Source organism: Mustela nivalis (genome assembly GCF_964662115.1).
Source record: "Mustela nivalis genome assembly, chromosome: 8".
In the NCBI taxonomy this organism is placed as follows: Eukaryota; Metazoa; Chordata; class Mammalia; order Carnivora; family Mustelidae; genus Mustela; species Mustela nivalis.
The window spans coordinates 139171546-139233817 of NC_139027.1; the positions used below are offsets into that span (position 1 = coordinate 139171546).

Below are 62272 nucleotides of genomic sequence, written 5' to 3' on the forward strand. Positions count from 1 at the left end.
GCCTAGCTCAGGCCAGCAGGTCTGGGTCTAATCCCAGCAGCCCTGTGACCCTGCCCCCTTCTTCATCCATAAAGTGGGGCCAGGGTTCCATATGGATTCAAACGGCACAAAGCCATTCATGTAGTGCGTGGCAGTGAATGCACTGAGAAGTGGTGCTGTTAGTGGGGCGGATGGTGGGGCAGCGGAGGCTTTGTCAAGGTCAATCATCATCCTGGGTGCCTGAGGCTTGCACCCACCCGGAACAAGCGTGAGGTACCGAACACAGCCCAGTCATCTCACCGCTGAGACGAGGATCTGGGCACTAGCTCCAGCGGACGTTAACTCCCTGGGAAGTTAAGGGACCGCCCAGGGAAGAGCTGCCTGGGCCTGCGGGCAGGGGCCGTACAAACAGTCCGTTCTCCCGGTCCCCAAGGAGCTCAGACCACCTTGTTGCCAAGGGCAGACCGTCCTGGTCCCTCGATGCTCATGCACTGCCCAGGCCGGTGCTGGGGGTGACAGCTCTCAGCTCGGCAAACCCTTCTGAGTTCAGTGGAAACCGCACAGAGCCAGGTCCCCAGGGCCCCTGCTGGGAAGACAGGATGAGAGGGAGAACCCACTCAGACTCAGCGCAGGGGAGACCCTAGTCTGTAGCGCACGCACCCCCTTACCCCGGGGGACCCTCCGCTGACCCAGGGGGCGCACACCTCCCACGCGGGGCTTGCAGGAGGGACCAAGCCTGAGGGCCGCTGAGCGGAGCCCGTGGGGAGAGGCTGCAAAGCGCCCGGCACATAGTCGACAGCCGCACATATTTTGTACGTGTGAACGCGTGAACTTTCTTCGGTTCCGCGCCGCCGAGGAGAAAGTGCCGCTTCCCAAAGCAGAGCTCGGAGGCTCCTCCCTCTCCTCCTCCCTGCCTCGCAGTACGGGCTGTCGGCAAGGGGTTAAAGAGCAGCCCGGTCGGCTGTCACTCCGTCGCAAGAAGTGGGAAAAGCCGCCCCGGGGTTGGGGGGAAGGAACGTGCCCCAGGACGCAGGCTGGGGATGCGCGTGCCCACGCCGCCCCCTGCTGGCCAGGCCGGGAGTTGCAGGCGCAGAGGCTGCGGCCCGCGGGGACCCGGCGCCCCGGGCTGGCCCGGCGCGCATGCCGGCGCGGGAGGAGGTCCCCGCCGAGGGAGGCACGGAGCTGGGGGTTCTCCCTGGTCTGGGTGAAGCGCCTCCTCGCCTCCTCTGCCAGTTCACGCCTTAAAGGAGAGGGTGTTCGGGCTGCCACCGGCTGGGGAGCGCTGATGGAGAGGATCCCTGCAAAGGACCGCCCACACCAGCCCAGAGAGACGGGTGGTGCCCCAGTGCCCCCTGCCAGGTGGTCCCTGGAAATGTCCACGCCTACTTCTCCAGAGCCTCCCCCTCCAAGACAGAGAATGGAGTGAAAGGGGGAGTAAAATATAAAGCACACCCACCAAAGAAAGTGTTCAGAATAAACCACACTTTACAATCCAGAATCATTGCAGACATATCCATGATGAACAAAACGTCGACGTTTTAAATGAAGACAGGATCGGTTTTACTGATTTTCCCTTCGCCAGGGGCTCCAACAAGGCTCGGTGCAGACGGGTTACTTACCCATCTTTGTTTAAAGCTTGGATGTTTTGTTCTTCATGGGTTGTTTCGTTTTGTTTTGCTTTGCATTAATTTTGATCCTTTAAAATTGCATTAAAATATCATTTATCTTGATTACTGTTTCTGGCATCCCCTTAAATGTTTGCCCCCCGGCGAGTACCTTGCTCGCCTCCCGCCTCCCGGCAGTCTGCGCGCAGCCGTGGCCCTCCCCCACTCCTGTCTTTGGCCCTCCCCCATCTCTGTCTCTCCAGCCGGGGACACCCGCTTCAGGGCCAGCAAGGCTTCTTACTACCATCTATGCCACTCCAGGTAGATGACTCGACTTCTCAGACCCTCAGTTTCTTCGTCTGCCAGCTAGGGAGGATCCCAGTTGTTTCTGCCACACAGGTTGTCTGAGGATTAAATGAGCTAATGATGTGTGTGAAGCAATTAGCCTGAAGCCAGCATCTTCCGAAAAAGCCTCCTGATAGCCTTTGTTTTCATAGCACCCAATTCAAAACCTAGTAATGGTTTGGAAGGATGTGTACCTGTGGCCTTTAGCAGGGAAAAAAAATCCAACATTCTAATGGGAGGGGTATTCAAGAGCCCAAACCCTACAGCGCACATCCAGGCCCTTCCATCAAGTCACCGAACATCCAGTGGCTTCTGAATCCTCCTCTACCCCCACCTGGCACGGGGCGGGGGGGAGAGGTGACACACCTTGCTCCATCCGCACTCACCGGGACCCAAAGTGACTGGCTCCCTGAACTCCAGCTTCCTCCTGTCCACAGTGGGAGAGTGGCTGTGTCTCCTAAGGTCCCATGAGCAAGTGCTAGAAGGGTCCGCAGCACCAGGCGAGGGCTCGGGAAACGTTAGCCGATATGACCTTTATTAGTAGAATCATAACTGACGTGGCTGGTGGAGAGCACATCTCTGCACCGAGCCTGGCCGGCTCTGTGACCTTGAACGCATGCTGGCACGACCCCAGGCCTCAGTTGCCTGTTTCACATGACCTACCTGTCCAATAGGTTAAGTGAGAACATTCAAGGAGAACTTCTAGCTCTCCGCCCGGCCCCTGGGAAGGGGTGGGAGAAGGGGCCTCTCTATCCCTCGGAGGCCCGGCGTCCCTGGCCCCCTGCACTCCAGGGGTACGTCATTCAGACATGATGTGCGTCCCATTTTTCTACGGTCAGCTGTCATCCTGTGCAGTTTCTGGCGACAGGAGCCCACACACACTCTGTGGTTTATGATCCCTACAGATGGAATTACAGCTTTATTATGTATAACTGGCCATGGAGAAGCCCACATTTTATTTTTATTTATCATTATTGCTAATTATGCGGGCAAACCCCTGTCATTTAGGGACGCATATAAATTACATCTCATTCAGTTGTACGGAACCGATTTCCAAAGGAAGGAGAGTCAACAGGCCAATCTGGCTCAGGAGAGATTTTCATGCATGTATTATATGCATACATATACGTACCTATCAATAGATCAATGTATTTATATTTCTTTCCCACCACCTCCTATCTCCCAGGATTTGGGGGGATATTTCCAAAGGAAAGCTGTGATAGACAGACAGTTGGATGTGACTGAAGTCCATAACCAGAGGACTTTACTGAAGGGAAACTGTCTTGGATGCCCTGGGTGGGCCTGCTCTAATCAGTTGAAAGGCCTTTAGTGCTGGGCTCAGGCTGTCTGGTAAAGAAGAAATTCCACACCAGGACCGTGACTTCAGCCTGTGCCTGAGGGTTCCAGCCCTTCCCGTTGGCTGGCCTCTTGCCCCGAGATACAGGAGGCAAGCCCAACTAGCTTCTTCAAGGCCAGAGGCAACTTCTTCCCCTAATACCTACTCCCAGCCGGTTTACTCTCTGTCGAGAATTCTCTGACTGAGACAAGGACCCTTGAGAATTGCACCCACAGAACAGGCTGGGTGTTCATGAGCTGAGATCTGGTACAAGCAATTTTTTTTTTTTTTTATTTGACAGAGAGAAATCACAAGTAGACAGAGAGGCAGGCAGAGAGAGAGGGAAGCCTGCTGAGCAGAGAGCCCGATGCGGGACTCGATCCCTGGACCCTGAGATCATGACCTGAGCCAAAGGCAGCGGCTTAACCCACTGAGCCACCCAGGCGCCTCTGGTACAAGCAATTTAAATGGAACCATTGAGGTCTTTCAAGGGAGTCAGTTCTGCCCTTCTGAGTTTGGGAAAATCGTTAAAAAAAAAAAAAATCCCTTCTAAAAGGCAAGTAGCATATTCCAGCATCTTCGAGATCTGTTAGCCCATCCTTTCAGTGGGGAAACTGAGGCTCAGGAAGGATGCAGACCCCCTTGAGACCACCCAGGAAGGCCAAAGCTCCCCCAGCGGCTCTGAAGCATCAGGGCACCTTCCTGCCCCCACCCCCTCTCCCTGAACCCCAGCTTAGTGATGTAGTGAGGACTTCCCTGACCCTCAAAACATCTTCCTGCAGCTGGTGATTATATGGCCTTTACAGGGTCCCTTGTGCCTCCCCCCTGCCCCCACCGAGTATGCGCACCCTGGTGCCTCTGGATCCCAGCCAGTGAGTGTTCAAAGCATATTTGCTTGCTGAACGGATCGAGAAGTGTCACCGGGCTGGCTGAGCGGGGTTCATCCATCCTTCCATCACTGGGCAGAGATCTGGGGGCTGAGGACCTGGGCTTTGGGGGGCTGTGCCCATCTAGCTCACTTCTGCCCCTGCTCCAGCTCACCTGTGGACCTGGACAAGCCTCCTAGCGGCATCCACGCCTCCTTCTCTCACCACGTGCTCTGGGAGACCCCAAGTGCACCAACAGAAAGTCACGACGAAGAAGTCTAGGTTCTCGATCAAAGCTGTGTCTTCTGTGGCCACTCCTGGCCTGCTGCCCACTGCTGTTAGGAAGGGAGCATGTGGCCAGACCATGGAGTCATAAGGCCAGACGGGTGCAGTGGCCCCCGCTGTAGGCAGGAGGAAGGACCCCCAGTAGCAGGCACATGCCAGACCGGAGGGTACACAAAGCCTGTGTGAGCAGATGTCCCGACCGCGTCACCCACCAGCACCAGGCCCACACGGCGGCCATTGGCCACCTTGTTAAATGCGCTGGTCCATAGGTGGGGCAGGGGGACTGCGTTTGGTGCTGCAGGGGTCCGCAGAGCGGCCGTCTGTCTCTCACACCTGCCGGTGGCTACAAATGGGCAAGGACTGCAGCCCTGGCCTGCTAAGGAGCTCAGAGGCCCACCCCTCCCCCACCACCACCCCAGGATGAGCATCTGGGTTGCCCCAAGGGGCAGAGAGGAACCTTGGGGAACTGAAAAGCGGGAGGTAAAGCAGTCCATTCGTTGGGTAACACACACAAGGAAACCAAACCGGCAAGGAGAATGGTTGCTCGTGCGGGGCCAGACAGAGAAGTGAAAGCTGTCCCAGTGTGCCACGTGGCGTGATTCCGTATGGGGAACACTGACTAGGGACATGTGGGATGGAAAGCAAGCGTGGGAGGGCGTGGGTGGGGGCAGGAAGAGAAAATCCTGCTTCCAGGCCAGAAGTCTTCAGTAACATCTAGAACTGCGTGATGGCGAAGGAACAAACCAGGCTCACGATGTAGAGACACAGGAAAATGCGGAAAAGGATAAGGGAGAAGTGGGACGGGAGTTCCCTGATCAGACAAGAGTGACGGATACCGCCTCCCCCCCACCCCCGCCAACAACCTTGGTGGAAGTATTTGGCTCTCAGTGTAGCAAATTACTTTGATTAAATATAAATTAAGAAAAAGACTGCCCCCTTTCAGTTCCAGATCGCTTGTCCTTAAATGGTCTGTGAACTCGGACCCAAGCTATGTGTTCAACAGTCTTTGGAAGGAGGAGTGAATGAAGGTTCCGTTCTGAGCCTTCCTCCCAGCGGGGCTCCCGCGGGGGAGGGGGGTGATTCAATGCTGGGGTTCAGCCCCTCCCTCCCATCTCTCCCCACCTCCGCTGGTGTGGGGAGCAGGATGGGGAAGAGAAGCAGCCCTGTCCCGTGGGGGTCAGCTCCCCATCTTGTGTCCTGATTCCAGCCAGTACCATCTTGCAGAGCCCCCAGCATACACCTGCCGCCCACATGTCAGGGATCTTTGTAGGTGAGATCTCCAATTTCGTTGACAGCCCATTTGTTGACAGCCTCAGAGTGGCGTCCTCCTCCCTTGCTCTCGGGGGCATGGGACATGGAGGGGACACGCTCACAACAGCCCATTTCTGCCCAGTACTCTGCCCTCAGCTAGGACCAGGGTGGAGCAGACCCCCAGCCAGGGAGACAGTGGAGGGCCTCTCACTTTGCAGATACCCTCACCTTCCTATGCTCCTCCCGAGCCTCCCTCTTTTGCTTTGAGGAGGACAACCCGCCGAGATTGAGTCCTGGAGGAAAGAGTGACCTGGCCAGCATCAGAGACTTTTACTACGTTTTCCTATAATTGGATGCTTTCACAGATATTTTATGTTTAACAATAATCTGGGCCTGAGAAAGACAATTTCTTAAGAAGGAGAAAGTGGGGTTTCACTGAATGTTACTTTATGTAGGGAAAGGGAAACTTACCTTGATATTATCAACAGGAGAGGAGAAAAAAATTAAGACTGTTGATTGGTCGTTATCAGAAAAGTGTCTTCATAAGGCTATAGTTGGTTCTCATTGTAAAAGAGTACAGTGGACAGGATTCTAAGACGACCCACGATCCTGCCTCCGGGTGTCTACACCCTGGTGTCATCCCTTCTCAGGAAAGTGGGCAGGACCTGTGACTTGCATTTACCCTTCAGAATAAGGCTTCAGAATAAGTCTATCCCCTCCAGGATTGTGTTATATGGCAAAGGTGAAAGGTCATTGCAGGTGTATTTAATATCCCTAACCAGTTGCTTTGAGTTACTCAAAGGCAGATTATCCTTGGTGCGCCCGACATAGTCCAGTGAACACTTTGAAAGAAGGTTTAGAGGTCAGAGTCTCTTGTTCTCTCTCTGTCCCTGTCCCTTTGTCTGTCTCTCTCTGTCCTGCTAACCTCATAGGACCAAGATCTCATGAATTCCACAACCACAAGGAACTGAGTTCTGCCAACAACCTGACGAAGATGGGAAGCTCCGACCCTACTGGGTCTCCAGATGAGATCGCAGCCCAACCAGCATTTTATCTCAGCCTCATAAGATCCACAAAAGAGAAGCTGGCTAAGCTGTACCAGACTTCTGACCTGAGAACTGTGGGATAACAAATGGCTGTGGTTTTAAGCCACTAATTTTGTGCTCGTTTGTTACACAGCAATAGAAAGCAAACATAATGAGCCAATTAAGATTGCTTTAAAATGCCATAAAGGAAGTGATTGCACTAAGAAGATCACTCGCACACCTACGGGATGAAGGCAGAAAATGTCCTCACCTCACACCCACATGCCCTTCAATAACACGCTCAGTGACAGCCTCATTGAGGGAATGTGAAAAGTGCTGTGTTTCTCACCACTCGGGTGGGAGTGAAGAGGCAGAGCTCTCGAAAATATTGGACCATCAAAAGACCTGGTGAGGACAAGGACACAGGAGAAGACCCAGGTAAAGAGTTCCGATAAGACTGATGGGTGAGGGGTGCCTGGGTGGCTCAGTGGGTTAAAGCCTCTGCCTTCGGCTCGGGTCATGGCCCCAGGGTCCTAGGATCGAGCCCCACGTTGGGGCGCTCTGCTCAGCAGGGAGACTGCTTCCCCCTCCCCCTCTCTCTCTGCCTGCCTCTCTACCTACTTGTGATCTCTATCTGTCAAATAAATAAAATATTTAAATAAAAAAAACTGATGGGTGAAATGTGAGAAAGAGAATTTGCTGTGTTTCCAGAGTAATGCCTTGTGTGTTGTGTGATTTTAAACATGCACATATTACTAGTTAAATAAACATTAGGCATTTGACTACTTCATCTACATCTCAGCCAATATGCTGTCTGTTTTACATCCTAGTGGGAAAATGGGGAGCATCCCCTTCTGTTTTCGGTCCCCAATATTCAGGAACATATGGTGACTGTCGTCAATGGATTCATGGGTGTCTGTTTCCCAAATCGGGGAGAGAGTTGCCGCTGGGAAGAGGGGAGCTGAGACACGAAGCAACCACATTCAGCCCAAAGACCATACTTTCCAGACCACTCGAGACATTCAAGGAGAGAGGAAAGTTTCCAGGACTACAGGAATCTGCCGATGACCGGGACACCCAGGCGGCCCTGGGCCCTTCTGCTGGAATAAACCTCCCAGTTCAGATGCTAAGACTCGAACCTCCTCCCCAGCTCCTTTCTGAAACTCCTTCACTTCCCAGAGATAACAGCTTGGCTTTCAGCACAATTTCAGTTGTGTTAATGGAAAAAAAAATATCCCCGAACGAAGGCTTTTAATGACCAGCCATACATTTCTCATTCTCCAGTCCATAGGGATATGGATCTTGTCCATTTACTGTCCCCACTGATATTTGGGGTAATGTGTCCCAGGAACCTAATTCTCAGATCATAATGGCAGAGAGAACCCATTTGGGGGCCACATTTTGAGTTAATGATATATACTCATTTAGGGTATGGACAGCTAAAAGCTAAAATGCACAGCGAGGAAATTACTGTCAAATTCTACTTTTTCACTTTAATTTTGTTTTTTGTTTTAAGCTCCAGAGACCACAAGAGTTGTGAAAAGTTCTCAAAGTTTGGTAAAAAGCCACACATCAAGTTCATTTCCCAAACTAGGTCAACTTAGGAAAAGAAAGAGGCGTTGTCCCCTTTTTTTAAATTATGAAACAATCTAATGAATAGGAAAATTTATTCTTGGGGTGACTGGGTGACTGGGTGACTCAATCGGGTAAGTGTCTGCTTCAGCTCAGGTGATCTCAGGGTCCTGGGATTGAGCCCCTCATCGGGCTCCCTTGCTAGCAGGAAGTCTGCTTGCCCCTCTCCTGCTCCTTCTGCCTCTCCCCCAGCTCAAGCTCTCTGTCCTTGTCTCAAATAAATAAATAAAATCTTTTTAAAAAAATAATTAAGGGGCACATGGGTAGCTCAGTTGGTTAAATGTCTGCCTTTGACTCAGGTCATGATTCCAGATCCTGGGATTGAGCCCCATGTCAGGCTCACTGCTCAGTGGGGAGTCTGCTTCTCGCTCTCTCCCTCTCCCCCTGCTCATGCTCACTCTCTTTCTCAAAAAAATAAAGAAAATATTTTCTTAATGTATTCTTCCTACTCCACATCCTCTCCTTCAGAAGACCACCTCCTGTGCCCCCCACTCCTCCCACAACACCTGAAGTGGTGGGCCATGAGCCAGGCCATCCAATCAGAAGACTCCATCCTGCTGGACATGTGACCCAAATGAGCCAATCAGGGACTTCCCTGGAACTTGATGCCAGGAGAGTTTCTCTCTCTTGAGCTGTGAAGGTCAGGGAGGCTGGGGAGCTTTGTGCCAGCATTGTCCCCAGTACACGAAGGGACACAGCTGCAGGAAAAGAGGGTCATGAACATGAAAGCAGAACTTAATGGAGCTGTGAGAGAAAGAGAGAGAACAATGTGTTGACACCACTTGACTTCCCAGAGCCTCTAAACCCAGGGCCTCCCGTGAACTCTTCTGTTTCATGAGTCCCCAATATCCAGTGGGAGCCAAAGCCAGTTTGAGTTGACTTTCCATCAGTTCCAGCTGAAACATTTGTCCGAGCGATGCAGGGAACTTTTGCCCCTCATTCACTCGGACTGCAGAGACGCAGTCCTGCTCCGTGGGGAGCACAGGTGAGAGAGGCAGCAGCAGGTGTCAAATGAGGTGGCCCAGGGAGCTGGTCGCTAACAGGGTGATTAGCACCGCAGAGGAGAAGTTGGGGTCCTCAGGAGAACGTGTAGCAGGGGTCCATCCCGCACTGGGGCACTCCTGTCTTCTTCCACCAGAAATGACCCAGGAGATTCGACAACTGTTCCTGCACTCCCTGCTTCTGTCTTGTGGGATTCTCTTTTTTGCATTCTACAGTCATCAGGGATGCTACACTAGGGGAAAACAAACATGATCTTTCCTCTCTCTTGAGAGAAACCTCTGCCTGGTCCTGTACGGAGATAAACCCTCCTCCCTGCCACAGAAGCCCAGGCGTACAAAGAAGCCATCTGAAACCAAGTCTGGAGGGACGTGTGCTCTCCTCACCCCATCCCACCCCCAGAATGGACTGCCACACATCCCCCAGGAGGACACATGGGGTCGCTGGCCTCCAGGCACGTGGACAGCCCCCCACATGGCCTCCCACACAGAAAATCCCCCAGAGAAGATTTACTTCCAAAGGAGGCAGTGGCCACTTTGAAACGCAGGCACCGTCCTTGGAGGGTGGCAGTCCCAGCCCAGCACCCCGTTCTCAGCCAAGTGTACAGGGTTGCCTGCCCACCCCCGAGTGGCTACCTCGCATATGGTGGGATGGGCTCACTAACAGAGGGCCCCTCCTCCGAGGTCTGCCAAATACCGTGCAGAGCTGGCCCCATGGTCTCTGCCCCACATTCTGGCCACACTCTTGTCCCGCGTTGCTCCAGCCACATCACTGTCTCCCCAGTGGTCACAAACATATATCTGCCCACACAAGCAGACACACACACATGCACACGGGGACCTGAACGCACATAGAGACACACACACACACACATGGACGCAGGTACCTGTGTGCACACGCACACCATACTCACATATACACAGTCACACATATGCATGCACGGACACGTGTGCAATCACAGGTATGCACATGTGCACATATGCAAAGATACACGACTACACAGACAGGCAGACACACAGAGGGCACCAGCGTGTGAGGGTCTGGGGTGAGAAGGAAGCAGGGAGGAGGCACAGATCGAAGGTGAAGAAGGGACACAATGGCCACTAACACTTGGGGGGGGTCACTGGGGCTCCCTGTACTGGGAGAGGGGACCAGGCTTCTGCCTGCAGCAGACCAGGGTACAGCCACCTCGGTTGGACAAACTGGATTTGCACCAGAGCCCATCCCTGAGCTGCCTGAGCCTCAGGGTTTCTTCCTGTAGAGAGGAGAGAAGGCAGGAGTGCCCTCAGGAGTGCAGGGAGCACTCCATGCAACTTTGGACCAAGGTCTCAGCACAGCACCTGTCAGAGAGCAAGCATGCATGGTAGCGACAAATCCTAGTAATTAAGATAGAGAAAAAAAAAAATCCTGCATCTGAACCAGAGAGAGGAGAACAGGTCAGTGGCATGGTCGTGTCAGAGTGGTGGCCTCCTTACAAACTGTGTAAGACTCTGGGCCCGGTCAGCCCTCCCAGGGACCCCCCCCAAGATCACAACAGGAGGGTCAGGGTCTTGTCCTCCCCTCCCCAGCAGCCCAGAGATGGTGGCTGCCGTGGCTGAGCCCAGGGACACCAGCAGAGGGCAGTGACGGCCAACGGATAGACTAATTCATGAGCCCAGGTGTGACCACCCCGAATTCCCCAAAAATGCCTGGGCTTTCCTGGGGCCCTGGGGGACAAGGGCGCAACTCAGCAATACTGGGCAATGGATGTAGCCCTACCTGGACCTCCAGGTCGATGAGATGTGGAAATTCAGGCCCCTCAGCAGGATTCATATTCCTATTTGCACAAGAAGGAAAAGGGACCGGGGAGGCAGCAGAATGAGAACTCACTCCCTAGAGAGTTGCCTCCCACCAGAGAAGAGTCCACCCTCCTCGATGGGGGACAAAGGCAGGAGCCCCAGGCCAAGGCCTTGGCCCTGCTCCTTCCCCACCTGCCTGAGGGTCCCGCAGGCCTTAGGTAAGGGGAATGCAAGGGCAGGCCATGTGCTTCTCCAAGGACCCTGACCCCCTGCACCCACTCTCCGAATGCTTCCTCAGACTCTCACGGGTCCTCCTCCCTCTCTCCAGCTTCCCAGCCCGAGATCTCAGGCGCTCCCAGGAGCTCCCCAGCGCTCCCACACCCGTGCAGCCACACGCTTCCCAGGCCCAAACCCAGGTTTGCAGCCCAACCTGGGTGCCGCCTCCTGAAGATCCTGCTGGCCTGAAACTCAGCTGGTCCACACCAGCCCCTCACCTTCACCCTCACACCCCCCCCCACCCCACTGCACCCGACTCAGCCCATCCTCCCTCTCCGTTTCTCTCCTGTTGGGTCAGCGCACCCCAGAGGCCTCAGCCAGCCGGGGACCCCTTCCCTCTTGTTTGTTCCGCCCACCAGCACATCATCATAAATATTTATGGATTAACTCAACTGCTTTTCTGCAGAGAAGTTCCCTGTCCCTTGAAATCCACAAACTTTCACGTGTTAAGCCTCTGCTGGATGCCTTAAATACAGCTTTATTGAGATGTAATTCACATACCACAAAGATCACCCATTTACATATACAAACTTCAAAGTATTTCAAGTATACAACTCAGGGGTGCCTGGATGGCTCAGTCAGTTGAACTCTGACTCTTGGTTTAGGCTCAGGTCATGATCTCAGGTGGGGCTGTGAGATTGTGAGGTTGAACCCCGCAGCGGGCTCCCCATTCAGCTGGGAGTCTGCTGGAGGTTCTCTCCCGCTGTCCCTCCTCTTGCCTACACTCTTCTCTCTCTCTCTTTCTCTCTCTTTCTAAAATAAAATAGATAAAATATTTTTTAAAAAATAAAAATAAACTATGCCATTCAATAGCTTTTGATGTTTTTACAGAATTACATACCCACTGCCATAGTCTCATGCTGGAACATTTTCATCACCTCAAAAAGAGGTTCCATTCCCACGAGGGATCACGCCCATTTCCCCCCTCCCAAGCAAACACCGACCTACTCTCCATCTCTGTGGATTTGCTTTTACCAGACATTTCATACCGATGGAATGTTATGGTATTTGGCCCTTTGCAACTGGCTCCTTTCCCTTGCTGTCAAGTTTTTGAGGTTTTGTCTTCTAGATACCAATCACCAAGACACCCAAGAGGTGTTAACGTGGCTGAGATCTTCGTCCCTTCCTTGGCACAGCTCTGCTCTGTGAATGAGCTGGATAAGGAATGAAAACGGCAACCATAAATTATTCGCTTTGACAAGCAGAGGAAGGGGTGCTCTAAGGAACACACCAGGCCAACGATGAGGAGTGGGCTGGCAGGGCAACCATGAGGCTGCCGAACGGGATGGTAGGTGGGGTCAGCCACGTGGGAGAGGCAGAATGAGTGCCCAGACAGAGGAAACAGCATGTGCAAAGGGCCTGAGGAAGGGAGCAGATAAAAGAAGCCCCAGAGGAAAGGAACATGGCCCAGAACAACATCCACAGGAGGTCAGTGGGGCATGAAGAGCCTTGAAGCCTTCAGTCCGGAGTCTCGACTTCCTTTGCAGAGCAGTTCGGAGGTGGGGGGCGGTGGTCATTGAAAGTTTGCAACAGAGATGTCAGCACAGTTTTACTTTTCAGAGCCCATTCTGAAGACTGGACAGAGAAGGGAGGGCCCCCCAGGAGACCGAGACACTGCCCAGCGGGTGAAGCTGGTGGGGAGCTCGGGGCAGCTGTGCCACAGCCGTTGGTGACAGGGAGACAAGGGGGAGAGGGACAGGCGGGGCAGTGGGGTTCTGCTTGAAGATGGGGCACCGTCTGAACAGTAGTTGGCTTGAGCAGCCGGTGACTACCTCATGCAGCTTGGCAGTGAACCCGGGTGGGTCCTTCAGCATGCCCACGCGCACTGCCGGCTCAGTGGGGAAGCACCTGGCCGGCTCCTCCACGCGGCTGCCCCCTCGCCACTCCGTGTCCTCGACACCCTCGCGTGGTTGGAAAACGCGGCTCCGCTCCCGGCCAACATGTTCAACTCAAATGTTTTCTGTAACCGGCGTACCCTGAGCCTGCTCTAACTCCCAGCTGATTCAACACCCCAGTCTATCCCCAGGCCTCGATTCGATCAATCCTGGCAGAGATTCAGCCGGAAGAGGTATCTGATTGATGTACGCAGACCCTCCAGGGGTGACTCAAGATCCCACTTGCGTACCACAGTGCCCCCCCTCCACACCCGTCTCCCAAACTGCTGGGCCAGCCTCGCTGCTGGGCCAACCAGCCTCAGCATCCAAATAACTGAGCGGAGGTCCGCCATGGGCACTCTTTCCTTCCCAAAGGAGCCTGAAGTCCTGGTTCCCGGACTGCCCTGGGCTGGCCCTGACCTCAGGACCCCCTGGGAAAGAAAAGTTTCACAAACTACGAAGTCTCTGCGTTAATCTGAGCAGAAAAAGGCCCTGGGAAGGGAGAAGACATGCGAGCCCTGTGTGAATTGTGTTTCCATTGCCCTAGGATCAGGGTCTAAACCAGATTCTTATCTTTTGCTCTGGAAGTATAAAAACAGGATGTTGGGGTTTCTTGTTCCCAAGGATTTAGCAAAAATTTTTTTCTAAAAAAAAAAAAAAAGAAAAGAAAGAAAGAAAGAAAAGAAAAGAAAAAGATACCAGAAGGATTTTTTTTCTTCCAGAAGGAGGGTCATGGGGTCTGAAACCAAATATAAGAGGTCAAGGTCTATCCTCTTGAACTTTCTCTGGCAAAGGTTCAATGGAATCATAACCACTGGTTCTAATTCTAAACTTCCTGGAAGGGGAACAGCAGGAGGGTTTGCTCAATCTATAGCCTTTCTCAAAATAAATCACCAGCAGGTCACGGCTGCCGTAATTACTCAGCTATTACTCAGTAACTCCATGTTTCCCCCTCCCCTCATTTTTTTAAGCAAACTTGGAAATGCCTTCGGGCAGGGAGAAAAATTGTAAAAGCTTGAACCTTCATCTAGGATACTTTTAGGGACCCACAAGTTGTGTGAGTGGGCGGCAAGCCCCGGGGGGGGGCGGCGGTGGGGGAGAGGCAGTCGGGAGGGGTAGGGTCTGGGGCAAACTTACCAAGGAGGCAGCTGCTCTCTACCCCTTCCAATCATTGTCTGGGAAAGGGAACTCCAGATATTAGGGTCCTTGGTCTTGCCAAAGGCTCCTGTGTCCCCCCAAAATAGGAACATGGATCTCCTGCCGTCAGGCCGTGTGAGGACCCCCGAGTGTCCCGGGACCGCTGGGATCTGGTCAATGACTCTAATCCCACCCCCAGAAGGGCAGAGTCCATAAGTTCAGTTTATAGCAGTCCAACGGGGTGACGCTCTCTGAGTCAAAATTCATTTTACATCAAAGGAATAGTTTCCCTCTACTTTTTCCCACATGGCCCATCCCCACCCACGTGGGACGTAAGAATTTGGTGCCGCCACCCCCAAGATGAAGGGATACTCTCTAAACTGGAAGAAAACCAGAGTCAGTTCTTGGCCTTTGAGTCTCAAAATCCTCATCCTTAGAGAAGAACGGAATCATCAGGGAGGTCGGAGCTGGGGCAGTTCTGGAAAGGAAAACAAGCTGTGTAGCAAACTCACTCTCCCACCTCATCCGTCCCCGAGCTAGGCAAAGTTTCTCCAGATGGGGGTTGTTAGGAGGAAGGGGCCCTCTTTGCAGGAAGAAGCCCCTTGGAAGAGGACAAGGCCTCTACAAGAATGGGCCTTGCCCAGACTTCCTAGAGCGCAGGGCTCAAGAGTCAAACTCCCAGAGCTGCCGTGGCAAGGAGTGGGAGCTGCGTGGGGACTGAGATGTCCGTTTCTAACGAACTCCGAGGAGCACTGAGCCCTGCCAGGGGGACTCCCAGGATGTCAAAGGAGTAACAGCATGAGGTCTTGTGGCTTCCTGGGCCCCCAAGTTGCTCCAAATGGAGGGAGCAGCTCAGTGACCCTACCGTCCCTGAGAATGGAAGGAAAGTGGCCCCGCAAGAGCAGGACCAGGAAGGACCCATGCAAGGAGAGGGTTTCACGGAGGATTTAGCCGTCATCTGCATGGAGCAGAGTCTGAAGGTCAGGCAGGATCTCGTGTCTCAGTGGAGGCAGCTGCCCAGCCCCAATGCCTAAGCGCCCCACCAATGCCACAGAACAGAAATTATTAAAAAAAAAAAAAAAAAAGTTCCTTCTCCGTCTTATCCCATTGGTGGACTTGGATTAGACACCCACGGGGCCTGGTGCTGAGAGGTCCACTTAGAGCAAGACTCCCTTGGTGCAAAGTGTGATGGAAACCTCCGGGGGGTGGGCAGCGGTGCTCCAATGTGGATGCAGGAGCCAATCGCCAGGATTTGCTGAAAGGCACACGGATTGATAGATTGAAGGGGTCTGGGGTGGGCACTGAGATTTGCATTTCTAACGAGCTCCCAGGGGAAGCCCGGCTGCTGGTCCAGGCCACCGGCTGGAGCCACAGGCTCCTGGGAGGTGTCCAGGGAAGACCTAAGACCTAGAACCCATTGGAAAAATCAGAGTGATTGGCCTATAAGCCTCACCATGGGCCAAAAACACACATGGGGCCCTTCCGATATATTCTCTGTCTGGGAATTAAAGTGAACTAGAGAAGCGTAGAGTCACGATTTTAAACTGTGAGCCCGTGCTCTTAAATTGGATCATGGCGATGAGTGCGCAGGTCAGGACATTTCTAAAAATCCTTGAATTGTACACCTAAAACAGTTTTAATTGGGGGTTATATAAATCATTTCTCAATAAACCTGTTTTGTTTTTCTAAACGTGCCACACTCCAGTGGCCAAATTTGAGATTATCCGAGCACCTAGAATACCGTAATAACAACTGTAATTGGCTGAAACACATTGAAGATATAAATATCCAAGCATTCATAATGATTAAGGACTAATCTTTTTCCCTATCTCCTCGGTTGGAGCTGCCTTTTAGGAAAAAGCACACAGCTCCAGAGGATGAAGGAAAGCTCGCTTTTACGGAAGAATGCCGGCCCAGGAAATGCGGAAGGAATGACAGACGGTCACCGCTTTGCCAGCCCCCCGTGGAAGAACTGGCGCGGTCGGGGATATGACTTTGCTCAAGGGTGGACGGAGGCAAACCACAGTGAGGCAGAACCTCACAGCCAGGAGGACGGCTCCGAGCAGGGCAGACAACGGGGAAATCAAACCCTCACATCGTTGGCGGCCATGGAACACAGCGCAGCTGCTTTGGGAAACCGTCCAGCGGTTCTCCAGATGATTGAACCTACGGTTCTCCTATGTCCCAGCAATCCCCTTCTCGGGTATATATACACCCAAGAGAACTGAAAATACGTGTGCACATTGGGCGCCTGAGTGGCTCAGTCTGCTAAGTGACCGACTCCTAATTTCGGCTCAGGTGATCGAGCCCTGTGTCGGGCTCTGTGCTCGGCATGGAGTCTGCTTGTCCCTCTCCCTCTGCTTCTCCCCTCCGCACTCCCTCTGTGTGTGTGTGTGTGTCTATCTCTAAAATAAATAACAAAATGTGAAATGTCCGGAATAAGTAAACACCTAACAATGGAATGATTAGCGGTTGTCTCGGGCTGGCGGGGATAAGGGGTTGAGAAGTAACTGTTCACCGGGTGTGGGGTCTCCGTTGAGAGTGATGAAATGCTCTGGGACCGGATAAAGGTGAAAGTTGCACAAGTCTGTGGACATCCTAAAGACCACTGAATTGTAGACTTTAAATGAGTGAGTTGTATGCATGTAAAGTGGATTTCAGGAAAGCTACTTGCTGAAAAGTCAAGTAGGAGAACAAACATTGGGCGCTCTCCCTTCGACGATGCGCTCAGAGCAGTCATATTCCCACATACACGGAGCAGAAGGGTGGGTGCCAAACCTGGGGGGTGGGGACAGCTCTCGTTTGGGAAGATGAGAAAGTTCTGGAGATGGATGGTGGTGAAGGTTGCACAGTAATGTGAATGGACTGACTGTCCCTGAACTATACACTTCAAGATGGTTGAAACGGGGGCGGGGGGGGGGGGCCTGGGTGGCTCAGTCGGGTAAACATCTGCTTTCAGCTCAGGTCATGATCTTGGGGTCTTGGGATCAAGACCCAAGTCTGGTTCCCTGCTCAGCAGGGACCCTGCTTCTCCCTCTCTCTCTGCCCCTCCCCCTGCATGTGCACGCGCGCTCTCTCTCTCTCTCTCTCCCTCCCTCCCTCAAATAGATAAATAAAATCTTTAAAATAGAATAACATGGTTAAAAGGGTAATTTTATGTCCTATTTGTTTCACCATAGTAATAAAAAGGTAGCGCGGGAACAGGGTATCCACAGGCTGGGACGGGGTCATCTCCAGAGGAAATGCTGGTCCAAAGGAGGAAGCAGAGATGTCAGCAGAGAGTATCCGCTGCCGTCACTCCCTTAACCCTGGGCTCAGTCTTCTCCCCGCAACAGTGAGACCCCCTGCAGGCAAGGCGTGTGATGGCCACAAGGTCAGCCATGAGCTAATCTGGCAGAAACGGTCCCCCTGGATAGGATCCCACTGGAGGTCCCACATCCAGCTCGCAGGAAGTGAGGAGAGAGGGGGACGCGCTAAAGGACGCGACGTGGAAGCCCAGACACAGTCCAGACGCAGGACCTTCCACAGGCCCCCTGGGCGGGCCCTCGCCATAGGCCAGCGCCCCCACACCAGAGCGTGGGGTTGAAAAGGACTCGATACAGAACCACCACGTGCAGTGCCTCAATGAAGGGGAGCCAGTGTGGGTGAGCTAGCTGGGGGCCGCTGGGAGCTTTGCACGCTGACTGGCCATGAGATGCTGTGGTCAGCTGGAAAACGGCTCCCCAAAGATGTCCTCTTCTGATCACGGAACCTGAGATGCGTCCTCGAACGCCAAGTCCCTTCGCATGGGCGAATCCTGAGATGGGAAATTATCCCGGCCCAGTATGACCCTACAGCTCCTTACGAGGCGAGGCAGGAGGGTCTGTGCACGAGACCAGGGCAGAGAGATGCCGTGGGAAAGGCGGCCAGGAGCCAAAGCGTGCACGCACCTCTAGAAGCTGGAAAAGGCTGGGAAGTGGATTCTCCAGGAGACCCTCTGGAAGGAACCAGCCCTACCCACACCTTGATTTGAGCCCAGAAGACCCATTTCGGGCTGCTGGCTTCCAGAACGGCAAGATAATAAGCTGGTGCTATTTGGAGCCCCTAACTTATTCTGGTCTACCACTACCGCAGCCGTGGCCAACACAGGTGCTCTCGGGAACACCTGTGCCCTGCTGGGGTTCCTGATGGCACTGCAGGACGACGCCCTCATTCTGAGAGCATGCAGACCGCAGGGTCTGGGGTGCACCCCCATGACTGGCAAAACAGCCCTTCAGAGGAAGCGGATGGGGCTGAAGTTCAGCTCTCCTCCAGTCGGCTTGGTTTTTCATGCTGAGACTTACCATAATAAAAAGTTTTTGAAAGTCTCAATGCAGGAAAGGTTTCACCAGATTTGGGGATTTGGGCCCGGGTGGAAGGGGGGACCTCCAGAGGAGGCTGTGAGCCCCAATCCCATTCGGGGCATACCCTCCACCGCTGGGCCCCCCGAAGGCCTTCCCTGGGGCCAGCACCTCTTCCTGCTATTCTCTGAGTGTCTCCCGCTCGGCCCCGATCCTTCCCATGGACACATACATGGGCTCTACCCGCTCCCATCTTTAAAACAACGTCCCCCGGCCCCGCTACACCGTGGGGTCAAACTTCCCAAAGGAGTCATGGGACTCCTGCAAAACCCTCTCCTTCAGGTTGGCTCCTGGCTCCACAGCCACCTTGGAAAGGAGCCCAGGCCCCCACGTGCCACGGAAGCTGGCCTCGCCCCGGACTCTTATGGGGCCACGTGGGATGGTGTCTCTCCACCTCCCCCGGCGGACTCCTCAGCAGCTTTCCAGGGTGAAGACCACGCCCTCCACCCTCCTGAGCACCTGTTCTCCTGCTCCTTTGCTGTGCCCCCCTTACCTGAACTCAGCGGAGCCTCTCAGCTCAGCCCGGGACTGCTTCTTTTCTACCCAAAGCCTTCTCTCTCTTACCTCCACCTGCTTACTCACAACCACCAAGCACACGCGTCAGCCCCTCTCTGGGAGCCCCAGCCCTAGGCGCCCGACACCCCATGCAGTGTCCCCGTAGGGGAGTGGTGGGCACGCCCAAATGGAACCCCTGGGCTGGGTCGGGGCAGTGGGCCCTCAAAAGAAATCTGTGAATGTGAATTTATTTGGAAAGAAGATCTCTGCCCCCAAAATGGCAGCTTCGTGAGGCTGAGACGGACTGGAATGCCTCCGTTTCTCAGAATGCTGAATAGGATGTCTCCTGTTTTCTTGGAATTTCGGCTGAAGCCTGTAGCTGAAGACAGTACGTGACAGCTCACATCTTCCGAAGAGAGGTACTTACTGTTCAGCTGACACCCGGACTTGCTAAGAGAGAGCCAGAGCCACTTCAGAGGCCCACACACTACTCCAAAGAAAGTAAATGGCCACAATTTTCTAGAAGATTAGAAACTCGGTGCAGAGAGTGAGGACTTCTCTGGGGGAAAGGGGAGCTGTCATCTCACAGCAGGCTCTGGACATCGTCCCCGTCTCCCCACCACTGAAACCACGTGGAGAGAGCATCTAGAGACCCCTTCACAGGGACTGAGGGTGCCCCAAGGGGCCTGACATCTCACCACCCACCCAAGGCAACGTTCCCCAAGCCGATTCTAGATCAGGTTCTCGGAGGCAGCACAAGAATCCCATAGGAAAAAAACAAGGGCCCGTGGGACAAGTGCACACATAGGAGGCAGGTAAGGGGGCGGGTCCCATCTTGAAAGCCTCCTCCTACCCAAGAGATCTCCTGCCCGAGCAACACACAGAGTGGGGGAGGGGAACAGTCACAGGGAGGAGGATGGGTTTTACGAGGTCAGCAGGGGATCACCATTGGGGGAATCCTCAGTGGGGGGATCTCCAAACACACACTCGGTGCCTGGGAGCCCCAACCGTGGGCCCTCGGCCGTCAGGCGGGAACCACATGCCACCTCTGTCTCCTGGGCCCTGCACGCCAGCCTGTCCCGAACACAGAAACAGCTGGGGGAGTGGACAGGCGTGGGGGACAGAGAGCAAAAGCACGCAGCCCACAGCCCCCAGCACCGCCCCCTGAGACCCCCCAGAAGCCCTGAGCCGGGAATGGGGGATGCACTGGAGGAATGACTGCACTTTCTATTTGGGTCTGGAGGGGCTTTTCAAGATTTGCAAAAGACAGCTGCTGGTTTACAGCAGAAAACGGCCAAACATCCTACTGGATACCCAAGTCCCTGGGGACGTCAACAGGGTGGGCGCGCAGGGTGTCGTCAGTGAGGCAACAATGAAACCGCTCCCTGTGACTCTAGTCGCTGTGGCCTAGAGCGCAGAGGAACCTGCTACCATGTGAGGCTCCGTCAGCAAACCCGCTGAACGCCCAGGCGGGCGGCACGCCCGACCTCTCCCCTCATTGCTAGCACGTGCCTCTGTCTGAAGTCCAGTGCCCCACACTGCAGGGTACCAACCCGCTTCTTTTCGAAAGAGGCAGCTTTGCTACCCAATCCTCTGCCTCCAAGGGGCCGGGGGGCCATAACAGCACCTCCCCGCGTCCCCACGAGAAGCCGGTGAGGTCCGTTATAGCACAGACAATACCAGATCTGAGCCTCTGTGGTTGCATCATTTAAATACAACGGTTACACCTCATGTGAAATGCACCAGGTATGCAATACACTGACTGCCGCTTGCTGCCGGGTGGAGATAAATCATAAAGTTCTCTGAAGGAGGTCATTTGGTAAAAATGACTGTGACGTCTCAAGCCTCACCCTTCTCTGCAGGCTGTGGGGTATCTCGGCTCCGGGAGAAATAACATTGACAGTCCTGAGTTTCAACACATCTAAATTAGCAAAGCGTCTCCTTGCCTTTCTCGTTGCAGCCCCTCCTGGGCCACAGAGACGTTATTTAAAATGTTCATGAGAACGGCAAGGAAGCTCCTGGACTCTTCCCTCCCTTTGGGGGGTTAAAAGAAAACTGGATTTTATCTCTAACGCTGGCTGGCTCTCGTCCCTGACCCCTAGACCATAATTCGTGAGGCCCTGGAGGAAGGATCTTTGAGCTGAAGGACATACTTCTTTCTGAGTTCTTGTATTATTAACTATATGTGAGAAGTACTATCTACATCAAGTTAGGGGTTTTTTTTAACATTCTATACTGTACAGAGATCCAAACAGCGTGTGGAATGGAAAGCCCCTGGGGCATAATCGTCTCGAGGGAGAAGAGCAAATCAACAAATGCAACAGGATCCACAATTCCTATGGGGCTCCAGAGGGCTGGGTCTGGATCAGAGGTCGGTGCCGGCGCCCCAAGTGGATCCGCGGTCTCGGGGCGACACCTGGTGGCCGCCGTGCCCGCCCACCTGAGGCAGCGGTGCGCAGCAGCGCCCCCTGGCGGGAGCTCCTGGCGGCCGGTGGGCGGCCTGGGGAGGAGTCAAGATCCCCTGGTGTGGGGCGGGGGGCTGTCCTGTGGTCGCTGCGGTTGCGGAGGACAGGTGCCTGCGAGGTTTCCTTCCCTGCCCACCCCGATCCGCATTCTGCAGCGCCTGCTTGCGTCCAGCTCCGGGTGAGCGCTTCTGCAATGCTTTCAAAAGGAGGACCAGCCCACTGGGACGGGGGGTCTTGGGGGAGGTGACCAAAGTCTCAGCCCCAAGCGGGCTGGCTCGCCCCGAGAGCAGAAGCATGGCCTGTGATCTGGCGAGTTGATGCTGTGAGGTGCTTGTCCAAACCACACGGCCTCTACAGTCAGGCATCTTCACGTGGCCACTTGTGCGCGGCGCGACTCTGGGCAGGCCCCCGGCGGGGTCCTCAGTGCAAAGCGGGCTCGGACTAGAACGCGCGCGCGCCGCTCCGAACCAGCGTGTCCGCGTGCTGGTCAGAAATCCTGGGCTCTGCCCCTGACCTGGTGAATCCGGGACCTCGGGGAGGCGAAGCCCAGCCCCTGCGCCCTCTTCCCAGGCCTGCCCTGGCACGCTTGCGCGCTGGCGGTTGCAAACCTCGGACTGTGCGGACCGTGGAAAGACACGAGATAATGTGTGCAAAATGTCTGGCCTGGGGTGAGGGGTCCGTCAATGGTTCTTGGAATTCTCCAACTTTGGAGAGCTCGTGGGGGGGGGGGGGGTCTCTTTCCTTTGTTTCTTTTTTATGTGTATTTTTAATTACAAATGTAACGTGCGCTGTTAAACGTAGAATTACTGTGTGGCCCAGCCGTTCCCCTTTTAGATGTGTACCCAGAAGAACTAAAAACAGGTCCTCGAGCAAATCCGTGTACGCTCACGTTCCCGGAGGCCGTTTCCACAATAGTCCAAGGGTGCGAAGGGCTCCTGGGTGGCTCGGTCGGTTAAGCATCCGCCTTCAGCTCCGGTCAGGATCTCAGGGTCCGGGGACCGAGCCCTACGTCAACCCTACCTTGGGCTCCGCACTTGGCGGGGTCCGCCTGAAAGATTCTCCCCCTCCCCTCTTTCCCACCTTCCCTGCTCTCTCTCTCTAATAAATAAATAAAATCTTAAAAAAAAAAAAAAAAAAGGTGGGAACAACCCAGATGCCAACTAATGAAGGGATAAGGATGGAATGTTATTCAGCCATAAGAAGGAATGAAGTCTGCTACACTCTTGGTGTGGATGAACCCCGAAAACAGGACGCTAAGAAGCCAGATACATACTGACTTGATTTATCTGAAGTACCCGGAATGGGCAGATCCGTAGAGACAGAAAGCAGATCGGCGATTGCCCTGGGGTAGAGGGAACAGGCTGGGGAGAGGGGCAGGCTGCTACTGGGTCAAGTATTCCTTTGTAAGGTGATGGAATGTTCTAGAACTACATACTGGTGTTGGTTGCACGACACTGCAAATGTGCAAAACATCATTAATGACAAATTTCACATTATGGTATTTTACCATAAGAAGAGAAATGCTGGTCGTGACCACTTCAAGATGTATGAAGCAGAGCAGCCTCGGGCAGACAATGCTAAGAGCCTGAAGACCTTTGACCTCATTATTTTTGCTCAAATACCCTTACATGCACATTTACTGGATTTGCCTCCTTTTCAAAATTGTAACTCAGTGATCTCATACCCATCTCCTGGGCAACTTGCCGTTTTTCACAAACCGGGATGTCAGGACACATCACACTCCTTATGGCCGTCCCTAGGCCTTAGAGCCACAAATCAGGTCATTCCTTAATTGGTGAAAAGGTGCCACCATTAGCCTCACTGGTGGGCACTGGGAGTGTCTCCAGGCACTTGGTCCCCAGAAAGATCTGCCGGGAACATTAACGCATGCGGCACATAATGTTCTGAGGTTTCATCTCTGCGGGATGGAGGCACCAAAGTGGGGTCGCTGGGCGGAGTCCTGAATTCTCCGAGGTCCCCTGGGAGCTCGCGAGCACGCGCGCATCGCAGCATCAGATGTGACCCGTTTTAGCCTCCTTCCCATTGCCAACTGACCACGCGCGCCAACCAAACGGTAGAAGGTGACCCCGTATGGATGCATTGATGGGATTTGACCGTGGGTGTGGCTGGCCTCGTTATGGGGCCCGGGTTTGGGGACCTCTGGGCAGGGGGTCCGCAGGTTCTTTGAGGGTGCGATGGGTGCTCGGAAGGTCCTCCCCAGAGCGCGCGTGTGTGCCAACAGGTGCGTCATACAATTTTGGGGGTTCAGACAGAGCAGCTCATCTGCGAGCCCCCCGCCACCGAGCCTTGCTCTTGAGTTTCCGGTGTGGCGCAGACTGCAGCATCCCTGACATTTCCAGCGAACACAAACACCGGCGTTTTTCTAAATGCTAATGGGTTTCTGTGCCCTCTGCTGGAGGCTCGCGGCGTCAGGGCTCTGCGGAGGCCGAGCCGAGCGCCTGGAATTTTCCTCTCATCTTAGAGCTTTTTTTTTTTTTTTTTTTTTTTTTTCCCTTCTGCGCAACTGGCCCTGCAGTTCTCAATTCAGAACGACTTTCTAGAAGTTGCTGAGGAAGCCCTGTACTTAATACCAAAATCAGCAAGTTTCAGGGAAATTATTTATCTCCCACTTTGGGAATTATTAGTTCTGGATGGAGACTCTGATTGTATAAGGTTTGCTGAAAATTTATGAGGCTATCTGGAAACCAGGAGCGTATTGATTCCTGGTGAGTAAACATTTTAAGCAAATTAAGTGGTGCTAGTAATAATAATAATAATGGGCACTATTTTTCAAGTGTCTGCTCTGTGCCCGGCATTTAATCCCTCCAGCGATGACAGGGGCAGGTTTTATTACCCAAATGTTACAGACCAAGACACTGAGAGATGCGATTGCTTGGCCTCACGCCACACAGCCAGCGGCGGAGGAAAGTTCTCCGCCTCACCTGCCGGCCGGACAGCCCGGCAGGGCTACCGCATCGAGGGTTTGGGCCCCCAGGAGTCTGCCTCATGGGTCGCCTCATCTCCAAAACACGAACAGGTTAGAATGGAGACAATGAGGACCCTGACGGACGGAGAAACTGAGGCCGTTGGAAGGTGACAGTTTGCCCCCAAGATCACACACGAGTTAGGGACAGAGAAAGGAGTAGAATCCTGGCCCACAAATGCACTGAGAACAAGACAATGTTTTCCAATCCCAGCACAGCCCTCTTGCCTGCAGAGGCCTGCTCCGTGGTAGAGGGGACACTGGTGAGGGTGGGGAAGGGGTGAAGGCGCCCCAGCCCCAAACAGACTTTCCCCTTGTTGGAATCAGGACTCAGAGCAATCTGCCCAGGCAATTAATGTCCCCAGCCTGTGTCGCAGTGTCACATAAAGCAGTCTCAGGGCCACGGAGAAAGTCCCCCGAGTTGCCACCAGGGGGAATGCCATCCCTGCCGGCTCTCTGGAAAGCTCCTGTTGGTGAAGAGTCCTGAGGGAGGAAAGCACCGGGGTCTGCAATGCAGGGGGGATCCGTGGTGAGACACACACCCAGGAGGTGGCGTGAGGTCCAGAGGGGCCGTCAGGGGGCCTACGTCCAGGTTCTGGAGGAGACTGGAGACCAGGCCAATAGACTGGATACAGAGGAAGATTCCAGCATCTCTGTCCAGCTGCCTCTGAGACCAGGAAGCGGCAGGGGACTCCGGGCTGGGTGGCCAGGAGGCTGGCTCAGCGGAGCGAGGCCTGGCCACGATGTCCGTGTCGCCCTCTGGATCCCGCAGTGTGCATGACCTCTTCCTGATTTGCGCCGCGTGGCCTTCTAGAAAAGATGTGAGGCCACTTCCAATCAAACACGCGTACAAGAAAGAGCAACACGTTGTACCTGGTTCGAAGGAAGGGTGGGGGCGAGGGGAGGGCAGAGGCCCCCGCTGAGCATCCTGGCAGCCAAGGGGAAGGGGAGCACGTTGGGGACAGAGCTGTCACTACCTGCTCGCAATGGGCAGTCCCCCACCTCCCAACGCCGTTTTCCAGGCCGACCCAGGGAGAACGGGGCTGGGTATTATACCCAGAAGACTCACCCCCATCCAAGAGGCAGCTCATCCACCCATCCTCGCCTCCACTATGAGACACAAGCCCAGCCCATCCTGCACTTGCAGGGAGACCCACCTGGGCGATCAGGAACCACAGCGATTCCTACTGAAGACCATCCCCAGTGCCTTGGGCCTAGAAGGATTTCAGGGTCCCACAAAAATACTTGAATTGACCCCACCAAAAATTTTTTTCTGTTGGTGGCACCCCCCAAAAAATGCTTAATGAAATATCTATGACATGTAACGTGATTGTGACCATTTGCAAACCAACTCCTCTTTTGCTGTGGACATATTTTATTCACTCTGTGATGCAAGCTTGTTTGAACATGGCCAAGAGCATGGTCCAACGGCCTCGAAGGAAGCACCTCCAGGACCTGTAGGAGTGTGTGCACGTCCCTGCCTCGGACTGAGCTGCGTGTCAGCCGCGGAGCTTGGAACTTGCCCCTTTTCTGGCAGAGTGTTGCATTGAACTGGAGGCATGCGAAGATAGAGTGCTTGCCTCTGAAGTTTTGGGGACGAGTATCAGGCAGCTGGCTCTTGTAACGGCAGCGAGAGCAGAGCAAAGCTGCTGGCAAGCAAAGGACTTTGAGTAATGCCACTTGTTAAGTTAAAAGGGTCCCGAGTCACCCCGCCAACATACCTCATTAGCTGAATGAATTGACCCCATGGTTGGGGTTATTTAATATCTGTCTACTGACTTTGGAGAACGTCTGCCAAAAACAAGATCTCAGTTTTGACACAGTTGATGCTGAGCTCTATTTTTTTCTGACTATTATTTGTCAAACAGATTGCTGAGCCGGGTGCCGCCACGTCGACCGAGTGTAAAGCCACATCATCGACACGGATCTTCCTTGTTATGACAGCAGGAAATGCAGCCAATTAATTTAAAAGCCGAATCCAGTTATCGGGATATGTGTTGGAAAGAAGGGCAGCCGGGATACGGTGCTGTTTTCCATCACTTTGAAAACAAAACTTCCACGGTCGAGAGACCATTGTCGCACAGACAGATCGCAGAAGTCGTGTTAGAATATGGGGCTTTAGAGAAACATACATCAGTGGGGGGTGGGGGGAGTATGGACAATACATGTCACCCAGCAAGACCATGGCTTCCGAGTCGCAAATGTCCCAGGAGGCTTGAGTTCCTTCTGCCACTTTCCTCCGTGAACAGGGGTGGAGTCTGGCTGTATGACACATCCACACGTGTGTCTCGGATCTGCTACTCCTTCTGAACCATGCCACCATGTTTTAAAAAATTCAAGTCAACACTTAAAAATCTGACTATATCCTATCAAAAAGCTCTGGAAAAATCTAGCAGCCTTTAGCTCACGTTTCTGCTGGAGCTGATTCGTGGTGCCCTCTCCAGACAGCAGGACACAGGTCCGCGCTGCTGGTTTCCACTCTTCCCTCTGGCTCCCACTCCCAGCCCTGATGCATGGCAGACAGGGCCCCTCGAGGGATACACAGCCTGGAAGTAAGCATAGGAAGGATGACGGTGTTGCCACGTGGGGTCCTAGCAAGGAAGGAGAACACTGGAGGGAGGAAGGATTGGGGTGGGGGGGGTCAGGGGGGAGGTGTGTTTGGACCACTGGGGACGGGACCCAAGAAAAGATGGTGCCAGCTCTGATTCTCTCCTCTTCGAGCTCCTCGTCGTCCTTGATATGGTCTCCCCCAAATCCAACAGCAACTTATCACTTTTAACCAAGACTAATAAGGCACCCCAGTAGAGGACGTGACCGGAGAACCAAGCTCTCTCTGCTTCTCTAGTCCCCTATCCCCCAAGCCACAATTCAAGCAGCAGACCCCTCAGAGATGGCTCGGGAAAACTTCTGGAACATCCCTCGCTGCGGCAGCACGTAGCACACAGTTCCTGAGCTTTACAGACTGAAATTCAGAGCCCACCCCACGCAGGACCCCCCGACATTTGCCAGCACTTGTGCATGGCAATAGCAGCAGTACCGTTATCACTGCTATTACTTCTATTATGCTGATGCATTAGATGGTCTCCAGACGCGAGAAGGTAATTGGCTCCCATCACCCCAAGCCGCGTTACTGGATACAATGTTCAAATAGCTTAAAATTAACGGCTGGCATCTGAGCCCGCTCCGTCCATAATGGATTAACAGAATGAACACAAACTCACCTACCTCCACCAGCACCCTCCCCGATTCATTTGCAAACAGGACAGATAATTTAGTATCTGATTCAGATTAATTGCCACATTTTCTTGGCTTCCTGCTCCCCAAGGGCCACTGTGGATTTGAACTCTGAAGAGTTACCCAGGTCACCCTCGAGGTGCAGACATTCTCAGAGGGAGTCAAACTTGGCTCTTCTTGGAGCCTGACTTGGACTTTGCCCTGAGAAGAACCTTGTTCTTGGTCAAGTTCTTTGCGTCTTTTGTCCCTGACTTCGCCATCCAGTAGAAGAGGAACATACGCTGCTCACTGTGCCTGCGGTTCAGGCGCCGGGCGAGGGACATGGGGGTCTCCCCCCTGGCATCTCTTTCATTGATGGAGGCCCCATGGTTCAGCAGGTGGTTGATACAGTCCAGACGGCCCATGGCTGCGGCCACATGCAGGGCTGTCCTGCCCATGGGGCTTTGGCTGAGACAGCTGGCCCCTGTAAAACAAGAGAGCCGGCTGAGCAAGGCTCACCCTCCCGGCCAGGAGCCTCACCTCCAGAACTACATTCAGGAGGAGAAGCTCAGGAGGGGTGAGGCCATAACAAGAAGACTTAGAGTTAGTAACGGCCCCCGCCTGACCCCAGCAGGGAGCATCAGGGAGGAGGCATTGCTGCACTGTTCCAGTGACCAGCACTGCCTTGCCTCCCATCTGCCCACGGCACGCTCCTGCTCAAACCCCATTTCTGGCATCCACTACCCTTGGGGTCATTCTCTAGGTCGTCCCTGTTCTGTCTCACCCTGCCACCCTCCCCACACCACGGCCTTCCACCTCTCTCTTTCTGCGCATGCTCCAATTTTACCAGTCTTCTGTCTTTGCGCGCTAAAGACACCCTGTTCCCGCATCCCACCCCAGGACTTTGCACATGCTGTTCCCTCTGCTAGCGGCCTGTTCCCCGTTTCTGCCCCCACCCCCCGCCCCCACCAGCCCTGGCTAACTCCATCCTTCTTTTATCACTTCCTCAGGAAAGCCTTCCTCACCCCCTCCCATGAGTCCCGCTCCCCTGTATATGCTCAGCAGACATTCCACAGCTTCAGAACATGCCGTGCACGACTGACCATGGAATTAATTATTTGTAATAATTTGCTGACTTCCCTTCATAAACTCCATGAAGGCAGAAAACACACTTGTTTTGATCACTGCTGTTTTCATCCCCGGCACGTAGCGCGATGCCTGGAGAAGACAGGCGCTCGGGAAATGACAGACGACGGGCAGCCTGACTCATGGACAGATTTCACTTCGATTGAATTCCTCACTGCCTCCCGCAGATGGATGGGCTAATGACAGGTGTCCAATACGGACTTGTTGAATTGAATCAAATTCTGGGTAACAAATATCATGACACAGAAAACAAGGCAATTCAATTACAAGCAGCTGACATTTCTGTAGCCAGTTTTTATGAGCTATGGCTGGACGGTGAGGTAACGTTTTAAATAGGTTCTCCTAACGCCCAGCCTCAGCCTCGGCACGGCTTTGCGGCGGCTGTGTGCAAAGGACAGAAAACTTTGCAAAGCTGGCTGTAATGTTTTAACTGGGGCTTTCAAATACATCACAGTTCCATCAGAGTGAAAATGACTTTTTATGAGCTTAAAGGACTGCTGGTCTGTGAACAGCCCATATTTCATCCCACAACAGGCGGCATGGAGAAAGCAGTGGAGAAAACAGCAAAATGGTCAGGAAAGCCTCTACCCAGTCATCCTGCCCTGGCCTCGAGGATGTTGGCGCCTTGCTTGCTGGGGGGGGGGGAAGCAGGAGGGAAGACGAGATGCAGAGGGCCAGGGTCAAGGCCGTGGGCAGGAAAGGTTCAGATTGGAAAGCAAGTTGATAGGGGAGACCCTCGGATGAGGCCCCTTCTGGGCCTCAAACCCCTGACCAAACAGTACGTCACATGTTCTTCCTGTTCCCGGGGAAGCCGGCGGCCTGGGCCATCTGCGGCCATTGTCTATTGTTCTAGAATGGTCGACACCTCAATCGGTGAACCTCTTTTCCCAAAAATATCCTACGACCAGGAGAGATAAAGATAAAGCTTGCTCCGGCTGCGTCTCACGCGAGCCCTCACGTTCAGAGACAATGCAGGCCAAGGCTGCTGCTTCTATCAACAGAAAGAGAGAGAGAAGTGACAGCCTGTCCTTGGAGCGAGGGCGGGGGGTGGGGATGGAGACCAGATGAGAAGGGGGTTCGTGGCAAGGGTCTCCTGAAGGAAATCATTCAGAGCCGGCCTGCCAATGCTCCCCCCGCCCCCTCCAAGAGAGTGATGCTGGCTTGGGGCTAGACCCCTTGGACTGTGGCAGAAACCCAACCTCAGATGGGGCAGGAATAACACAGGGAGTCCAGGAACATCTCCAGCGGCGTTCGAAGAGGCCAGGAGGCTCTTTGGGCTACTCCTGTGAATAAGTGTCTGGAAGTTTGATCTCTGATGACAGAATCTTCTTGAAACCCGGCCAGGAGAGAGGACAACCGCCTTTACTCAGCATGTCCTAAGACCCCTACAGAAAGAGGCTCCCCAGTGGCCCATGGGACCATGATTGGTGGTTGACACAACTGGGGTCCAGGACGCTATTGCGGAAGGCCCTGGAAGACAAGCACTCTGTCCTCCCTACCCGCGGTAGACCCCAACTTGTGAACATACTCAGCCATCTCTCAAAATTACCATGTTCTAGAAGGTACTGCACGGCGTCCGAGTGGCCTCTGTGAGAGGTAATATACAAGGCCACGAACGCTCTGTGAGCAATCCAAGCCTTCCACTGCTTGTGTTCCAAACGCTGCGAATTTGCAGTTTGGTAAAGAGAATCTTCGTCGACACCGAGGCAGGAGAGCTGGGCAGAATAAAGGGGGTCCGCACAGTGAGTCTGAGTTCTTTCAAAAGTGCAAGCTGCACCTGACTGGTGGGGGCCGGGACCCTCCTGAGGGAAGGGTGGCTCGAAGGCCCAGGGAAGGCTCGGGATGGGAACAGAGAGGGGTGAGCCCTGACCGAGAAGCTGGAACACACCCAGCGGGGGACATTGTTGACCGAATTCTATACATGTCCAGGAAATACGCATTTACCATCGGGCAGGCTCGGGAGGCAGGAAGTTCTTCCTGTCGGTGTTTTGAAGAGAGAAAATAGCTTTTCTGGGTGTCCAGAGGAAGGTGGTTGTGACCGTTAAGGAAGACGCCAGACGACACGAAGTGGTCTCCCCAGAGGGAAATGCACTTCTCTGGAGACTGGATGAATTCTGGCCTTCCGATCTATTTTCAGGCCCATTGTCTCCGCTAACTTTTGGAACACTCTGAACTCCACTCAGGGATGAAAAATAGCCCCGTAACATAATCATCTCGTGGTGAAGCGAGGCCCTGAGCACGAGAGGAGGGCTGCGGGCTCCAGCAGAGAGGAACTCCGTCCCAGATGCAGGGCATCGGGGGTGGGGGCGGCAGTGGGGGGAGGCAGAGCCCCCGAGGGTGGGAGACAGGGGGGGAGTGCCCAGGTTCAGAGCGAGAGCCAGAAAACCGAGGCAGGCCTCGAGTCCTCGAGAGTGGGGCAGAGGGGGCAGGGAAAGGCCGGGAGCCGGACCACCCCAGGGAAAGACCTGGAAGGGGACGCACGACGTCTGGGACGCCTCCTTCTAAGGCTCCCGCACACAGGCAGGGGGTTGCCACTGTCAGTTTGGCCCTGCCTCCCCAGAGACCAGCCACCTCTCCCAGACCGGATCCCGGACCCCCACAACCCTCCTGCAGCCAGCGTTTCCTGACCCCTTTCCTGCCTGAACATAAACCCCATCCTCACACGCTCATACCCTTTCATCCAAATGTACTTTCTAGAAAGCACACACTTGCTTCCCTCAGTGGCCTCCCGCCGCCGGCTCCTCGCTTCTCTGTTGGGGAGACAGTCTGGTTTCCTCTTTCCTTCTCCCCGCTGCCCACCCCAGAGCTCAGCTGAGAGCCAAGCACAAGGCCTGGCAAGGAGCTGGCACCTGCCGTGGGTCGAGAAGTGCGTGATCTTTCCTCCTTAGGGGAGGGGCAGACGCCCCCTCGGATTTTTGCCCCGTTACGTGCTCTGGACTGTGCAATTCCCAGTTACCCGGAGCCCTTCGCCCACTGTGAAATCAGGTTTTCAACTTTACAAAATATACGTGTGACTAGAAAATCCATCGCCCATTGATTGCCCTTCTCCCTCTCTCTTCGGTGGGGGTCGGGGGTCGGAGGGAGGGGGCTGTAAGGGAGCACCGTGAACCGGCAAACCCAAGAGTGAGTGGGAACTCTTGATACGGTGTCCGATCCTTATGTCATGTGGCCGATCTCCTCTTCTCCTACTCTGGAACTTTTGCTCCAACAGTCGCATTCAAGACGGAATCTCACCCCACCCCATACACACACACACACACACACACAAACACACACACAGAGTTTCCAGTTGCTCTGTGAAGTCTGATACCCATTTAGAGACACTTGAGGGCACCTTACTGGGATCCCCTTCCACAGCCGCCAAAACCAGTTCCGTCCATCCATCATGGCGCCAGACACATAATGAAATAATTCCACCAGGAACAACATCATGGAACTGCAACGTAGTATCATCCATCAAAATTCCTACTGGGAATAATTTTTACTTTAAAAAAATGGGTATTAGAGATAAACTATTACACTGGTTATCTTAAGAGATGATCTGACCTCGGGTATCACAAAGATCATCGGAAAGCCTGGAGCGCTAATCTCCTGTGATGAGCTCACGGGAGTCTGTCTGGGGTCGTTAGTGCTTTTTAGAAACTTAATTTGCTCAGCTCAAATGGAAGCCGAAACAAAACAAAACACGACAAAAAAGGGCAACAGCTTCTAAAATTCTGTAATTATAACTCGTTCTATGGCAAAAAAAAAAAAAAAAAAGACACATGAGTCAGTAAAGTCTTTTTATGAGGCAAAGTCTATGAATAGGACCTCTCGAAGCGAACGTCACAGATGCAGCACAGTGGACCTTTGTGCGTCAGACGTGAAACTAAAACACAAATCTCTGGTTAATGTTGTCAGCCGTTGGCCGAAGATGTTAACTACGGCAAAACTGTGCTGGGTCTTTCCGATGATACTCTGCGGCAGGGTTTTTTCCCACTTGGCACTACTGATGTTTTCGACTGGATCGTTCTCTGGGGCGGGGGCTGCCCTGGGCACAGCGTCCCTGGCCTCTACCCAGCAGATGGCGGTAGTACCCTCACCCAGCGGTAGCCATCCAGAAGGTCTGCAGACGTTGCCACATGGCCCCTAGGGGACAAAGTTGCTCCCGTTGAGCATTTATGGTAATGGAAGGATTGTAAGGCTGCCATTCAGCATGATTTAGACTGGAAACGTTAGAGTTCTGTTGGATTGTCACCCAGAACCAGCCGTCCACTACTGGAGACAATGCGGTGAGAGGGTCCACTCGCACTGCATGCGCTCAGACCCTCTTAGGAAAGACCGTCGGAGTGACGGACTGTAGGACTCTACAGCGTTTTCCGCAAAGCTGTCTTTAGTTTGCCTTTTTAAATGCACCGTTTCCTCACGCAGCCCCTGCTTAAGAGTAACATAATTTATTTTTCTACAAGTGATGCCACCACCATTACTCCGGGTAGAATTCATGAGTTGTTCGGATTCATGGCTGAGGGATCACTAAGTGCCTGGCCCAAGCACCTACAGGCTTTTAACGCTCATGACGAGCCAGGGTTGTCATCTCCGTTTCCCGGTGAGCCAGCTGAGGACCCCGTGGCCGGGAAATGGCAGCCCCAGGACCCTCCAACCGGACCCGCCTTCCCTCCAGCGACACGCACGTGACGCTCTCGGCTCCGCTGGCCCCCTTGGGTGCTTATGAGAAACTTCGGATGGTGGATGAGAACAGGGAATAGCAATTAGCAAATTTGTTAATTAGGGTCTTATTTGTGGTTCTAACACAGAGGATAATCAGTAATTAGTCTTCAGTAAGACAACTTGACTTCCTAACAACTTTGAAAAAAAAAAAAAACTGGGTAAAGCTGGGTTTCCCAAAGAAAGGCAAGAGTGCGATTCACACATGCTGAACAGCTCTTGGAGAAATCAGAGCACATTCCCCCTTTATAGGCAGCAGCAACTGCCTTTGGCTTAGACAAATACTAATTATCACCAGCTAAATAAATTATGAAAGCTGACAACAGACATGTAAGATCGCCCCTAGTCCATGAATTTTGCTCACCCCTTTCAGATTTGTGTCTCTCAAGGTTTCACGTACATGTTAGCTCATGTGAACTTGCCCGACAACCTTTAGGTGGGTACAGAGGCGTCAGCGGGTTATTTATAGGCAGGAACCCAAATTTTCGTTACTCAACGTAGTAGCACCTTCTTTCTTTCCTTTTTGTTTGCCGTTAAGAGGAAGGGCTGCGGCCGCGGGAGAGGTCAAGCTTCTCCCAGTCGCTAAGTGCTTGCTGAGTGAGAGGATTGTGACATCAGCACAAGTCACTGGGTGTCTTCCATTGCCTCTTCGCTCTCTCGAATTTACGGCTCAGCATAGCTCATGGGGAAAAATAAATTAGCAGAAGGGGTGCCAGACGTTTGTAGCTCAGGATCCATAATTTCCGAATTACTTGTTTTGGAACACTTCCTGTCCTTAAGCAGCTCACCTCATCGTTATTCACATGTTAAATAGAGACTGGGCTTGAGATACATACTTCTTTCCAGATAAAGCCCCCAAAATGCCCCAGAGCAGCTTCCAAACATCCTGATAGCAAAATAAAGATGTCAACAGAAGGTGCTTAGCCTACGCCAGAGAGAGCAAAGGAAAGTATTCTGGCATTCAATGTACATTTTGAATTTCCTGCGTCGTCCCCGTCTAGAGAGGGACCTGGCACTCAGAATTCCAGAGCCCCAAGGCTCTGGGTTCCGGCTTAAGGAACTGAGCCCCAGAAGGGCAGTGTCTGGGGTAACGGAGAGCAGAGACAGGCTGATCTCAGATCTCTGCCTGTCTCCATCGCTTCTCAGCCCTGCATTACAGCCGCAGTGTCTCTGCAAATCGTTCTCCACACCCTCCGGGCTGCAGCCCAGAGCTTTTTATACCTCTGTCTCCTTGAAGTATTTTTGCATTGATTTCAGCCGGGTGGGGAGGTGATGGAGCCCAGGGGCTTTGGTCCTGTTCTCATATCCTAAATATTGTAGGGATCAGGACAGGGATAGGCAGGTCCTCAGGCTGTGGGATGGAGACTGATAGACGGGAAGAGGGGACTCTAGAGTCCTCGCCCCCCACTGGGTGCCTACCACGTGAGATCTGTCTGGATAGGGGGCCTTGCCATCCTGATTTAGCCCCAGCGAGCTTTGGTGCTGGGTTCTGATTCCAATAGGGCCAGTTCTGAGCTCCTGACATGGACAAGGACGCAGCTTTAGATTCGGGGTTCTGATACAAACTGGGTTAGTGCCAGTATTTGGGGATCAAATGTGGGTAGAGTTTGCTTTGAGATTTGGGGTCCTGATGAGGATAGAGTTTGCTCTGGATGTGGGACTCTGAGGAGAGCAAGATTTGCTTTCTGTTGGGGGGTCCTGGTATGGGAAGGGTCTATTCTGGGATGTGGAGTCCTTGCACGGGCAGGACTTGCTTTGGGATTTGGGATTCTAATGTAGCCCTATATACTGTAGCCACCAAGGGTAAGGACTCGAAGAGGTCAGCCTTGGGAATTGTGGCTGCAGGTAATGCTCTGAAATTCGAGGTCCTAAGATGGGCAAGATTTGATCCAGAGCTTGGGGTTCTGGTGTGGATAAGACTGGCTGAGGGATCTGGGATACAAATACAAGTAGAGCTTTCTTTGAGTTTTGGGGTTTTGATGGAGGCAAGGCTTACTTTGAACTCTGGCTTCCTTACATGGAGATGGTTGGCTTAAACATGGTTTGCATAAGATTTAGGAGTCAGATATGGGTAGGTTTAATGTGAATTTTGGGGTCTTATTGTAGGCAGAATTTGTCTCATGCTTTGGAGACCTTGTGAGGTTATTTTGGTTGGAATTAGTGCTCTGGGATGGTCATGGTGAGCTTGGGAACTGGTTTCCAGGTGTGGGAAGAGTTCATTTTGGGTTCTGGCATCCTCATTTAGACAGAGATGACTGATGGATTGGGGTTTGGGTGTACAAGTGACTAGTTAGACACTGGGGGCTCAGAATTGGGTTTGTTGGCTCTGGGATTTAGGGTCCGGCTCTGAGTAGAATCTGCTTTGGGATTCAGGTTTCTGTTGCAAGCAGGGGTAGTCTGGGGTATTTATCTTGGGTCCAAACATGGGTGTGATTGGCACAAAGTTATGGGGCCCTGGGGTGGGCAATTTGTTTCAGGCATTAGCATCCTTCAGTGGACACGGTTGCCAGAAGAGTCAGGGTTCTGAGAGTGGCATGGTTAGCCTGGGGATTTGGAGTCCAATCTTCGCCAAGTTCGGTCCTGGTTTAGGAGTCCTGAAGCGGGCACAATGTATGAGCTTCAGCATCCTTGTATGGGTGTGGCTGCTGGAGGACTCAGGGTTCTGAGCTAGTCATGGTTAGTCTGGAGATTTGGGGTTGCCTTGGGCAGGTATGTTCTGGGTTTGGGGGTCCTGAGGTGAGCAGTGTCTATTTCATAGTGTCCTCTCATGGACATAGTTGCCGGAGAATCTGGGGTTCTGGGATAGTCGTTTGGGTTTTAGTCCTAGGTACGTGTGCTCTGGGCTTGGGGGCCCTGAAGTGGGCATGGTTTGCTCTGATCTTCAGCGTCCCGTGTAGACCCGTCAGCCAGAGGATTTGAGGTTCTGAGGTAGTTGTCGTTATGCTGGAGATTTGGGGTTCAGTCTTTGGCACAGTTTGCTTCAGGCTTTGGCATCCATGTGTGGACCTAGCTGGCTGGAGGACTTGGGGGGAGCGGTTATGAGTCCAACATGGGGATCTGGAAGTCTGCATTGAGTTTGGAGTCCTGACGGGAGGTTTGCCCTAGACTGTAGGGTCCCACTGAGGACAGGCTTTGTTTCAGGTTTCTGGTCTTGTGTGGACCCTGTGGGCTTTGGGATCTGGGTCCTGATGAAGACACTGGCCACTAAGGGGCCGGAAGGGTCTTGCTTAGGTGGCAGCGCCTTTGTGGAGATTTGGGGTCGCAGACATCGCCAGGATCTGCTTAGGGTCCGCGGGTCTGACTAGACAGCTTGCTTTGGGAGGAGAGTCCTGACTCAGCAGGATATGTTTGTGGATTAGGGTCTTGCTGTGGACAGGGTCTGCCTTGAGATGTGAGGTCTAACCTGAACCCGATTTGTCAAGATTGGGAAGTCCTTGTGTGGCCAGGCTGGCTTTCCTATCTGGGGGCTTGGGGGTGGGGGGGTGGGGTTTGTTCTGACACCTGGGAGTGGGGTGGGGGAGTCCTCACGCGGGCAAGCATCCCTTCAGGGGCCGCAGGGTCAGAAGGGGACCCGGCGCCCCAGCGGAGGCCGTACACGTGGCGAGGGCAGGGGGTGGACAGGGTCACCTTGGTCCAGGTACTGGAGCCGCTGCAGGTCCAAGGGGATGCCGGCGGTGAGGTCCAGCTCCTCCTTGAGCTCCCGCACCGTCATGTCGCTGCGGCAGTTTGTCACTTGGAACATCTCCCCGGTCTCCTCCAGCAGCACCCGCATGACGAAGGCTTCTGGGGAGGCGTCTGGGGCCAAGTCGAGCGCCGGGCTCACGGCCTCCAGAGCCCCGACGCCGCTCTGGCCGGGGGAGCGGGCCCGGGGCCGCGCAGGGAGGGGCCGCGGGCCCGTCCCCCGCCCGCCCCGCCTGCCCCGGCCGCCCCGCCCGCCGGCCACGGGGTCCGAGCCCAGGGCGCCCCCCGGCGGCTCCCCCGCCCGCGCTCCGCCGCCCGCAGCGCCTGCCCTCCGCATGCCCTCCTCCCGTCTCCTGCCCAACCCCCCCGCCCCCGACCGCCCGCGTCACCGCAACCCTCCCCCCCACGCCCCGCGCGGGACAGAGCCCCGCGGACCGCCCTGGGGTCCCCGATGGCCCGGGGCTTGGAGGCGCAGCGGTGGCGGAGTGATTTGAGCTATTCCCCCCTACCCCCAGGGGGCCGGGTCCCCCAGGCCCTTCTGAAAGCCTCCCAGCTGCTCGCCAGGTCACTCACTGCCCTGTCACGGGTGACCTCACTCCAGGTCACAGGCCGCCGTGGCCGTTCGCAATAGTCTGCGTAACTCAGGGCCCCGGGCCTGGAGTGGAAACGCCCTAAGTCCTCCCGGAGCGCCTCGTCTACAGGGGTCGGGCTGGTCTACAGCGGCGCTCAGCAGCCCTATTCCTGGCACGAGTGGAAAACCCCACGGAGCCGGGCCGGCGCTCAGGCCGCTCCGGAAGCGGGAGCCGGGCCTCCGTGAGGGTCTGCAGAGCCGCACGAACACCGGTCAGTTCTGAAAATGCTCTCGGATTCTCCGAGGGAGAAAGGAGCTGGTGGAAACTCGAGCAGAGAGGAAGCGTCCACTCGGCGCGGGGCTGGGACGGCTCCCCTGTGAAGATGCCTTTCAAGGGAGCTCGGTCTGCAAGAAACCCACCTCGTGGTTTTCCACGGATTCACCCGAGAGGAGGCCGAGTGTTCAAGTACACAGGAAGCTTACGTGTGATGATCGAATCGCAAACACTCAGCGCCCCACACCTAGGAATGATGAACACACCGAGCTGAAGTGACGCGGGAAGGGGCCGGAGGGGAGCAGAACCACCTCAGAAAAATCTCAGTTGTTACAAAACACGAATAAAACGTGAGCCTTAAACATACTTCTTGCAGAGAAATACAAGCACAGTCATTAAAAAAAAAAAAAAAGTTGCATTGGAAAGGCATTCATATTAAGTTATAGACCATTTTTAGTAAACTCAACTTTTCTTAAGGTTGGATTATTTACCGAAGAGTCTACAAATCTCTACAAGCACATCTGTTTCAGCAAATTCTATGCATCGCAACACAAACTGAGGTGGTTTGTTTTTCCTTAGTGGAAAGCAAAGCTCTGCACAGAATACAAAATTCCAGGTGATAATTCTACTTGCTGCCTGGTCAACAGAGTTTAACTATATGACAACCTCAATTTCTAAACAATAAAAAAAAAAAAAAAAACACTAAAAATTATCTGTTACTGATGCGAAAACAGTATCTCCTATTTACTCAATATTTACTAAAGTAAATATTGAACACAAGATGGACTGACTGATTTTTGTTTCTCTTAATAGGTAGCCTCCACAGTTTATAAGCTCACGCTCCGCTGGGGCTGCCCGAATGCCACCCCGGTTACAATTTGAAATTCTCACACATGTACCTTATTTTCTTTGGCACGGTATAGATTCCTTCCTTTCTTTTTAAAGAATCAGCTCAGTGGAACTTGGGGGAGGGAGACAATATCCTGTATACCAGGAAATTCAATATATAGCTCCAGAAATTTTATTTTTAAGAAAAGGGAGAAAGAAAAGACGGACAAGAAAAAGATCCAAGGAAAGCACAGCAATAGCAACATGCCCTTTGCAGCCAGCTCTTGAACCCCAAATGGGCCACTCCTTCCTTCCTTTGTGCCTGCTTTCAAGATTAAAAATAGAAGCAAGAAAAATAACGTGAGCCTACACATTATACAGAATTTAATGAAACGTTTATAGAATCTCAAGTTATTCATGAAAACCATTTAAGTTCTAGAGCATCTTGGTCTAAATTTTAGAAGAATGAAATCTGAAACACCATAATTTAACCCCAAATCCCTGGCAAGTATATGGACTGATCGGGACTGCGGGTTCCTAGTCTCTGCTAAAGATCCTGAAGCATCAGCTAGCTGTAAAGTCAATATCCTGCATCTCAATGATCAATTTCCCTCCCGCATTCTTAAACGTAGGATAATAAATACACGTAAGAATGAAAAATCTTTCTTTCTGCCTCTGTCAAAGGCCTGTACGGATCTTTACGGATACAGTCACCTCAAGAAGGGGAGGGATAAGTGCCTGAGGAAAATTTCCAAGTACAGTTTACACAAAAGTACAATATTAGAAAGACTTCCATAAATCATTCTTCAGCAGATTTCCTTAACTATCACATTTTTCAAAAGTAAACAAATCGGGCTATATTTGCAGCAACTCCAAGTGGAGCATAAATTTAAATGATGTATTTGTTCTGTTCACTGATAGGAGGCTGATATTACGTTAGTATATTTTCTTCCTGTCAAGAGTTATTTACATATGTACATTATTTGTTAAAAATAAAATGTCAATACCATAAACTATATTTTACAGGAAAGCATGAGGGAAGCCAAATATGCAAGTCTCTGAAAGACTTAAAAGCTTCTAATAAACTACTTTATTTTAGGAGGAGGGGGCTTTAAATCATAGTCGGTCTGTCATGGAGAAGGCGATCTGGACCCCTGTGCCCAGCTGCCACGTGGTCCTACAACCCAGTCGCAGGCTTCCAGGTCAGCAGCCAGGGGTGCAGAGGGTGGTGCCCATCCCCGGGGCAGTCCCTGGGGCTGCACATGGGAAAGAGGTCATTTGAGTGCCTGTCCTCAAAGTTTCAGAGCTCTTTCCTCCCTCAGAAGGTATGACATGGTGAGACCCCTGACAAGCGGGGGCGAGTGGTCTGCGCCCACGTGCGGTGGGCCTGGGGTGCGTGGGAGCCCAGGGCGGTTAACTCCGTCCCTCCAGCAGTCGCACGTCTGCGGTGCCCCGACGCTTGGGTTCCAGGGTGGCAAAAAAGGACACATCCGGGTCCCGGTCGGACTGCAGGGCCAGGACAGTCTCCTCAACGACTTGAAGATGAGGGTTACCGGCATTTCTCAAGTACGCTGGAGAGAGAACACAGGAGTTTGGCTCATGTGCCCGTGCCCAGTGCTCCCAAACGCACCTGAGTGCTGGGGGTTCTGCAAACCATACCTCAGGACAAGGAAGCACTTGTATAGCATAACCAGACACGTGAGACCTTCAATGACTTTTGTCACAGTAACTTCCTAAATTTCAAAGATGGACTCCTGAGAACCTGTACGCATATTTTTAAAGTTATAATTTAAAAACTTCCCACGTTATCTTTCCTTTCCTCCACTAGGCAAGAACTGCACGTGCACGGAGGGCAGGAAGGGGCGCGGGTGGCCGGGAGGCGCGAAGCAGGGAGACAGGAGCCTGCGGGGTCGGGCTGGACACGGTGGGCTCCCCCTGCGCGCCATAGGCGCCACTGCAACGGCTGAGGGACACAGTCTCCCGCTCCGTCCTCTTCAGGACACAGTGACTGCTTCCAGACCTCCTGGGAATTAAGGCTGATGTTTGCTGCAGCTCGTGCTCTCTGCATCGTTAACATTTACAAAATTCTTCCCCATTTCTAGAAGACTGTGTGAAGTTCTGCATTTTAGCATGAAGCTTGTTAAATGTGAAAACTCAAACATTTTATAAATAACAAACTATTCTGCATAAAAGTTAATACATGGATTTATAAAGTCTGAAGCATGCGTGCAATTTCCTAGAGAGGAAGTCTGGCAGTGCACTGCCTGGTGAGCTTTAAGATGTGTAAGTTCGAAAAAACGGTCCACATACCCTTTTCCAGCAGCGTCTGCCGCAGAGCTTTAGCCAGCAGAACCCTCACGTTCGGCACCGGATCGGAGGCCAGGCTCAGGAGGCTGGGGAGCAAGTGTTCGACAAACTGCTCCACGGGGATGCATTCCTCGTCCACCACCGCCTGCCAGGACAGACAGCCACAGCCAGAGAATCGACACTTTTCCACAGTGGTCAGCGGTTTCTTCTAAAAACATACCCTTCCACGATTCCAAAGAAGTAATTTCGGGATCTGTGGGTCTGAGGACTGTGTGTGTGTGTGTGTATGTGTGTGTGTGTCCAAATCTTAAAATCTCAACCACTGAATTTGGTTAGAAACATAGTTAACAATTTCTAATTCCTTACCAAAGACTGGGTTCTAGGTGGTGTAAAATCTGATGGAAAAATAAAGGCTTCGAGTCAGACAGGCCTAGCTTCAAACCTAACTTGGTCACTTACTGGCTTCATGGCCTGGAATAAGCGGCTTCACCTGTCTGGGCCTCGGTTTCCCCATCTACATGAGGGGGATGTGCCGGGGACGGCAGAACATTTTGCAAAAAATCTAGCAAAGCACCCACCAATGAAAGCTGAGAGCCCTCCCCTCTGCTAGTCACCAGAACTCGGGTACCAGGCCTGTCTAGGGCGACCTGACCCCAGACTCCAGTGCAGGCCCGGCCCTCTCTGTGACCCCCTGACAAACACTGTGTCTGTGAGGACAAGCAGCATCTGCTCCCTGCCACTCTGACAGAACCCTGTGTCTCACTGCAGGCTATGGAAGCCAGAATGAGCCCAGTTTTACAGGGCAGGGAATTGGGGTCCCGTGAGGTGCCACCCACAGGCCACCGGGTCTGTGAGCACCAGCAGGGGCCGAGTCCCAGCCAGGCCTGTTCATTCAAAGTCCTGCAGACCTTCCCGCCACAGGGAGACAAGAGCACCAGGTGTTCATGAACTGTTTCTCACAAGTTGAGGCCACGCAGAGGTAGTGGCTCGTCACCTCTACAGCACAGACCCTCGCCAGCCCCCAAGGTCAGGCTCTCTCCCCAGAGCGCACTGAAATAACCATCAGGTGACGCCCCCCCTCCTTTGGTCTGTCTCATATCATGGGTTTTCTAAATCCTTAATAATTCGTGAAAGCGCACACACTCCCCTTTTTCCTGAAGAAAATTAGTGGGTATTTTTTTTCCTTTTGTCTCATCATGGATTTTCTAAATCTCAGATCAAGAATTAAAAAACAAAAGCAAAGAGATCTCATTTACCCCTTTCTCCACAAAATGACTGGACTGGCGTCTTCCTTACAGAAGTCTGTGATGGGAGGCCTGTGGTCTGGGAATTTGGCATTTCACCGGCCACCCACTGCCGGTTCAAAGCAGAGGGCCAAAATACCCTGTGATGCCCGGCCAGCCCGACAGGGGGCCCTGGTGAGTCCTTTGGTGGGGGAAGAGGGTATGAGGGTCAGCTAGAGTCCAGTAACAGCTTTACTGTCATATTGGCAAAGCTGGGTGATGGGTTCATGGGGAGTCCGTGCTGTTCCCCCACCTTTGTACATGCTTGAAAATGTGCATGGGAAAAAATTTAAAATTTTTTAAATAGCACATTAGCAGAAAAAAAAAATCCCGGCTTTACACTTGCTGTGCACTCTTGATCAAGTTACTTAACCTCTCTGGGCTTCAACTGCTTCACCCAAAACACCTGGTCTGAAAGTACATGGGTGTGACGTGTTTGATCCATGGCCGATTTTACCACTGAGGACCAGGTGTATGAGGAGTCCAAGAAATGGCAGCCATCGGCCCCAGCAAAACTGAACCTGCCCCATTTCCAGGACACAAAGTGGAGAGGGTGACGTGAGGTGCTGGACAGGCTGACATGAACTTCACTTCTAGAGGGATTCAGGAGCTCTGCCCAATTGCTGGCCCCGCCTTCCCTCCCAGGCGGCTGGCTGAGGGCTGGTGCCGGGAATGACCATGGCCTGGGACCGGGCACGGCAGATGCGGGGCTCTGGGCCTCGGCCTCACCTCACCAGATGGATGGTGCCGGCAGAGCAGGAGCTTCTAGAACACGCCCGGCACACAGGAACCACTCAGCCAGCATCTACAGGACGAATGCACAGACGGGTTGGGTAACCCTGGGCCAATCACTGCCTGACTGGGCCGATCACAATCTCCCGGGAGATAAAGGGGTTCGGTCCTCTGGTCCCCAAATTCCCAGCTGGTTTTTCAGGGCTGGGATTGTGTGTCTGGTGCATCTGGTATCAGTCCACAGCAACATAAGCCCAGGGGAGACTCCCCCCAGGCCGTGCTAACCTGACAAATGAAAGCGAAAGCTTGCCTTCCCACCCACTTCGCGCAGTGCCGGAACCTGATGACGAGCTCACTGATGACACTTAACCCCAGCGCGCTCTCACTGTGGGAGGAAAACTTCTGTAAAATGGCCACAACCTGTGGGAAATATCAGAAGAGCACATTTAAAATGCTGCCATCCATTTGAGTCATGAATCCTACTCAACGCAGAAAACACACATGTTTATGCACATTTAAAATGAATTTATAAGCAAGGGAGAAGGTTAATTTTTGTCACAGTCATCATTAGAACACAGAGGGGAAAGGATGTTAAAGTACATGGCAATGCACATATGCACACTCAGCCACGTGAAACCCTTCTTAGAAATAAAATTTAGAAAGGGCCCGGCATTAGAAAAATACATTCTTAATCTTAAGATTCCGATTTTTAGAAAATGGCCCCTTGCATAATAACTAAATCATTACCTTTCAGAACATGTCATTTTTGTAAACTTGTAATAGCATCAGAGTACCTTAGTAAACTGGAATTTTCAAGTGACACCCCCCCACACACGGTATTCAGCTGGTGTGAGCCCAAGTAAGACAGAACCAGTTCTCTACGTTGGAGCTCTTGCCCACTGACTGCTTTTCTACAAAGCCATGCTGTTGAGTCAAGCCCAGTCTGAGTTTAAAGGGAACACTGAGCCATGGTTTGAAGGGTTTCTCATGTAAAATGATTTATCTTTAATTTCTATCACTGAAACATACAGCTTAAAAAAAAAAAAAAACTATGCTATGTATTGATAAAACTGTAATACAGTTTACTAATTTCAAAATTTAAAGGCTGGTTTCCTAGGTATCCAGAGAAACCAAGGGCAGAAATCAAAGAAGTTAAAATGGAAGGAATAAATGTTCCTACTTCCAAAAATCACAAACAAAAAAACCATGATTCCTTACTAGTTTGAAGGAGATCCACCGAACTTCAGAAACTTTATCTGCACACAACTTTAAGGCAATATGCATTAAGTAATCATGAACATCATTGGGATTATAGAGCTCCAAAATGAGTATCAGCTGTCTGAAATTTTTAAAAAAGAAATAAATAAATAAATTATTGGGGGGTACCAAACAAACAAACAAAAAAACCTCCTTACTAATTTCTCTTTACTCTCATTTCGTCTTACAGGGAAAACTAGCCAGGCTGGGAGATAAGGCAAGTGAGACCCAGCACGACTTTCCGGCGGTGAAATGCCAAAAGCAGAAGCTGAGTGAAATGCCATGCAAAGAAAAGTGGAAAAAAAAATAAATCTCCATTCCTCATCTCGCACTCAAACAAATCAAACAAGAAGGAAATAAATTACACTTTGTAAAACAGAGGCCTTGGAATTTGTGAACAGGGACATTTCCCCGTGAGGTTATCGGCTGGAAAGCACATAAAACTTTGCAGATCAGATAAGGTAAAAATAGGCAGCGCTCGAGTTCCCAGAGACCCGGCACGCAGCCCGCGGCGGCCGAGCTCGCCCCGACCCGGCCTCGGCCCCGACCCGGCCCCGACCCGGCCCCGACCCGGCCCGACCCGGCCCGGCCCGGCCCGGCCCCGGCGGCGGGCCCCGCGCGAGCCTGCGCCCCCGCGCGCGGACGGTCCGCTTCGGGAGAACCGCGCCGGCCCCGCGCCCGGGGAGCGCCGCCGCGGCTCCCACTGTCTGCAAACCGGGACGCGGGAGCGGGAGGAAAATAAATGGCACCACCTCCACGCGGGCGGCGAAAGGAAATGAAAAAGAGATTGGAAGGAAGTTAGAACCAGAAACCAGGGGTGCCGGTGAATACTTTCATATCGAAAAGCTCTGTTTTCAGAAAAATGAGAGCAATATCACGGGCAGGGGGAGCACGGAATTCATATCAGCGGGCCCGGCTTCAATAACCACGGCCGAGATGGAAGATAGCCAGAGCTCCGAGATAACGCTGTGGGCGGCGCGAGCCCCGCCGGCCCGGCCCGGCCCGGCCCGGCCCCAGCCCCGGCCCCAGCCCCGGCCCGGCCCTGTCCCCCGCCCTGGGGTCCCCGGGAAGCGGGTCAGCCCGGCCCCCGTCCCTTGGTCGCGACCCTGGCCCCGGAGAAGCGGATCAGTCAGGCCCGGCCCCCAACCCCCAGCCCCCCAGCCCGGGCCCCCAGCCCCGGCCCCCAGCCCCGGCCCCCACCGCCGGCCCCGGGGAAGCGGGTCGCCCAGGCAGAGGCGGACCTGGCCGAGTTCCCGCGCACGGCCGCTAGAGGGCGCGAGGCTTTCATGGAAAACAGGGGCCTGTTTTCGTCTCCGAGTAAGCCGGGAACACGGCATAATGACTAAAAGCTCAATCTCTCAAATTAAGCATAATGATTAAAGATCACAGCAAAGAGAAAATCTTTTAGTTTGCCCCTGGCACAGGCCAAATCATATCCTGAATAGCTGCAAAAGCTTGATGGATTTCTACAGCAAAGACAATGATTGGAGACATTTCCAGTGGAGCATAAGAAAAATGAAAACTGAAGCTGGGGGAGAGACAGCCTGGGCAAGGGGCAAATGGCCACCCGGCCACCCACCACAGCCACCAAACCCGTTGGGCACTGTGCAGAACACGTGGCAAAGCACGGGGCACGCCTGGGGACGGAGACTTATTCAGAGCGGTGGCCGTTAGAGAAGAGCGCCCACCCTCTGCACCCCTCTGGCCAGCACAAGCCGGGATTAAATAAGCCCTTCACACACAGAATGACGCACAGAGAGCAGCCACCTTGGGCGACGTTTTTATCTAATAATCGTCTGGTCTGGGTGAGACCTTCCCCTGTCTCTCTCTGTCGCATCATGTTCTTTAGAAGCTGAAGTGCACACGCCACGCTGTGCCCTGCAGAGAGGGCTGCGCTCAGAATGTTCAGGAAAGCTCTGGCAAAAACTCTTCTGATTAACAGGAAAATATTGAAGAGTGGGTGATTCATCTTTTATTTGGTTCGAATAAATTGCCTTAGAGAACAGCAGAACACACTAATTCCACAGTGACTCGAGCCCTGTCTGCATCTGAAAATGAATGTCTCCCCGGAGACCGTGGTATTTGTAATTTAGAGCTTCGGAATTCACTTTATCCCTGAATAAAAACATAATCTCTTTATCCGCAAGAACACTATTACTGCTAGTTTAGAAATCAATTATAAGGTAGGGAAATTAAGAATTATTCCATCTAATTTGCCTTCTCATATCCCCAAACAGGTTTTACTTACTCTGCTAGTTCATATCGAAACCTCCAATTCCTGCTGTTATCGGTCACTACAAATTCTTGAAGCTGATAAAGATATTCTCTCCTCTTGTCTTCGTGAAGCAACTATTTTTTAAAAATGTATACATAAATAAAAATAGAGAGCCCCTCAAAATGACCCCAAATATACTGTCTGATCACCCTTGAAGTTCTGCACTTGTCCCTGGCAAGGACTGGGCATTCCCCTACTGCCCTGAACTCCATCCGTCACCCGGGGTGGCTGTGAATTAACGTTGCTGGGAACAGCTCTCACATGGACCCCTGAATGCTTCCCACCTCTCCCCCGGGGAGGGCCTGTGGATTTCCACATGCCCCCAGCTCTTTCTTCTCTCATAATTTCCTGCCTGCAAACAACACGTATGTGTGTGTGTTCCGAAGACAAGGCCGCTGCTGCTTCCCGGGGAGCTGGCTCTGCTCGCCTATGCCGGCACCACGAGGGGAAAGCTAGCCCAAGCCCAGTGCATCAGGCACCCCCATCCGTCAAGGGCAGCTCGTGGTCATGCAGATGCAAGTAATTAGTTTCTCCAGGTCATTTTTAAAGTCTTATTTTTACACTCATCATCCCTTTAGGAAAAAAATTAAGAAGGCAAGCAGGGAAGCAGCAATGTTTTGCAGAGAGCCCTTCAGGCAGAACTGAGACTGGGTTTCAGCTGGGCTCTTCCCCTGGGTGACTCTTGGCATACCGTGTGTGACCCAGAGGGCCTGGGCTCCTTCCTCCTCACAGAGCCAACGAGGCTACATGTCTACCATACTGCACAGAATTAGGATTCCAAGGGACAGGGAGATTACGAGGAAAGATAAAAAAAATATTTACCCATCACTACAAGAATACCCAGTGTCAAGCCTCCGGACGATACCCCTGAACCCAAGAAACCCAGACTACTGCTCCGGTTGTCCACGGACTCTTTCCACAGGCCGGGCTTTAAGAATTGCTTGGAAGAGGGAAGGTTTGTTTTTCCTTTTTAATCCTTCTTCCTACCTTTAGAAAATCATACAGGTGTTTAAGAATTCCTATTCGTACTTCATCCAGGTCCTTTAAAAATCCATTGAAGACAGGCACCAGGTCAGCAGCTGTGAGCTGGTCCCCGAGAATCACAGCCAGCTCGTGGATGGAGAAGGCCAGGGTCCGACGCACTTTCCACTGTCAGTGCGCAGGAGGACCGAGAAACCGCAGAAAGCAAGCACAAGGCCACATCACCAACAGAGTAAGTGGCCTTTCTAGAATAAACCTGATGCTGCCTGGGAACAGGCCGCCAAGGGCTTCGCCTCATCGGAGCCCCGTCAATATGCCAATGGCACCCGCAGCCGGTACTGGTAAGCCAGTGAGCCTCGCGCGTGCCCCTTTTCCTCCCCAGCAGATGGACCGCCCCATTTCCGTGGGTGCTTCTGAAAGGGCTCCTCTTACCTGCACATCGGAAGCCAGCGTTTCGTACGTGTCTCTCAGGCAGTGCCAATTTTGCCTGCCCAGGGTGAGTGCCACCCCCGGGAGGCTGTAGGCGCAGTGTTTGGCGATGTCAGTATCGACGGTCTGGGCGCGAGCAGGGTCGGTCATCGACACGTACTGATCTAGCAGGGGCTGAGGTATTATGTCCTGGGAAACAGTGGAGAAAGGAAACCATCATGCTCGCAGGGAAGAAGGAGCGTGCTCAAGAAAAACAAAGGAGTCTGGGATTTGGGGGTGAAAACTGCAAAGCAGAGACGTCAGGGGAAACCGAGGCCTTCCGAAAAGCTCGGGGCTCTAGATGGGTGGCCTTCTTGTCTGCAGGTGAAATTTTCAACTTGGACCAAATCATGCAAAGCAAGACCCACACTCATCTTTTCTCACTTCGTCTAACATTTGATGGCTCAGAGGACTGTCTGGGCACCAAGGCTGGGTTAAGTCTGATGCACACAGCTCTTGAGAATGGAAACGATCTGATCTTTTCTCGTAGCTGCCCAGCACCCAGAGCCCCAGCCGGGGCACGCTGTCAATGGCTTTTTCCAGCTGACGGGACAGCACCTTCCTATAACAACACCCACTTACTTCTCTTCTGTCAGGACAAGGCGATAAGATAATTTCAAACATTTAAGAGATCTTACATAGCACAAGAGCCTATCCACAAGAAAAAACAAAGCCAAACATAGGTCAATCAAAGAATCTGTCAAAAACTTTTCAGATTACGAGAAATGACTTGTAGAAATAGACACTAAATACGAACGCAATGCAGAGATGTCAGGTTTTTCTCCTATTTGACTTGCTTTATTAAAATACTGTTCTAGATTGTTCGAAAGATTTTAGCACTCCTTTAAAATCTGTTGTTTTTTTTTTTAATAAGTTAGAGAGGAAATATTAGCAACACAAAGAAGGAGTGAAGATATGTATTAATATTGACGGAAGAAAAATACCTAGTTCCCATGGCCGTTCGTAAATTTAACTCCCAGAAAAGGTGACATTTTGACTTTTCTTTTCGCTTTTCTTTGCTTTTCTTTTCAAGGAACAAACCTGTAATTTAGACTTATTCTCCTTAATTGGGGCGGGGAGATGCCTCTGCTCCGTCTCCAGACTGTCAACGGCTCCACCGCAGGGTCGGCCGGGGTCCTGCAGAGTTGATTGGACACGTTACCAACTTACCCCAAACACGGAGCCATTTTATCATTCTTCCTCAAAGAATCCGCTTTCAGTGCTGGAAATGACTGCCGCAGACCACGACTAGCATTTCCCTGGGAGCCAGGGGTCTCTCTCCAGATGTTAAAAAAGACAACTGCACAGGTATGGAGGGTGTGGTCAGGGATTTTAAGGGCCAAAGCAAACAGATATGATGCATTTTTCATCTCAAGACTGCTTGAGGCCTTTACAGAAGACAGGTGGATGTCCGTGAGAAGCCACCACTTGAGTCTGCACTGACCACTCTGAGGCCTAAGGTCCTGGGATGGTTAACCAAGACACAAACCATGCAGACGGCAGGGCAAGCAAGCGCATCCAGTACTTCTGGGGAGCTGGAGACGCGCAGCAGTGCGGACCCACCGGGAAGACGTGGCCCATAAAGGAGTATTTACCTGGAAAACTATCCTCGATTTTCACATGTACAAACACTTCTAATGTTTGCTGATGAACCTTTTCAGTAGGTTAACAATTAATATGAGCAAGAACACTCAACAGTGACATATTGGTCTCTGATCATTGATTACATTAGCGGAGATGAACCTGACCTTCTCCACCACCCATCACACGGGTCCCCACGTGCACTTGAAATGTCATACTGTCTACCAGCTTAATGGATCCTGACAAATCAGCTCAATATATGATCCAGGAAAGTCGATTAATACACCGATAGATGCTTCGTTTGCTCTGAGGCATGCTACCACAGCCTTCAATTCCCAAGATTTTCAGTGAAATATACTGCTTATTTTAATAGAGGACAGGATAAAACAGAAATATTTGGGCATGATAACCTAAGACCTCAATTTCTCCAAGTTCGTAACTTCATATACCTTAATGTGTAATAATCACTGTTCTTCTTTTGGGAGTTAATCTGATTCCAGAGTTTTCAGTGCAGTTGGCATTGTGAGGTCATCTCCCCCAAAAGCCACCGGGCAGTCAAAAGACACCAGCGAGAAGCAACCAACACCCCCCCCCAACCCCGCATCCCCCACAAAGGGCATCTCAAGACTCAGGTGGTGTGCTAAGAAGGCAGGGCAGAAAAACAGCGAGCAGGGTCAATGCCAAAGAGCCGAGTTAACCAGCCACCCGGCCTCAGCCACTCTTCTGTCGTCTCTGCGAGATGACACAATCCTTACCAACTAAGCTCTGGGAGTTTTTTGGTTCCTTTTCCTTCTTTTGCAAGTGGAAGCATCCTGACTGCTCCCAGTGGAACCGAAGAATCAAGCCACAAATTCAAGAGCCCTGACATCTTACAACATAAACCGAAGGTCGGCTTGCATGAGCCCTTCAAAAATCCTTCAGGCAGCAGAGCCAACTTGGAAGAATCTGCTCATTTCCCTTCCTCTCACTTCTGCACGTGACGAAGAAGCCTCAGTCCGATCAGGTCTCCACCACAGAGGACATAGCCATGCCTTTCTACCTAACCTGTGACTTCCACATTCTAGGCAACATGGGTAACAACCATTTTCTTGCCTATTTCTGAAAATAAACCAGCAAAATAGGTTACCCCCTCATTTTATACGAATCAAAGACAACCATCACAAACTCCTAAACATTTTATATTCAGGCTTCTAAGTGGGTCTTTTGTTTTGTTTCATTGGCACAGGCCTAGACGGGAAGGGAGGTGTTAAGTTCATTCTGTTGCTAGGATCCAATCATCCATCGCAGGATGGTGGGACAATCGGTACTCTGGCCTTAGAGACCACGGGCTTGAAGACATGACCCGCAACGGCACAGGAAAGGAGGAGATGCCCACGCGCCCAGGACTTGATGATCTTGGACCCCACCCGGATTTTAATTCTCTAGTCTCACTCTGGCCTGGGGAGGACCCCAGCTCAAAGCGGTCAGAGCCGGTCACTAGGAGTTCAGAAGGCATCAGAGCCTCCGCCCTCATGAGCTGGAAAGCTATGGAGACTGCCAGTGCCCGAGAGCCTCGGCCCCCACCCCTTCCTGGATGCCGAGTCCCCACCTCACAGGGCCGAGTTCCAGGCTGCATGATAAAAGCTGCTGAGCTGCTTTTCAAGTCTCTCCTCTGATGTCTGGCAGTACCTCTACTGGGGTGACCACGTGCCCAATGAGCATCGCCGGAGCGAGGGCTGGACGTGGCAGTCCGCCTGCTGAGGCCGAGGCTGGCTTTCAGCTCTAGGGGCCGCAGAACCCGCCTTGTAAAGCAGCAGGGAAACTGGCACATATATGGTCAATCCCCACAAAGACCCGAGACTCGACATCTTTGAAGAAGCAGGAAGGTGCTTGGGGTCTCCCCACTCTGTTTTGGTGGAGGAGAGTCAGGGTTATCAATCACCTGATTGATTGGTTGTCTCGTTATCCAAAACATGACCTTAAGAGTAAAATTAAATTTGCCATTTATCATCTCTGCCAGGATATAGTAATAAAAGAAAACGCAGCTCTGTGACCTCTGTCACGCCCTCCACGGCAGAGGGACAGGGCAAACACTCACTGTGCTTCGTAATATCCTGGGCTCCGAGGGCTCCTTCTGCGCTGAGGAAGCCGAGAGAGCCATGGGACTGTCAGGCGCAGGGCTGGGAGCTGCAACGGACCCCTCGTTCCGACCTTCCGTCCCCTGGTGCTCGGGCTCATTCACAGAGTCAAGCTGTGCGGCTCTCAGAGCAGCTGATAAGACCTGGACCTGAGCTGCAGGGAGAGAAGTTTGAAGAATTTTAATAACTTTATTTGGTTTGTAGGGATTCACTTGAGAAGGGTCTTTGCAACAAGCCAGTCTGGAAGCAGGTACGCCACACGCATGCACCGTCAACACATCTGTCCCGGCGGTGGGCGGGCCCTGGAGTCCTAGAATGAGCTCTCGGGGAGGTGGTGATATTTACGGCCATTAACTTTAACTATTCCAACTAAACGCCAGCCATGCACAGAGCATCAAATCTGAACTCGAAACGCCTCAGTGAGGACAGTCAGAGTTCACCTCCGTCATCTCTCACAGAAAGACAACGCGCTGTTCCGAAGGCCAGCATCCGTGAGGTCCACGCACTCCGTGAGGGGGTCCTGCTCCTCCCCACACCAAATACCCACAGAAATCGATCCATCTCTGTGCACAGAGATGAGTACAGATCTCGCTCACCAAGCCCCAAGGACTATTCATTTGTCCACCGCGTGACTGCCCGAGACCCTCCTAACAGCAGATGACAAATTTCACACACTTTTCTGTAAAAACAATCTGATGTCCATCTCCAGATACACACACACACACACACACACAAAATAGTGCCTACATCCTGCTTTCTACAAGTTAACTTCAACAGACCTCAAGATTCATTAAAATGTTCAGAGTTCATAGCTAACTCCCCACTCAGCCCAGGACAAGATCCCACCTCCCTAGTGCAACCCACCAGGTCCTTCCCGATGGCCCGAGTCACGTCTCCAGCTGCAGCCAGTCCCCAAATCCCCAACATGCTGTTTATTTCTGAAACTTCTGGGGTCACGGATCGATCTGAGCTCTGACAAAAACTATGGACACGAGGCACGCACACACAGGCAAGATTTTACAAATGATTTCAAGGGCCCTCCCCATCCTCTGCAGTGCATTCCTAGCTGTCACCTTTTGGGGCCCACATGAAATGCCTCCCGCTCTGCAAGGTCTTCTCCCAGACACTCCCTCTGGCGCCAGGCGTCCCACCCTGTGCCGGCACAGCGCGTCACACAGCCTCCCGCCCCAGCCCCCGCCACAGCCTGTGCTGGTGGCAGTGTATGGAGCTCCTTCCACAAAACCATGTGCCTGTCACTGCTGCCTAGCACCCGGCCTGGGGCCCAGCACTGACATGAACGCCGTTTTAGAAATGTGGTTTCCAAAAACAGACCTTTGTCTATAGCTATTAGAAGTGATATGTTACATGTGCTCATTCCTTCGGCAACCATTGACTTAATTTCCTTTATAAATTTAAAGAGAAAGAATAATCACAGGACTAACTTGATTTTCATATTTCCTTTCCCGAAAGCTTCACAAATCTTTGCCCGGCAACAGCAGCAAGTGTTGTTTTTCCCGATCTCCCCAACCCAAGGAAGAATACAAATATAGCACTGTTTAGAGCAAGAGGAGGCGTGATAATGGATATGGATCGCGAGGCTGGCTCCCAGATCAGACGCTCAGTGGGAGCACTAGTCATAACATGAAAAACACCCCAAAGAAGTTGTACTTTCGCTTGCTGTACAAAGACAAAAACCTTAAAGTTTGGCTCAGGGCTGAGCTAATAAGCTCCGAAAGGAGCATCATCCTTAGTTGTTCGTACCTAGAAAAAGCCCCATCACATAGGAAGTGATGTAAGAGCGTCTGAGGAGCTAATAAAATTTCCAGCGCTACAGATACACCCCCACGCTACCTGCCATCCTCGCTGAGCGACCTTCAGCCTCGCACAGCTGCCCTGCACAGAGGTCCCCAGGGCTACAGTGGCGCTGAGGCCGAGAGACCCTCTCCTGGCCATCCGTGCACAGTGCACACGAAGTGAGCACACATACACACACGCACACGTACACGCAGGCGCAGCGGCACATGGCCTAGCCAGCACACAACCCTCAGATCCCCTGTTTCCTCCTCCATCATGGCAGACAATGCTTACCTTGAACATCGGGATCATTCATCAGACGCTCCTGCAAACTATCAAGGACTTTCTGAATCTCGCTCCTGGCCACGCAGCTGTGCTGCACAGTCTCGGGCCTGCTACAGCCCTCCTCCTGGGGCCCAGCCTCACTCAGAAGCAGCTCTAGGTCCTTGCTTATGTCAGGGAGAGGAGTTCGCCAATAAAAGAAATTACTGAATACATCCTCAGGACCCTCTGGGCAGGTAGAGGAGCCTGGTCCAGGGAGGCTGTGGATGGGGAGGTCACTCCCAGCAGGGAGCTTCAAGGAGGCACTGGTCGCCGGGGAAAGCCTGGTCAACTCGGCTCCAGCCAAGGCAGAGTCTTCTAATGAGTCTGCCTTGAGGCCATCAGAGCTAACGACCCGCTGGAAATCACCGGTTTCCACTGGCGTGCCTCCTGTGGGCAGGTCTGGCTCCGTATGCACCGGCTTCGTGGAACTAAGGGAAGATGGAGGGAGTACTTTTAGCACCATGTAATGGACTGGAAGTAAAATGGGAGAACGTGAGCCCCACATCCTCCCAAGCCCCGTCCTCCTCTCTACCTGGCCATCCAAACTCCTAGGGCCAGAAGCTCATAATCTCACAAGAGCATAAAAGGTCCAGTCAGTCCCCACTGCCCCCCTCCTCGGGAGTATCATGCGTGCTGAAGATGCCATGCAGACGTTCAGCCAGTCCCTCCGTTCTGTCCCAGGGGTGGATGAGCCCAGGCGTCTGCCTTAGTGGGCAGAATACAGGCACTCCCTGCCGTCAGTACCTCCACCAGGGGGCAGCCACTGGGACACGAAAGCCACCGAAACCACTGGGAGAGTCCCGAGGAAGAGGTGCCGCACACAGGCCGGACACCAGCAGGAGCTCAGTGAATTTGGGTGGAGATGGACAGAGGGGAGGGAGCACCAATGGTGAAAAGATGGATACCCTCTGAGCTGTGCGGCACTACTCTCCTGCTCCACTAGGACATTAGCACAGGAGAGCCACTTAGCGATGACCTCAGACAGTCTGGCTGGTGTGTGCCGGTCGACCTCCGAGGAAAGATGAAGAACTCCAAGATCAATCACCTAGAACTTACTAGAAAGGCGGGATAGCATCCACTAATAGTGGGTCGGGACTGTCACCTGTGCGTGCAGATAACATCCTGGGTTTATGGGCATGTGACACCAGGGCACAAACAGCCATTTGGGAGACCTCACATCTTGCCTATGTAAATTATCCAAAGAACTTCATTAATCAAAAAGTAAGAGAAAGTTTCCTTTACAGGTTATTTAATCACTACCCTCAATGAATATTTTATCTAAATTTAGGAGACACAGTAGCTTCATTATTTATAACCCAGTAGTCATGTTTCAAAATCATTATTGCAATTACTTTTGCTTCTTTACATAATTAAAGCTCTAATATCCCATCTTGCCCAGAAGGTCACTGTTACTAAAACTCCAGACAAGATAATTGCTAAAATTTTAGGTGGACGCTTGAGGTGCCGTGTGGGCCCTGGTAATTATCCTGCTCAGAGCTCACCAGGCTGAGAAAGTGTTGCCAGAACTGCCCGCACAGGGGGCCCCGGAGGGGAGATCAGAGTCCAAATCCTGAGCCGGTGGTCGGATGCTCAGGGTGCCATCTTCTCGAATACAGAGGCCGGCCCTGGAGGGATTTGCGAAGGTGGAAATGAAGGGGCCCAGGGACTGGAAGGCGGCCTGGCGCACCTGCAAGCAGAGAGCACAGCGCAGTGAATGTGGCATTGGCCAGGTCTGACCCCCGGCCGGGCAGCTGGCCGACCACCTGGGCAAGTCGCTGCCTGCCGAGTTATGTCCGAACAGATCTACTGCTGTCTAAGTTGTCCTCCAAATCCCAAATCAACTATTTGCAACAGAAAATCAAAAAAACCTTAGTACCATTGTGCAGTTTTTATACTTTTGGAATTTTAATTCCACATCAAATAAGTCCAGACTCCATAAAGCGCCTGAGCAGACCACTACTGATCGTGACGGCACGTGTGCGGAAGGAACAGCGAAGGGAACTCTCCGGTTAGCATTTCCCTGCACACGTCTCCGCTCTTTCATGGCCGGTCACTACAAACGTGAGGTTGTGTGCCACGTGCCACCTTCTTCACAGGCACCCAGGCTTTGGAGATTTCAAGTGCTCCGATCCCCACGAGGTCTAAGTAAGCCAAGTAGGAACCGAAAAGACAAAATACACAGTCCCAAGTCCAGAGGCCAAGCTGAGGCCAGTCAGGGAGCGGCGGCTGGCGGCCAGCACTGCCAAGCCGCCCACACTTACCCATCGGCAGGGGTCGCTGATGAGTTTGATGAATAGGGGTGACAGCTGGGCTCTGCGGACCTCGGGCGACACGCTGTAGGACACCGCCATGAAGCACTCTGCGCAGGCCTTCCGCATCCCCCAAACACTGTCTGAGCAGAGCTCAAAAAACTTTGGGATCTACCAAAGCAAATAAAATCATGCTGCTCAAACTTGGTTACCCTGAGGAAGGGCAGAACCTTTTTAAATGATGTAATTAAGGCAGAGCCATAAATATATGGGAAATATATACTAGTCTAAAAGGAATCATTTGAGGCAAAAAGAAATGGTAAGAATAAAGAAACATTTCCTTTACCTTTGAATTCTAATAAATGACTTGGTTAAAGGCTAATACTCATATAGCAAGTGCTATGTGAATTATATAGAGAAAAATTGTGAGATGACTTTGAGATTGAGTAGATATCCCAACTAGCTCACCCATCCAGGTAGTAGGATCTTTGAGTGGGGTCCTTTAGTGATAGAAGGTACAACTGATAGTAAAGCAAATAATTCCTGTTCACAGAAATGCAAATTGTGTCCCAACGGAATGCACTTGATTCTCACCCTGGATGTGGAACAGTTCTGAATCCCCTGCAAGGTCATCTCAGTATCCCTTGGTCTGACCGTACATGTGTGGTACTTTGAGTTCTCCATTAAGCCAGGTGTTGGACACTACTGTTTCCCTTGTGAATAAATGACTTAAATAAAGTCTTTGGCATGTTCTCTTTCTATCTATATGAAGGTCATGATCACATCGTCTTTTAAAATTTATCCTTTAATGGAGCGCCTGGGGGGCTCAGTCAGTTAAGCATCCGACTCGATTTCGGCTCAGGTCATGATCTCAGGGTCATGAGATCGAGCCCCACATCAGGCTCTACACTGAGTGTGCAGCCTGCTTAAGATTCTCTCTCTCTCTCTCTGCCCATTCCCCCAGCTCCCATGCTTTCTTTCTCAAAAATAAATAAATAAATAAATAAATGTTATCATTTAAAAATGAGGCTGTTTTTTATATCCTAATGTAAAATCATCAGCCAAAATGATCCACAAATGGGAACATATACTCATGGAAATGTCTTCCCACAGGAAGATTGCTATGTTGGCCACTGCTGTTCTTCCTTCAGCTACATTAAGTGGAAGACAATACTCGCTGTACATTCGGAACAACAACAAATTATTTTGGGGTCATAACTATGTTGACATGGCTTGCACTTGAAATAAAATAAAATGAGCTTCTGAACTTAAATTTAAAAATCGATTTAAAGAGTATGCTCTTTTGAGGTTAAATTCTAACCATACAGGTTAGATGTCCCGACCAATAAAAATCCTGTCCAATAAAAGTCCAATAAAAATACAGGTTGGATAGCCTGTCAAATAAAAGTGGTAAGCACTCAGTTAGCATAGCTCTGCGTAGGCACCAGGGAAACAGAGATGAACATGATAAGGTGAAGATCCCACATCAGCAAAACTATAATGAGGTGTGATAAGAGACCAGCACGTACGCTGAGCAAAATGTTATGGGGATGCTGAAAAGGGAGAAATGAATTCTCTCTGGCACAGTGGGTAGATGAGTCCAGACAAGGGGAGAACTTGACAGAGGCATATGCACCTTCAAGCTGGGTTTGAAGTGTGGGTCCCACCAGGTGGGGAAGACACTGGAAAGAGAGGGGCAGTAATGAGCCGAGGTGTGGAAGGGGGAAAAGCAGGAAGCCTCCAGGGAGCTGAAAAGCCATCCACTGGCTAGTGAAATGCTTCTCTGCCCTGCTGTGCATCAGAATCATGAGGGGGTTTTGCAGAAATGCAGACCCCTGGGCTTTACCTGCCTCCGTGCCTCCCTGCCCATCCCATGATTTAGATGCATGGCCAAAGGTGAGACCTGCCCAGGCCGGCGCAGTGTTAAGACCTGAGGAAGACAGCCGGCAGTGAGGCTGGAAAAGCACTTATGAGGGGACCCGGAAGGCCAAAAAGGGTCTGGATTTTAACCCGTAACCCAGAAAAACCCCACTTGTCTTGATGACCAGGAGCGAGATGGTAGAGCAATGTTCTAGAAAGAGCAGTGGAAAAGAGACAGATAAAGTGGCTTCGACAGTGAGAAGAAACCAGGGAAAGCGACCAGTTAGGAGGCGACAGCAAAAGCCCACAGGAAAGTGGGCTGGGGCGACAGCCCTGTTGTTCCATGGACCAGCTGCCTAATGCTCATGAAAAACGTTGGCTTTGGAAGTCAAGAAATTTAGAACTGATGAATGCAAAATTGAGCTGTCATTCCAAAGTAACAGATTCATAAATATAAAACTTCAAGCCGATTTTAAAAGTGCCCTAAGAAATGCACTATAGCAATTACGAGTGGCAAAACTTCACATACCAAAAATTTCTCAGTGGCTTCTTGTCCAACGGCATGACAAATATCACCAAAATTTGTAGCACACACCTTAAAAAAGGCAAGAGGCATACCCATTATTCTCTGCTTCCTTTTTGTCTTACCAAATTGTGACAGCTAACAAGAAGCCTCGGGGGCAATGACCCCTCTAGTCGGGCGGCCAGCAGGCACTTACCAAGCCTGCCGCCCACACGGCCCAGCCTAGTGCCTCCAGTGCATTGGAAACCGAAAATTTACAACACAGTACCAAATCCCTGCACTTTCTGGCTCCTAATTGATCTCCATACATAATGCATTTGGTTAGCAATAAAGCGAAAGAGACCCTTAACATTCTCTGCATGGCAAATGAGGCCTATCTTTCTTGCCGATGCGTCATGAGGAGAGACCAGAGGGAAGAGGAACAGTCACGCAGCACGGAGGGGGAGGACGAGGACGGGGAGGCTGTTGGGGGAGGTGCCTAGTGGCCTTAGAAAGGGTTAGGTAAGAACCTGGTAACCAAATGAACAAGCAACTAAAAGGGAAAGGGAGGCAGGGGCTCGCTTTAGACGGTACGGCCAAGGTAAGAGGGTCCCAGAGCAAAGCAGGCTGGGAATCGAAAGACCAAGCATGTCAGGGCGATAGCATCTAACTGCAACCAGCGAGGTCCCAGGGCTGGTCCCCCCATGTCTAACAGCAACGGGCTTCCTCTCACAGGATCCCGTCTCCGGTCCCTACATGCGCCCTGGTTTCAGTAAAAATGGGTGACGCTGCCCACACATTTGCCTCACTCAGGTCCCAGGGGCCACATGTCTCTTCCAGCCTGTGTCTACTGAAGAAGTCAGGACACTTCCAAGGAAACGATTTTGAACTGTCTAACGTTCTGAATTTTTCAAGTTTTGAGACTCTATGTTCCAACCTTCCGAACTTGAAAGAACTTCCCGTCACCACACAATTCGCAGAATCGAGGGAGCAGCAGGTGTTTGACGGTGCTCTTATTCAGCACGGAAACCAGTTTGCAGATTAGCTATAGATAAGAGAAAAATTAGAGTCACTTGAAATACCAAAGCACGTGTATTGCACGTAACACTAATTAAATTGCAAAAGCTGATATTCAAAATATTGCCAAAATAGCCAGGAAGTAAACACAGAGAACACCTTCCTTTGAGTTTTGTCAAGTGATAGGATCAATAGAAGGCTAAGAAGTCCTCAAGGTTTACTCCAATAAGGGTCCGTCTAAGGCTCAAGAGTCGCCATTTGCCAGGTGCCCAGTGTACATCTGAAACTTCAACGAACACTTTGTGTGTACTGACCATTTTACTTTCCCCAAACCCTATGACCTGGGTATGACCAATCCTCACTTTTGCAGATAAGGACACTCCAAGAGGTTTAAGTGATATGACCAAAACCCAGCAGTGGTGAGGCGGAATGCACAGTGACAGCTGGTCAGAGAGTAAAAATGACTGGTAGGCAAGCCAGCAACTGCCCTACTGGGTATTCACCCCCAAAATACAAACACAGGGGCGCTTGGGTGGCTCAGTGGGTTGGGCCTCTACCTTCAACTCGGGTCATGATCTCAGGGTCCTGGGATCAAGCCCCGCATCGGGCTCTCTGCTCAGCGGGGAAACTGCTTCCCCCTCTCTCTCTGCCTACCTCTCTGCTTACCTGTGTGCTCTCTCTCTCTCTCTGTCAAATAAATAAATAAAATCTTAAAAAAAAAAACAAAATACAAAAACACTAATTCAAGTGGATACATGCCCCTACAGACTATGTTTATTGCAGCATTATTTACAGCCAAAGTATGGGAGCAGCCCAAATGTCCACTGACTATATACTATATAGATGACTGTATACAGAAGATGTGGTGTGTGTGTGCGAATGTGTGTGTGTGTGTGTGTGTATCATGTATAAACACACATATATACATGAAGGAATATTACACAGCCACCAAAAAGAATGGAATCTTGCCATTTGCAATGACGTGGATGGAGCTAGAGGGTATAACGCTAGGTGAAATAAGTCAGAGAAAGACAAATACCATATCATTTCACTCATATTTGAAATTTAAGAAACAAATGAGCAAAGGAAAAAAAAGACAGAGAAGCAAAACCACGAAACAGACTCTTCCTAACTATGTAGAACAAACTGATGGTCACCAGAGAGGAGTTGGGTGGGGGGATGGGGAAGTAGGTGATGGGGTGAAGAAGTGCACCTGTCACGATGAACACTGGATGATGTATGGAAGGGCTGAGTCACTGGATTGTATGCCTGAAACTAACATTATACTGTATGTTAATATGCTGCAATTAAAATAAAATAAATAAAAGAAGAAGAAAATGTCTGGTAGGCACTGGAGAGTGACCAAGTGCTGGTGGAAACTACCGGAAAGCAAATCCTTAAGAGAAGGAGCCATGCTGAGGGAAATGTGCATTGCTCCTGCTTTTCTGTCCAAGCGCACCCCCTGTTCTGCATGGCTATGCAGTGTGGCTGGACCCCAAGCAGAAGTTACAGCTTTACTGGCCTGAAAAGTCAGAGAACGAAGAGTGAGGTTGCCTGCCAAAGCAGCCAAAACATGAGGGTAGAAATCCTGGGAAGGAAGGAAGGAGGGAGCTAAAAAAAGAAAAAAGGGAGAGCCCCAAATCTGTGATTAAATACCACTCTAATCCGTGGCTGATCTCAGAGCCCTGCATACACAGAAGAGAGGGTGGGGTTCACAGGAGAAAGCCAATTGCTTGAAGGCAGAAGGAACTTAGTGCTTTTAGCTGCTGGCTATTATTACAGGAGAAAGAGAATCTGAACCCTTTGCTAGAACAAAGTCAATATTCTTCGGAAGAAAATAACAGAATCCAGAGTTTCTACAGTGTTTCATCAGGAAGCTAATAAGAGGCAATAAAAAATTCATAGACATTATATTTATCATGATGAACACCGAGTAATGTATAGAATTGCTGAATAACTACAATGTTCATCTGAAACTAATATAACTTTGTGTGTTAATTACAGTGGAATTAAAATTTAAAACTTTTAACATTGAAAAAAAAAAAACAGGTATCTAGGAAAAAATATCCATAGACATGAGAGGAAATAGGAAATAGGAAATGTGACCCATAGCCAAGAAAAATATGTTTGTTGAAAAAGAAAACTCACAGAAGATCCAGACATTAGCATGAGCAGACTTTTAAAAAGGTGTTAATGCAGCTGTTTTAAGTACACTCAAAGACCGATAGGAAATAGTTAACTGCATGAACAGAATGGAAATCTCTTCAAAGAAATGGAAACTATAAAAAGAATCAATCAAGCCTGGTGGTAATAAGACAGTAACTTGGTCCAACATACCCTCCGGCACATAACAATTACAGAATCTTGAAAAAAAAATTAAAAACTACCATTTGAGAGCC

General features: G+C 51.8%; 2 protein-coding genes across 4 annotated transcripts; both read right to left on the reverse strand.

The window, feature by feature from the left end:
- Positions 1–27992: 27992 nt before the first annotated feature.
- On the reverse strand, positions 27993–37977 carry ANKRD60 (ankyrin repeat domain 60). Of its 3 annotated transcripts, none has more exons than XM_082743824.1 (5): positions 37400–37626; positions 32403–32533; positions 31013–31078; positions 30618–30783; positions 27993–28406 (listed from the first exon to the last, which is right to left on the reverse strand). In XM_082743824.1, the coding sequence occupies exons 1-5, from the start codon at positions 37542–37544 to the stop codon at positions 28105–28107; spliced, it is 810 nt and encodes a 269-aa protein (XP_082599950.1). In that variant the 5' UTR covers positions 37545–37626; the 3' UTR covers positions 27993–28104. The 3 variants fall into 3 exon arrangements, with proteins under 3 accessions (XP_082599950.1, XP_082599949.1, XP_082599948.1); XM_082743823.1 differs by having other exon boundaries at positions 32379–32533; XM_082743822.1 differs by lacking the exon at positions 31013–31078 and having other exon boundaries at positions 37400–37977.
- A 1518-nt stretch (positions 37978–39495) lies between these two features.
- On the reverse strand, positions 39496–59896 carry LOC309872519 (serine/threonine-protein phosphatase 4 regulatory subunit 1-like). The gene is made up of 14 exons (XM_082746731.1): positions 59794–59896; positions 58884–58949; positions 56507–56665; positions 55748–55932; positions 54216–54673; positions 52088–52281; positions 49471–49566; positions 48394–48579; positions 47968–48129; positions 46954–47054; positions 44667–44787; positions 43734–43868; positions 41437–41578; positions 39496–40697 (listed from the first exon to the last, which is right to left on the reverse strand). The coding sequence occupies exons 3-14, from the start codon at positions 56621–56623 to the stop codon at positions 40540–40542; spliced, it is 2055 nt and encodes a 684-aa protein (XP_082602857.1). The 5' UTR covers positions 56624–56665; positions 58884–58949; positions 59794–59896; the 3' UTR covers positions 39496–40539.
- Between the last annotated feature and the right edge of the window lie 2376 nt (positions 59897–62272).

Excerpts from the sequence above, each read along its gene's own strand:
- ANKRD60 (XM_082743822.1), bottom strand. The coding sequence starts at position 37,790 with ATGCGGAGGGCAGGCGCTGCGGGCGGCGGAGCGCGGGCGGGGGAGCCG. Across the intron at positions 30,784-32,402 it reads TGGAAGGGGATCCCAGTAAG|CTCTCCTGCCTCGGTGTCGA; the intron begins GTGCCCTCAAGT and ends TATTCTGCCCAG. Across the intron at positions 28,407-30,617 it reads GCAGTACCTTCTAGAACATG|GGGCCAGCTGTCTCAGCCAA; the intron begins GTAATTTTGAGA and ends CTTGTTTTACAG.
- LOC309872519 (XM_082746731.1), bottom strand. The coding sequence starts at position 56,623 with ATGCGGAAGGCCTGCGCAGAGTGCTTCATGGCGGTGTCCTACAGCGTG. Across the intron at positions 48,130-48,393 it reads CGCTGGCTTCCGATGTGCAG|TGGAAAGTGCGTCGGACCCT; the intron begins GTAAGAGGAGCC and ends GCGCACTGACAG. Across the intron at positions 44,788-46,953 it reads TTTCGATATGAACTAGCAGA|ACAGCTGATACTCATTTTGG; the intron begins GTAAGTAAAACC and ends TAAAAATTTCAG.